Source organism: Leptodactylus fuscus, chromosome 6, assembly GCF_031893055.1.
Source record: "Leptodactylus fuscus isolate aLepFus1 chromosome 6, aLepFus1.hap2, whole genome shotgun sequence".
Classification (NCBI taxonomy): domain Eukaryota; kingdom Metazoa; phylum Chordata; class Amphibia; order Anura; family Leptodactylidae; genus Leptodactylus; species Leptodactylus fuscus.
Window position 1 is genome coordinate 79,922,832 of NC_134270.1, and position 68,250 is coordinate 79,991,081.

Sequence of the window (68,250 nt, forward strand, 5' to 3'; positions counted from 1 at the left end):
CCATACATTTCAAGTCCCGCCTTCCTCCTAAAGAAGACTCTTGTGTATGTATCTTCACTAAGCAGCCTATGGCGCCATCTCAAAGGTAATCTCACTTCTTATAAACAGGAGGCCCTGGCAGATCTCCATCAGAGCTGAAATATGTAATTCAGTTACAACATAGGTTTACCTTTGATGAGAGTAAACTTAAACTGTTAGACTACAGAGTAATGCTACGTTCACAATGCCCATCACTGTGGTCCTTGTTCAGATTCATCATGAAAACTAAACAATGGACTGAATCATTGACAGAATGAAGGTGCAGACAGAGCATCTTCTGTTTTCATCGGTCTTCGCTTATTGCAACGTTTAAAAAATTACAGTTTTCATATAGTTTATTTTAGACAATAATAATAGAGAAAGTCCTGCGTGCTTTTCCTTGATCACTTTATGGTGCATACAGAATAGTAATGATTCTACCTAATGAAAAGTGCACATATCATGGACTATGTGTCTAATATGGGGGACTCAGAGAAAAGGCACCCAACTAGGGTGGGGACATCCTTTGTTTTAATGTCTGATAAGGACCTGTTCAGGGATATCCTTGCCATGAGAGGTGCCATCAAAGTGTAAAGAGGATAAGGTGTCAAACTAACCATGGTTGAACCCCTTCTTTTCAAGGGCCCCATAGCAGTTGTATGCTATACCGCCATAGTATGTATACCCTCACACCCTCACATTGAATATTGAGAACACTTGTCTCCTTCAACAGTTTTACTTTTTCTGCAGCAGTGAGCTGAGCATGATAACTCAACAACTCCATCGCTCATTGTCTGTCCCTCTATGTCAGTTATATTGTGTTGGTGGCAATCATGGTAATTCTTGAAGAATATATTGGTACATTAAGTCTAAAGCCCCACGTTGCAGAAATGCAGCTTTCTTTGTTGCAGATTTTGTTGTAGTTTTTCGAGCCAAAGCCAGGAGTGGACTAAGCAAAAGGTAGAAATATAAGAGCTTCCTATATATATTCCTTGCCATTTGTAGCCATTCTTGGTTTTGGCTCAAAAAAACACAACAAAATTGGCAACAAAAAAAGCTGCATTTCTGCAACGTGGGGCCTCAGCTTCAAGAAGTATTCCGGCTACTAGCACTTATTTCTTATCCACAATATGTGCAGAGTACTAGAGACTAGAGATGAGCGAATGGCGTTCGATCGAATTGATATTCGATCAAATATCAGGCCGTTCGAGGTGTTCGATTCCAATCGAACACCAGGTGGCAAACTCACTAACAATTCGATTCCCCTCCCAAGTTCTCTGGCGCGTTTTTTGCACCAATAACTGCGCAGGGGAGGTGTGACAGGAACTACGACAACGGAGGCAGTTAAAAAAATTTAAAAAACCCATTGGCCGCCGAAATCAGGTGACCTCCAATTTAGATGAATGGTGGGTTTACCATTCGACTAATTTGGGACTGTGAACTATATGAATGTGAGACAGTGACAGATCTACAGGCAGGGTTAGCTAGGGATAACCTTTATTTAGGGGGGAATGTTACTCACCTAGCTCTTTGGGGCTAAATCTTGTCGGGATCCCTGTCAGCTTGCGATATGCGTGAGCTGACTTTTTCCCATAGGAATGCATTAACCAGCGTTGATTGGCCGAATGCCCGTACACTGGCCAATCAACGCTGGTCAATGCATTCCTATAGCGAGATATAGCAGAACCCGTGCGGTTAGCTCGGCTACTCCAGACACCGGAGATGAAAGAGCTCTGCACTACACCCAACCATGCTTCCAGATACTCCTCCTGTACTAACACGACTAGCTCAGCTTGGCTATTCCTTAGTCCTACTAACACGCTCAGCTCGGCTATTCCTTAGTGTAATAGCCGATCTGAGCATGTTAGTAGTACTAAGGAATAGCCAAGCTGAGCGTGTTAGTCTGCTGCATATCTGCCAGCTCTCCCACATCTCCTACACACTCAGTTTGGCTATTCCTTAGTACTACTAACATGCTCAGCTCGGCTATTCCTTAGTGTAATAGTCGAGCTGAGCGTGTTAGTAGTACTAAGGAATAGGCAAGCTGAGCGTGTTAGTCTGCTGCATATGTGCCAGCTCTCCTACACACTCAGCTTGCTATTCCTTAGTACTACTAATACGCTCAGCTGGGCTATTCCTTAGTGTAATAGCCCAGCTGAGCGTGTTAGAAGTACTAAGGAATAGCCAAGCTGAGCGTGTTAGTCTGCTGCATATCTGCCACCTCTCCTACATCTCCTACACACTCAGCTTGCTATTCCTTAGTACTACTAACACGTTCAGCTCAGCTATTCCTTAGTGTAATAGCCCAGCTGAACGTGTTAGTACTACTGGGCGGGGAGACTCCCCACCCACACTGTCCTAAGCCCCGACTTCTCTATAATACTAGTCGGGGAGAGGGGGGCAGAGCGCTCTGAAACCTGGACCATGGACCAAAGTGGACCAAGAACAGGGAGCTGCAAGCTGTAAGCGGCACCGGGGTGTAGGGTGTGTGTGTGTGTGTGTGTGTGTGTGTGGGGGGGGGGCGGGGGGTTTGGGGGGAGTTGGGGTTTGTAGTACTAACACGCTCAGCTGGGCTATTACACTAAAGAATAGCCCAGCTGAGCATGTTAGTAGTATTAAGGAATAGCAAGCTGAGTGTGTAGGAGATGTAGGAGAGCTGGCAGGTATGCAGCAGACTAACACGCTCAGCTTGGCTATTCCTTAGTACTACTAACACGCTCAGCTGGGCTATTACACTAAGGAATAGCTGAGCATGTTAGTAGTACTAAGGAATAGGCAAGCTGAGCTAGTCATGTTAGCTCTGCTATATCTCGCTATAGAAATGCATTGACCAGAGTTAATTGGCCAGTCTACGGCATTCGGCCAATCAACGCTGGTTCTGCCGGAGGAGGAAGAGTCTAAAATCGGACCAGAATGGAAACTGCTGTGGATCGATCTTAGACTCCGCCTCCTCAGGCAGAACCAGCGTTGATTGGCCAAATCCCGTAGACTGGCCAATCAACGCTGGTCAATGCATTCCTATGCGAAAAGTCAGCTCCGGCATATCGCAAGCTGACAGGTATCCCGACATAATAAAGGTGAACTTGATGCCCCCAGACATGCTTCCCCTGCTGTCCCAGTTGCTTTCCAGGGTGTTGGCATCATTTCCTGGGGTGTGATAGTGGACTTGGTAACTCTCCTGAGTCGATTGGTAGGATCCCTGTAGCGAAGCATTTTCTCCCATAGACTATAATGGGGTTCGATATTCAACCAAATAGTCGATTATTGAGCGGCTATTCGAAACGAATATCGAATCTCGAACATTTTACTGTTCGCTCATCTCTACTAGAGACCACAAACATGGAGTCACTGAGTGCCGTATGTTAATTGAATGGAGTTGCGCTTGCTGCATTTTACTTCTCTGCGACTGTCAGAGATTCCTGTTTGAAGTGTTTGCCTCTAAAAAAATGGAAATTGACCATTGTGCTGCGTGTGTCACAAAGCAAATGAAATGTCCTTTGTACTCATTCTCTGACAGATCAGAACAGCAGAACTTGAAAGTCTAGTTTGAATCTACCCACCCTATAGTGCAATGTATACTGTATATACTATTGTGCATAGTTGGTTGAGAGGTAGCAATGGAGGCTTGGCCCTGGTGCATGAAGAAGCCCAAAGGTCCATCTTCCATATAAAAAGACACTAGTATTATAAGTAATACTTGGTATGGGAAGGCTGTTACAGATTATGCCAGGCCAAGCATCTGCATATACATGGCCGAGTAGAACACATCCAACGCCACCTGAAGTCTCACAGATTATTTAAATATGGAGATGATTATAGAACTAGAAACCATTTTTTCATGGGGCATTACTGAATAGGTGAAAGCACTCAGCACACAACAAAAACTGAACATCAAGAGGAAGGAAAAATGTTCAACAGAGAATTGCATACAAAATATGAGATTACTCTCCTGCCAGAAGAGGTTTATCGCACAGGGATTTATGGATGTGTACAAGTGAGTAATCTGATATTTGTGAAAGAGAGGGAAAGCAATAACCTGTCCTGTAAACCATGACTGCCTGATGTCAAGGTAGAAAGTCAAAAAACCAGTGTCTGGAATGTCACCTGAGCACATGCCACTGCTAACACTGCTCAACATCAGAACTCCAGCACAGGAATCTGGATTGTCAGAAAATGTTTCTTAAGAAACGATGATGCTTCAGCAGAACCATGCAATGACACAGAACCTGAGAACTTCCGTATGTACCGGAATTGCAGGAAGTTTATACTGATAAATTGAACTGAATAATTTAACAATGTGTCGCTAGCTCCACCCGGTGGTGGCCAGAGGAATCTGCATTGTCAGAAAATGTTTCTTAAGAAACGATGATACTTCAGGAGAACCGTGCACTGACACAGAACCTGAGAACTGCTGTATGTACAGGAAGTTTATACTAATAAATTGCCCTGAATAATATAACAATGTGTCGCTAGCTCCACCTGGTGGTGGCTGCAGGAATCCAGGATTTTATCCTATAACTACCATAGACTATGCAGAGAATTGTATCTTTTTCACACAACCTAATCTGGACCATGAAGAGTCATCTTTCCTGTATGTAGAACGTGTTCTTAAAGGTTTAATGCACACATCAGAGATGAGGCTATATGGAGACATGCGAGTCATCATAATACAGAGCAATAGACACTCCCTGTGATTCTGTATGGTGCCCTCACATATTATCCCTAAAACCAATGTATATAGAAAAGAATCTATTGGAACATGGTATTTGACAGAACCTCACAGAAAAAGAAAATACTCTGCATGCTCCCATATGTAAAAATCACATAGCTGTATCTTGTCTCTGTCTAACTTCCCAGGTAATTTTAATTCGGCCATGTTTATGAAGCCAAAGCAATCCATTGTACTGAAAACAGAGGCAGATATGAATGATGGCCAACTGTAATTGCAATAACCAAAGGTCAAGAAATGAAGCGCATTTCATGATAAAACTTACATTGACATCATCTGGTGTGACTGTTTTATACCATTTATCGATATCTACATTTTGTGCGGCAAAGGTTGCAAACTTTTGTTTAACCTTTTGTCGCCTGATTATTAAAACTGTTCATTGTGGATGATATTGTGTCATAAATTCTGTTGCAGCCTATGGAACATTAAAAATTAATGCAGTTGTAATGAAGAAACTTAATATTCTTTCTTTCATTGAATATTAGTGAATTGTGGTCAAGCAACCCTTCTTTGCATTTTTTCCAGCATGCATCTAATTCCTGATACCTTTTCGCCCTCTAGTGGCTGTTGGGAACTGTTACAAGGTAAACTGTTCTCAAATAATGACGCTTCAGAGTTTTGATCTGTAATCTGCTATTGCTGATGCTGTCACCTATGTCTAATACCTTTACTCATCTCGATTTCCTATTTCTGTATAATACTACAGAGTTAATCCTAGAATTTGCCTTTCAGGACCTTACACTTTAAGGAGGATGCCATTAAAGGTCCCACCAGCTAATCCAACTGCTGTTGATAATAATGGGGACAGCGGCGTAACTAGGAATGGAGGGGCCCCGTGGCGAATTGCCGACCAATTCCCTCCTTTCCCCGCACACAGTATTATGTCCCATAGTGGCCACTGAACACAGTATGATGCCCCATAGTGGGCCCCTGCACACAGTATGATGACCTATATTGACCCCTGCACACAGTATCATTCCACATAGTCACTATGGGGCATAATACTGTGTGCACAGGCCAATATGGGGCATAGTACTGTGTGCAGGGGCCACTATGGGGAATAATATTGTGTGCAAGGGCCACTATGCCAGAGCATAGGAGAGGTAAGTAACAGTGTTTTTATGTATCCTCACCAAATCTAGCCCTCCAATCATTATACTCGGGGATCTGAAAAGACCCCCTCGAGTATAATGATAATGTTTGTGGGGTTCACTTACCGATCTTGGCTCCTGCTAACAGCCTCCGCAGAAGAAGAAACGCCGGTGGCCGTGAGCAGGAGCCAGGATCGGTAAGTAAATAGGGCCCGTTATTTGCTGGAGTCACTCCAGAAAGTAACGGACTATTAAAAAAAACCCAAAACAAACAAACAAAAAAAAACCAAAAACACAGCAGTAGCAGCAGTTGCCGGGCCCTCTAATGTCGCGGGCCATGTAGCAGCCACTAAAACTGCTACCCCAATAGTTACGCCCCTGAATGGAGCATGGAAATCTGACTATGAAAAAAAGGGGGAGAGAGGGGGCTATAGGGAACAGATTATATAAGAGGGAGAGGAGGAACAAGGAGGCATTTTGACAGAAGAGATAACTCAGAAAAATGCTGGATGAGTTTGAGGTCATATGGTAGCTCTCATTAGTATCTGCAGGAAGCAAATTGAAAGTTCTATTTTACAAAGCAACCCATGCTAGAAAAAAGTGGTCAAACTGTAATGATGTGACTTACTGAAGAAGCTGAAAAACAGGGTAAGGAAAGACACTGTGAGTAGAAAACTATGACTGTTGAGGTAATAATCTCTCATACGATATAATGAGTAAAAAAAAAAAAAAATCACCTGTATCACCAGCATCCCTTTAGTATCGATGCGGACAAGTTGTTTTGTTTTTTTTTGTTAGATTTTGCTGCGTTTTTTTGTGCCAAAGCCAACAGCAGAAGGGAGAAGTATAAGTGATTCCTTTATATTTTCCATCTCCAGTCATTTATGGGTTTAGCTCAAAATAAAACAAAAAAACGTAACAAAAAAAAAAAAATCAGATTTTCTGCAACGTGGGGCTTCAAGAGGCAATTTCCTTCATATTACTTATGAGGGCATTTAAGAAAGGGCAATGTAAATGATTCTATTTCAATTATTTAGAAATCTGCTCTGGAGAACAACTGGAAATAGACATTACCTATTAGCAAGTGATTTCAATAGTTAATATTTCATTTCAGTATGTTTCAGTTTCCCCCTGAAACACTGAATTCACCCTAAGAACCTTGTTGAAGGGTGATTTACCATGTGAATAGGTTTTTTTTTAATCTGGTTCACATCAGCTGAATACAAACTAGCAATAATTTAATATTTTCTCAAAAACATAGAAAACAAATGTAGTTCCATCTTCCTGGGAATGTTCATATGACATGTTAATGTTAAGATTATCAAGTTATTCAGTTGTCACCTTGGAACAGATAAATATGGAGAGTCATTTATGGGCTCACACGATATGATAAAATTAATACCCCCCTCTTTATTGTGCCCACCTATTATATACAATTTATCTCTTTTCATTCTCATTGATCTTTAGGTTGTTTTTTGCTTTTTCGCATGTACACAGATTTGTTCTATTGTTAGCCACAATGTATCTGGTCTACTTGTAATTGCCACATGTAATTTCAAGGTTTTTTTTTTTTTTTTTTATGAATTTCAACATAAACTGTTCAAAACGCAATGTATATTGTTGTGTCCATTATTATATGGCAAGAGCGTCCTTGAAAGTCTTGATGTAGACTTTTGAGTCCAAAGTGAAATGGTATACGGTCAATAATAAATGATTGGTCTGTCATCTCTTTCCTTTTCTCCTTTCTCACTTCTGTACTTATGTACGTCTTGTTCGACTGAGGACATCTTGAACTCGCAATACTCTTCTTTGAGTCGGCATTGAAGATCGGGCAGCCCAGGAGACAGATGCTACTCTGGATGTAGAAGGAAGGGAATGATCAGCAGGTACACTAGGCAAAGCTCGTGTGGACGGGTGGTGGGCTGTGATGCTGGGGGCTTCAGGAGGTGCTGGTAGTGGTCGGTTTCTAATCCAGTCTGCCTCATCTTCATTAACAACACTTTGTGAGAATGCGCCACATACATTTGAAGCAATGTTCTGCTGGCACAAGATAACGTCATGGTTATAAAGTCATTCAGCTGTGATCTTGGAACAGATAAACATGGAGAATCTTCTATGAAGTCAGACAACACGAGACAAAACTGCAGAGACGACACGACAGACACAGATAGCGATGCAACCGACTGGAGTCACATTGTTCATTACTCACATCATTGTCTGGCTGCTCTGTATTGTTTGGTGGGCTGGAAGTCTATAAGATAATATAATATTCAAGTATAAAATCTGGTGCAACATATTTGATAACTACAAAGTGTAGGAAATAGGTAGAATTTTTAACAAGAAAAAATATGTGTATTCTCTTATCTAGGTCAATCCAAAAATGAACACATATAAATAAGTAGAAATATAGTGACCTAATGTTAGGGAATTGCTAGGACAGCAATTCCCCAGTAACTGTTGAATCCTGGGGCAGGACACAAGAGACAGTGAGCCCTAAGCTGAAGTCCCCAACTGACCCTTCCTATTGCCAGGCCCTATCCTATGTAATAGGCGGCAACCACGAAGACAGTCCCTTCCTGGATATGTGAGACACAAAACGCAGACAAGACGGACTACAACAAAGAGAGGTCAGCTAGCCAGGGGTCAGTAACAGTCGAGCGATGCAGTGCCAAATTGGAGTCCAAAGAATAGTCAGTGAAGAAAGCCAAAGGTCAAGGATAAGAATACAAGCAGAAATAGGGACAGTAAGGAGCAAGTGTGCACACGGCAATAGCAAGCACTGGTGTGAATGGGAGCCAAGATAAAATAGGGGAGGAAGAACCCGCCCCTGGAGTTGACAGGAAGGCAGGCTGTCAATCACAGGCAAGACAAAATTAACCACTTAATGGACAGAGGCAACAAGGGCAGAAGACAGGTGTGGTGCAAATACAATCAAAGAACTAGAGCGGAGTTCACACAGTGTGACCAAAAACTTTAAGCCAAGAACCGAACTGCACCAAGCAGAGGGTGGTGCAGTGACCCGAACAGGCAGAAATGTTACACCTAAACAAAGAGAGACTTATAACATAGAGATAGACTGAGACTTTCATGGGCCCGGGGATAAAAGTGATACTATTATCACACCTGGAGTGGAGATGCCTAGTCTACTGACTGGTTGACATTACTCAGAACTACCCAATTACCTGGTCACTCAGTCCACATCGTACTTTAAGAAGCTGGCAAGAAGCCCTGTGCCCAGTCTGTGGAGACTGAAGCATTGTCACCATTACTGATAATCTCAGTGGGCTTAGTACTATATACTATTGCCAGATCATGATAACTCAGTAGCTAATACATAATGGCCTTGTTTCCAATCACCTATAAGTTTCTTATGATACTCACCTGCTGAGAACGTGTGGCAATGTGAACCTCCTCTCTGCCTGTAATTTTGGTGCGGCAGAATGGGCATGTGTTATCCGATTTCTAAAGAGAACAAATAAGACTGTTCATTGAATACATAGACAAGAGCAACCTGATGTAACATCACTATATATACATACAGCCTGCATTAGTGTCTCATACATTATTATGTTTCATTGATCTTGAGCAGATTATGTCCGAACTCTGGAAATGATGACATTCAATCCATGCAGGCCTTGGTAATCCAATAAAAATTAAGAAAACCAGCAACAAGAAACCTAGAGCTTTCTGCATTATGTCACTCAAAGACCTCCACCCATATATCATTTGCCTTTGCAGGCTGGTTCACTAAATTGATGAGAAGTCGATTTCCCTACCAGACTTCATGTCAGCTTCAGTCATGGCAGGTACTGTACCGCCTTGTTCTTCATATAGACATATATTTTGTACCAAGGCTATATATTACCAGCGGAGATATGTCTTTATACAGATGACTGCTATTTCATGACAGGACCAATAATAGATGAATGTCACAATGCTACATAGGTTTGCAATATATGTATCTCAGCCTGGCAGAAAGACTATCTGGGCAAGCATTGCTGAAGCCTGTGCATATACAGGAAATATACTCAATGTTTTACCTGCCATTTAGTCAGGCACATGTCACACAATAAATGGCCACAAGGCTGTAACCGAGTATTCTTCTCATTGTCTGCACAGATTTTGCACAATTCAAATGTAGAATCCATGTCTGAATACAATTCCCATTGTTCCTATATAAAAAGGAAATAAAAATTACATATACCGTACTTTCAGATAAATAGATGGAGCAGAAATATACAGTAGAGGATCTGTGTATGAGTAATAAAAATGACATATACTAAACAGTCAGATAAATAGATGAAAGATAGATGGAGCAGTGTATTAGTCAAATGAGCTTCTTCTAGGTTTATAGCAGATAGTTTACTTCTAGATAGAGATTAGAGATGAGGAAACACTATTCGAAACAGCCGTTTCGAATAGCACGCTTCCATAGAAATAAATGGACGTAGCCGGCACGCGGGGGTTAAGTGGCCGGCTGCCGGCAAAGTCTGCGTGTCGGCGGCCGCTTCCATTCATTTCTATGTGAGCGTGCTATTCGAAACGGCTGTTTCGAATAGTGTTCGCTCATCTCTAATAGAGATGTCATATCATGTGATTGTAGTGGATACAAATTCATAGAGTCCTTACAGAGAGATAGTAATGGGCTATTGTGGCAATGTGACACATGCCATTATGACAATACTTCAACAGTCTGTGCAAATATATTGGTTTTGTATTTTCGACTGCATTTTTCACATAGTAGTTTCTCTTTATCAGATATTTTATAAGTTAAACAGGTTTCCCTTACAAACAAAGATGTTAAAATCATTTTTTCCTCATAGCAAGTACTGAGTAGACTGTGTTATGGAAACCCCCAAGAAGTGCAGACTTAGGCCGGGTTCACACGGAGTATTTTGGTCCGTAATGTGGAAGGTAGACGCCGTGGGATCTTTTGCGGGCCGTATACGCTCCCATTGTTTTCAATGGGAGCTGGTACCGTATACGCGGCGCTATTTTGCGGCCGTGATTTTGCGGCGGCCGCAAAATAGCGCCACGTATATGGTACCGGCTCCCATTGAAAACAATGGGAGTGTATACGGCCCGCAAAAGATCCCGCGGCGTCTACGTTCCACATTACAAACCAAAATACTCCGTGTGAACCCGGCCTTAGAAGTGAGGCCTGGTTCACATCTGCATTCGGTATTCCGTTTGGCGAGTCTGCTTGGGGACCCCCTGAACGAAAACCTATACGCATTAAAAAGTGTTGAGCAATGAAAAGTACTTCAAGCACTGCTTTTCTCTCCACATGTTCCATGCGAACACTGTGCAGAAAACACATGGACCCCATTATAGTCTATGGCGTCCATGTGTATTCATTGCTCACCGCTTTTTAATGTGTTTGGTATTACATTCAGGGGTCCCCAAGCAGATTCCCCGAACAGAATACGGAATACAGATGTGAATTAGGCCTGAGGTTGTGAAAGATGGACATTATAAGTGAATGTAAACGTCATAACTTTGTTATTGACATGGAAATACAGGTTCAGTACACTTGCAATTTTACTACAGGAAGGATCTAGAACTAAAATATTAAAAAACGTATCTTGATTTTAGCCAATTAAAACATGATGTACATCTTTAAATCCAAGACCTATGCCTTTCAGACCACTGGATAGGCCCTAATTCATGGCATGATCTCAAGATGTATGCTGCCAGTATATAAACCCTTTTCCCCCATACAGGGGACTCCCCATATGAGGAGATATGGTTTATATGTAGGCAATAAAGGGTGTGTCACAAAAAAGGGGTGGGGCCGATCAGAAGGGGGCAGGGTCGAGTGGAAAGGGGGCGTGGCAGAGCGAGCGGCGTTCGCAGGCAGGGAGAATACCTGCTCTCTGCCTGAGTGTGAGGGGCGGCCGCTGGAGCAGCGCTGCGTCCAGCAGGGCCGCCCCAATACACCGCTCGCTTCCCGTGTCGGGCTACAGACATGGTGACGCTAAGCCAGTCCAGGACAGCTTGTCCTGGACTGGCTTAGGTCAGCAAAAATGCCGCCCTCCCGAGGCCCTGGCATAGCGCAGCCTGAAGCGGTCGCTTCAGGTCACCTCATGGGAGGTGCGGCGCTGCCCCTGGCGCTGTTCTGATGCTGTTTGTATGAATACTGTACAAACTGTAGTGGCAGGTTTAGGTACTACAGCACTGCCTCATAAACTTCAATGAGACAATGAGGCAGTACCAAAACCTGCTGCTACAGTTTATACTGCAAGTGAACAGTGCAGCTCCCAGCATGCAAACAATACCAGTAGCAATGCTGTCTAAGTACAGCTGTTCCCAGGTGTCAGATCCCCACAGATCTCATATTGATTGATAGCCTATACTAAAGATGGGCCATCAAAAGCAGAAACTGGAAAACCTCTTTAAGTTCATTGCAACTACATGGCCCCAGATGCCACAACCATAATTCTGACCCAACCTAGCAGTCATCATATTATGTAAAGCCAGATTCATGTGTACCTCTTTGTCTTCTCTATGGTATTGTAATAATAAATCTGTTGGGCCAAAGCATCGACATTCCACCACAATACTTGCCCTGCTCTTGTGGCGCACGTTTGACACAAGTAAGGGTCTTGTGCCAAATGTATGCCACAATAGTATCCCTCTATGCCAGAAAACTGGTGTACAGGGGTTGATGAATTCCTCCCAATGGGGGTATTTTATTAAGGTGGACGCATAATACTTTAACATTATCACATGAATGAATCCCAAAGTTGGTGGTAATAGAGTCATAAGATGTACAGTAAATATAAGAAACTTCTTTGGTGCCTACTACAATCTTCTACCCATTCTTGTACTGCATTACTGTTATAGCTTTTGCAGTACTGCTATTTCTGGTACAGGCTTTGCTTACCTGTGTCACATGAATTAGTGTGTTTGGATTTGGGTTGGTGAGTTGTGATAAATCTGGGTTACAGCTCAAACCATTAGGATAGAGATACCTATAGACATAACACAAAATTGTTAGGCATTTACAAACAGTCAGGGGTGTAGCTGTAGAGAGTTCAGACAAAACACCTGCACTAAAGCCCAGTGTCTGAGTGGGCCCAAAAGCCTTTATGGCACAAAAATATACACAAGTATTGTAAATGACACAAGTGGTGGTCTTATGTGCTCTTATGTGTTTTGCATTGGAATCCAAGAACTTCAAATTTTATGTGATTAATATAGGTAGTTTCTATGGAGTATAACCCTAATAGTAATAATAATTATTGAGATATTCTATAAGATGTCTTTAAGGGTCAGTTTATTCCATGGCCATCCCTTCCCAATTTATATAAATTTCATTCCTCTAACATGTGCAAATGTCTAATGTGCGCAAATGAAGAAGACATGAGCATTGGTGAGTATGATGGTGATGGGCGAAGGGTGACCTCCAGTCTCTGGAAACAGCAAAACAGCACGTTACAAGGAAATCAAAAAATGTGCCAGGGTTGTCACAGGGGGCATATGGGTAAATATACATTTTTTTAAAAGGAGAAAATTAGAAGTTAGGGGGCGGGGATTTAGCTTACTGTTAAGGTTTTAGATTATACCGGACAACCCCTTTAGGGTTCTGAAGTTGGCTCCTGGGGTCTTTTTGGTATGCATTTTGACAATTGTTTACAACTTGACAACACATTGAAGGCACTGTTTATGCCTCCCATTGACAATGAGGTTTCTATTCAGGATTTGTTTATCCGTTCTGTGGCCATTTGCGTTCCCCCCTTCCCCCCAACATGAAGAACTCCATCTGTGTGCAGATGAAGCAGCAAGGAGAAGCCCCACTTCTCCAATCAGCATTTCCTTCTGAAGAGTGAGGAGCAGAGCTTCCTCCTTCTCTGCTGTCTGTTTCATCCATGCCACTCACCTCAGAAAAGACATCATATATTATTATCGTATCAGAGGAAAGCAAGGGGCTACTGTAGGGGTCAGGGCCCTGCACAATTGCCCAGTTTGTTCCCCCCCAACGCTAACCCTGAACACCCCTAATTTTACATGGTCAAGTTGACCTCTTCTTGCTGCACCTGCCTTCATCAGCAACCTTTCCTTCTTTCAGTCTTGTAGATAAAACTTGATAATCCTACAGATTTTTAGAACAATACAACTATGTTTCAGGGGTCTGATATGTCAGACCTGACACGGTTCCGAAGGGGACTGACTGTGTTTGTGCCTAATAGAGATTTCTGCAACCCAAGTTGCTAAGTTAATGGGTGTGTTGAGGTCTTCTGCATCCTGGCTTATGTCTCAGTATGTAAAGACATGCAAATCTATTCTCCTGGATGGAACTAGGAGAATAGAGTGCACTCTGTACACCACCCTATAGAGGGCAGCATCCTTGTAAAGACAGAGAGAACATCTGACATACAGTACATGTAAGCAAACGTGGTTATTGCAGCACTTCACTGAATATCATCTCTTTGCAGTGCACGCTTGATGGTTTTCACTGATACTGGTGCCCTTAAATTTGCATTCAACACTGCAGTAATGTGAGAGTTAATTCTACAAACTGCATCTCTGTCCCTCATTACAACATTTCCCTCGTTGTCTACATTTGTTTATGTCTACAGATGTTTTACCTATCTTTGCATGCCGAAATGGAATTATGGAACCAATAAACCTCAACAAATGCTTCAACTTGGGTACACACCAGCTACTCGGGTCACAGATGCCCCTACTACACATGCATCAATAATCAATCCTCTTTGGAACTCTGCCAGGTCTAACATATCACACCCTTTAAGCAAACAATATGTTTCTTAAGAACGCACATGTAATAAAATTTATTAATAATGACATAAGCTATGCGACTATAAAAAAAAGGCTGGGGGAGGGGTTACCAGTGATGGCACGTGTGTCAGAAAGAGTTAAACTAGACTATTTAAAAATAGGAGTGTTCGGCTTATTTTAACCAACCTCTTTAGATGTCTTGTTAGTGGGAGAAAGTGCAGTTTAGTGTACAGTACATGTGAAAGTGCAAAGTCATGGAGGACAGTTTGTTATTCAAGCACATTGAAGGAGGCTTATGAAGACTGTCATTCGTAACCTTATTGTGGCGGAGGGTGTGCTTGATATATGACAAGGTGCACACAGTTATCAAGCGTGAAAACTCGTGTACATAGTGTAATAAATCTTCTCCATTGTTCACATATACAGTACTTGGACTTGTAATAGATAATGAATTATGCTTTATTATAGAGTGAAAGCTTTATCCTTTTACTCTATATTGTGATAGAGCTGTAATACTGGACACAAACCATACACTGGCACTTACATTTTTCTAATTCTGTACAATTCTTTAAGTTCAGTTTAATCAGATGGCCAACGTTTCTTTATAATTTCACTTATTCTTCTCTTATTCCTTCCAAAAATCCAATGCTTTATCTTTTTATCAATTTTTTCCTCCATCTTAGCCTCTAACCATATCTTTTAGGCTATGGCCCCATGTAGCAAGCCACAGGAAAAAAAACATTAGGGGGAAAAAACCACAGCAATAATGCATGGTTTTTCCCGCAGCATTATTCACAGAAAGCCCGAAGTGCATGTGCATGATATCTATAGGGAAAATGACAGTGTTTCCATAGGTATAATTGACATGATCTGATTTCCAAAACAGCAACAGTTTCGGAAATCGCAGTGTGTTTTCTGCACATATTTTTCATGGAATTCACTAGGGATCTGCAGGGACTGTGAAATGCCACAATTTTTGACGCTGCATTTACGAAACGTGGGGCGCCCGGCCTTAATCAGTTTTCCCCCCATCTTAGACTAGGGCTCAACCTCAGCAAAAAATGCTGCGTTTCATATTGCCTGCAAATCCACTGCAGCATGTCAATTATACCTATAGAAACGCTATACCTATGAATAGTTATAAAAGGAGCAGAAAGTTCACAGAGGAAAACTCTGCAGACTTTCTGTGAAAAGGAAAAAACTGTGCATTTCCACCGAGGTTTTTTTCACAGCTTTTTTTGGCTGCAGCTCGATAAGTGGGACCTTAGCCTTAAAGAGAGCGTAAATAATTAAAGATTTATATCTAGTCTATTTCCAAAAAAGTGTCACACCCGTGTATGGATTGTATTTCAGCAACCAACAATCTACTTCATACATTTCAGCAACAGCAATAAACTTCATAGATTTAAATGGAGCTGATCTCCATACATTTGGACGGATATTGCACTGTTTTTGGAAAAAACACTTTTTATTAATTTGATACAGTCCCTTTAATCAGTGGTGTAACAATGACCACCAGGGTTCTCCGATTGCTATACATAATGTTTATGGAAAGGATCCCAGCATAGATCACCTCTCCTAGGCTCAGCATCCTCTCCAGTTCTCTTCCAGTCTGTGACTGAGGTCAGTGCATCCCATGTGACTGTGAGGCCCAATCACAGGCCTCAGCAGTGACATCTGGGACATGTTTACCTCAGTCACCGGTAGAAGAGGATTGAAGAAGATGCTGAAGAGAATTGGATGGAGCGAGGATGCCCAGGGTAGGTAAAGTAAGGGGTGTATAAGTGTTTGTTAGTTTTAATCACTTCCCCTGCACCTCTACTTATTATACTCTGGGTTTGATAATATTATACTGGGGGGGGGGGGGCACAGTGGAGCATATTAAACTGTGTGGTGCTACAGAGGAGCAGATTGCACTGTGTGGGGGCCACAGTGGAGCATATTATACTGTGTGGAGGCCACTGTGGAGCATATAATACTGTATGGGGGGCCACTGTGGAGCAGATTATACTGTGTGGGGCTCCTTCACTATTCATATCACACCCCATCTATTTTATAGTAGCCATGCACTATTATTACAGGCTGTAATACCATTGCATATTGATTATAAAACATTATCAAAAAGTTGATTAGCTGTTTCCCACAGCATGCAGCTCCCAGTATTGTTTCCATGCCAGGCACAGTGCTGCTCACTCACAGTATTCTTGAAAGCCGCAGTTGTGGGTACTAAAGCTGTATCCCTTTCAAGTATCTGAGATACAACTGCAGCACCCGTAACTGCTAGTATCAATAATTTTCTGTAGGGAGGAGGCAATTTGGTGTAGGGGCCCCAGTACAAAGAAGACTTTAGTTACACCACTGCTGTTAATCATGGCTCTTGTGCACAGATCCAGTTACACCTGTCATACAAGACAACAGTTTATTCAGTCCAAATCACTCACAGGCCTTCTCTCTCTCCTTCCTTCAGAGCGTCATATAAAGACTTGTTATGTGGGATGGTCTGTAGGATATTGCCTCCAGGTGTTACATAGCCAATTGCCCACTGTCCAAGATGTGTGCAGCTCAATCGAAAGATATAGCTGTAGAAAGAAAGAAACATTAAAGATTGAGTTGCCCGTAGTTATGAAATATGCCCTGGTTAGACAAGCAATATTAGATAAGATAAGATAATCCTTTAATAGTCCCATCATGGGGAAATTCAGTGTGCTACAGAAGTATGGATAATACGGGGCCACACGGTGGCTCAGTGGTTAGCACTGCAGCCTTGCAGCGCTGGAGTCCTGGTGTTCAAATCCCACCAAGGGCAAAAAACCATCTGCAAGGTGTTTGTATGTTCTCCCCGTGTTTGCATGGATTTCCATCCCATATTTCAAAAAGACATACTGATAGGGAAAAAAAAAGTACATTGTGAGCTCTGTGTGGGGCTCACAATCTACATTAAGAAAAAAAAAAAAAGAAGTATGGATAATACAGTAATATACGGTATTTCAAAAAAGAACAAAATATATCATGCTCCTCAATAATGATGTACATTGTAAAAGATTTCCTAGCGCAGCCAACAGAGATGGGGTAGCTAGCACTTATATGGAGATACAGGCATGGATACTTCTACAGAGATACAAATGTTGTTATATAGACACTGCGACTGGCACATTTATTAGGGCACTGTTGCGGGCACACAAGTGCATTGTAACAGTTATACAGGGGCATCGATGGTCATTGTGGCGCACTGGTTCACACTGATAAGGGGCACTGTGGCTAGCGCCATTATTGGGGAGATAATGCTAAAACTATTATAATGGCATAATGAATTACATTGTTTGAGGGACAATATAGCTAGCACTGTTCACACTTTTTAGTCAGGCCCCATGCACATATTGCAGAAAAATACAGAAAGCGGACATGCTGTGATTTCCAAAACCGTTGCGGCTTTGGAGATGGCGGCATGTCAATTATACCTACAGAAACACCGACAGTTTCCCTATAGGTATAATGGAAGCAGAAAGTCTACAGAGGAAATTTCTGTGGACTTTGTGAAAAGCGCTGCGGGAAAAAACGCAATGCGTTGCCACTGTGTTACATTTATGCTGCGACCTGCTACATGGGGCCTTGGCTTTATAGTGATTTTGGGCATTTACAAAATATATACAGTGCCACATACCAATTTGCAAACCTTGTGGGTTGTGATTTATCATAAAAAGAGATTAATCATTATTTAATTATACTCAGCAAAAAAGAAGGTAAAAGATTAAACAGGAAATACAAGATATAGCTGTATAAAGTCCACAGGTCTGGGAATTACAGTGTGAGCTTTGCATCTTGGCAATTGATTTATTGCACAGAGACTGTGTCAGACAACAACAGATTAAATGTGTTGTCTAGATCATTTTTATTGATGACCTAACTTCAGGCTAGGTCATCAATAAAGATGAAGGTCAAGCACCAAGAACCCCTACTGATCAGCTGTTTGACAGGATATGCGTTTGTGCCACCATAACCTCTTTACTGTGTACAATATGGCATGCGGCTATACGACATTGCAATGCTCGACTGCTATTAATCAGACAGCTTGAGAAGTAAACAGTGAAGGGGTCACGGCACTTCCCAGCCACTTTCACTGATATATGATAAGGGCTTAAAAAGACCATTAAACCCAAAATCTAAACAAATAAAAAAGAATATTTATTTAATAATAAAGAATTATAATTCCCTAAATGACAACTCACATAATCTTATTGCCTCGCTTTTCACTTTGCTTATAAATAAAAAGACCATGAAAAATAAATTAGAAATGTAATCTGCATAAAAAAGTGGTTACCTGTGGAAACCCGCAAACCCCATTCATTAAAATGGGGTCCGCTGGGTTTCCACTCGAAAAATGCGAAGAGAAAAGTCCTGCTTCAGGACTATTCTCTAACAAATTTTTAAGTGGAATGATGGAGAGAATGTCTGAATGAGCAGCGAGCACAGGGGTGAATCTGGCCTAAGCCATCAGTCATAGTTTTTCACTCTTCCCCTTGTCTGGGGAATGCCCCGGGGTAGATGCCATCGGTATCCTTATAGGTTTAGTCTGTTCACTTCTTGTCTATACAGTAAGTGTTGCCATTTCATTGACTCAACTATACTGGTTTCTCCTAGTCCTACTAGGTGCTGTGCTGATGTCTCAGCCCTTGTTTTTTGTTGTATACTCCGTGTATATTAAGGGATAACTATTTTGGGGTTGCTCCTATAGGATATGATCTATATTACGCCTATATATCTTTTCTGTGCAGCTTTGATGAATATATGACTATCGTTGTACGGGCCATACTGGTTACCATTCTTGTGCAGTATTGTTATCGTGTAAGCCAGAGTTTTTACTGTATTTGGCTCCTTCAGATGTCTGCATTGACAGCAACTTTATGCCTCATACGTGTCATTATATATTGAAAGCATTGTTGTTATTGTTTCTCTAGTATTGTGTGATGAATGGATGCAGTCACGCTATGCTAGCTTGTTCCATATTATAGTGCCAGTTGTGTTACAGATTGCTGTGTCTGGGCCACGCTGGCTGTGTGCGTCCTTAGTTTATCATGTCTCCTACAGAAAGAGACTGACTAGAACTGATAGTGGGAGTTTTTGTATAGTGGTGACTGGCGTGAAAAGCAGAAATGCCACCGAAAGGCTAATGTGGAGCCGAATGACAGGGAGAGGGTGTAGATTACAGTATGTAACCTATGTGGACATATTCTCAGTCATCAGTTGTGAACACACTGGTGGCTGGTGCTGGCATTATTAGCTGGGACTGGTATATATGAACATTTGAATACCAGACTGTATAGCAGGGTGGCATACATATACCATTGGATTTTTTAGCTAAAGAGGAGGTCACTGGGTCTGCTTTAATTCATTTATTTTTTTTTATGTAGATTGTAAGCCCCATATAGGGATCGCAATGTACATTTTTTTCCCTGTCAGTATTTCTTTGCAGAATGGAAACCCACACAAACACGGGAGAACATACAAACTCCTTGCAGATGTTGCTACTGTCAGGATTCGAACCCAGGACTCCAGTGCTGCAGTGCTAACCACTGAGTCACCATGTTGCTCGTTCTGCTTTAATTTATTGAGCTTTTTAATTCACCCACATGTTTGCACAGATGTATATTCACATCCCTGTTTTTATCAGTATTTAAATAAAGGTTCACATTCAACCCTTGGTTCACATCTGCATTTGGTAATCCATTCAGGGGTCCCCATGACTCCCCCAAACAGATTACCGACGCAGATGTAAATGAGGCCTTACATTTTAAATTCCATATCACATATCAGGTTGGAATATCGCATCAATCTGCTTTTCCTGAACTTCCTGGATTAAAGGGGCTGTAAAAATGTTTTTTTTTCTTCCAGACATCTATCCAGACATCGTATGGGAAATTGGAGCTCAAATCTCTTGTGAGCAGATGAACTGCAATACTATACATCACCTGTGCACAGGTGTGGCAGTGTTTTTGAAGGATACCGACATGCTTTTCTAATCTTGTATAACCCTTTTCAGTTTCAGTAATAGATACCAGGGCCTTGCCCAGGGCTGCACATGTCTTTTGGTGGTTGACCTTGTTTTACCACAATTTTTTTTTTTGCATGAGCATCAACATAATCCTCAGAACTCTATTAATGTGTGGTGAGATACAATTGTTTCTTTATACTCATGAAACGTGATGTAGAATGAGGTCACTGCCACAATATGTGTGTGGTCTAGAGAATCAAAGTGACTGACTCTGCAGCAGGATGAGTAAGGCTTAGCTAAGCAGATGCGGCCTCAGTTAGTTCTGATTACCTAGGGCTAGAGCGCTCACGATATGAAGGGTGATGATTACTATGATATGAAGTCAAATATTCTATTTTATTATATTCTTGTCATTTCACTTGGAATCTTTTTGAAACTAAATGAACTAAAATGGTGGAAATGTTCCACGTTTTCCTTAGTGCTCACAATGACTAAAAACAGGAAATAATTGACAAGATTGTATTTCACATGACGTTGGTAGATGACCTTTGATACGCTATATACTGTATATTGCCCAAGCACAGAATCATCACTATAGTGCAGTAATATAAAATCCAGCGGCCATAATACTTGAAGAGAAGATGAAATCCTCACGGGCTGGTGTGTTTTGTGCTGAATGCCTTCCATACACTCTGGAAGGATGCAACCGTTTTAGAAATATTTTTGAATAGTTATATAAAATGCTATCCATGAAAATACAAATGCATAAGTAATATCTCACAGCTTCACAGATTTATCCTCACCCTGTACTTCCATATGGCCACCAGGTCAGATCAATCTAAGGGCCCGTGCACACGGAGTAAATGCACACTCATTTTTGCATAATACACATGTAAAGAATACACGTGTAAAAATCAGACTCCCATTGACTTCAATGGCATTTTTTACATGTGCAAAAAACGCACGTTTTTTTGGCACGTTTTTTTTTACACATGTAAAAAATGTCATTTAAGTCAATGAGTCTGATTTTTACACGTGTATTCTTTACACATGTATTATGCAAAAATGAGCACGTGTTTACTCCGTGTGCACGGGCCCTTACACTAGTGCAACACAAAAACTGTTTTCACAATAGCTCCTCTGAAGTAACACGACTTTCTGTGTGACAAATACAAGGTGAGCAGAAGGTATGACTAAGAAGGTATGCAAGACGTTGGATTTCTATTGAGACTTGAGTTGCGCAACTGTAAAATAACTAGTTGTGCAAGAAGCCAGAGACAGATACACACACTAGTCACCTGGTTTAGTTTTCATCGTGGCCCTGTTTTCATGTTCATGATCTCCTACTAAATTGAATTAACCTCCAAATATCCCAAATGACTAAATATTAAAGGTGTTACGCCACAAATCCTATCTTCATAGAAAGAGCTAATGTTGCCCTGCAGTAACTAGAACCCACCAGTAACATTCAATCTGGGGGCCCACTAAATAGTTACATGCAAATATTACCTGAAATTTGTTTGCAAATTCCAAAAATGTTGACAACATAAATTTCTCTTTCATTGTAGCCTGCTACCTAGCACTTGCCTTTGAATTCTGATGTTTGGGGGTGCACCTGCATCCACCACAGCTATATTCACAATGGGAGTAAAAAAAAAACTATATGGCTAGACAAGCAAATTGTGGGATAAACAAATTTCATGAAATAATCCCTTTAAAGTAAATTACTAGTAGACTTTCATTAAGAAAGGTGTTTCAATGTGGAGGTCTTGGAACCTCTAAAGTCACATTGATTTTGATACAAGAGAAAATTTCCTCTGCCCTGTTTTTTAAGTGAAAAATTCAACGATGTATCCAGCAAAACACTTTCTTATTTAAAACATAGCCTTTAATTCGAAATATCCAGAGTAAAACAAACTTGATAATTATATTTCAAAAATGGTACATGATGGCAGATGGAGAGAACGACGTCTGGCTGACGCGTTTCGGAGCACTAAGGGGGCTCCTTACTCATAGGGGGCTATGAGTAAGGAGCCCCCTTAGTGCTCCGAAACGCGTCAGCCAGACGTCGTTCTCTCCATCTGCCATCATGTACCATTTTTGAAATATAATTATCAAGTTTGTTTTACTCTGGATATTTCGAATTAAAGGCTATGTTTTAAATAAGAAAGTGTTTTGCTGGATACATCGTTGAATTTTTCACTATTTACCCCGGGCTGAGGGGCTGGTTTCCGTGCAATTCGCACCAACTGCAAAGGATTGAAACACAGGATCATTCATTGTGGATACCATATCTGATCATTATCCGGGACACGTAAGTGAGCTGACACGCTCTTGCATATTTTTTCTCCACTGTTTTTTAAGTGACATGTTTCAAAGTGGTTATATCACTGGCTCATTTTTATAGATAAGGCTCGGTTCACATCTGCATTCAGTATTCCGTTCGGGAAGACTGCTTGAGGACCCTCGAACAGAATAACGAACGCATTAAAAAGCGGTGAGCAATGAAAGCACACAGACCCCATAGACTATAATGGGGTCCGTGTGTTTTCCGCGAAGGTGTCCGCATGAATCATGTGGAGAGAAAAGTGCTGCTTGAAGTGCTCTTCTCTGCATAATTCATGCAGACACCGCGCGGAACTCACATGGACCTCGTTATAGTCTATGGAGTCTGTGTGCTAATCACTTTTTAATACGGTCAGTACTCCATTCAGGGTGGCCCCCAAGCGGACTCTACGAACGGAATACCAAATGCAGAAGTGAACCAGGCCTTAGCTATAAAAATGAACCAGTGAAATAACCACTTCCACAAGGCAGCCACTACCACCCACACTGCACATTACACGTGCCCTAGCTTAAGTAAGTGAAATGTGCAAGATGGTTTGACTATGCTGGGGGATGACTCACTATAAGAAGGGGAGTTTGTCAGTCTGATTGTATGTCTGTCTGTGTCATACCGGGAAACAGTCTGCTGCATCATAAAATACTAGAGGCCTGAGTCTGTAAGCACAGGTGTTATCTGTAAAGACAGGAGTATCACCCTTTGTCCCATAACTTTATTCTACAATACAGTAAAGTTTCCATTTTGGTATTTGAGTTGTTGGATAGTTCATGGCTACACTGCAGCACCCTTTATAGGCATTCTGTTAGCAGATTTAGGCTGTCTAATACATTAGTAGAGGAATTGATTAAAGGGATTCTACCATTAAAATAATTTTTTTTGTAGATCACACATAGGAATAACCTTAAGAAAAGCTATTCTTCTCCTACCTTTAAATGTCTTCTCCGTGCCACCGTTCGCTAGAAATGCCAGTTTTCGTCGGTATGCAAATGAGTTTTTCTCAGCACTGGGGGCGTCCCCAATGCTGCGAAGGAAAATCTCTAGCGCCGCCTCCATCTTCTTCAGGAACGGCCTCTTCACGCGTCTTCTTCCGATGCGGGGGTCAAACTTCTAGGCCTTGGGCAGAGCCGACTACGCATGCACACAGGCCACAAGAAAATGGCCGCTTACTTACTGTTACTGTGCTCTGCCTGAGGCCTAGATGTTTGAGCCCCCTGAAGAAGATGGAGGCGGCGCTGGAGATTTCTCTCGCAGCAATGGGGATGCCCCCAGTGCTGTTTGAGCGCTGGGGACCGTCCCCTGTGCTGCGAGAGAACTCATTTTCATACCGACGAAAACCAGCATTTCTACCGAAAGGCTGCACGGAGAAGACATCTAAAGTTAGGAGAAGAATAACCTTTCTTAAGGCTATTCCTACGAGTGATCTACAAAAATTTTGATTTTAATGGTAGAGTCCCTTTAAAATGGTTTGCATTACTCTGCATACTCTGCATAGGCAAAAAGCTGTCAAGCATTGCTTCAGTCTTTGATGCTGCATCACTTTGAAGGGCTAAATATGTCTCACCTGCCAGGTTTATTAATGTGACCCTGTAGAAGGTCCTTGACTTCATCATAAGTTAGAAAAGCCATGTAGCCTGGATGGGTGACAGCCAGCAGCATCCAGTTCTGGAGTAAACTTTCCCATGGCTAGGGGACAACAGAGAAATAGAGCAAAATTTAGAGGCATTGATGAGGAAATCACAAGGCTACAAAGAAAACATAAAAAAACAATTATTTTTTTTAAAAAAGCCTTTATAATGAAGGAATTTTTTTTTTCTGGAATCATCACAATCCTGTCCATAGATTGTATTTAGGTATTGCAGCTGGGCTCTAGTCAATAAAATAGGAATGATCACAATGCCAGATACAACTCATGGACAAAAGTGGTGCTATTTTTTGGAAAAAGCCAGACAATTTTTTTCCATCCCTGAAAACCTTTTTAAGAGAAAACATATATTCTTTGAACAGTTATTTTTTTATAATTTGCATAAAAGAGGAAAAACGTAAGAAAACGTAACGTAAAGTAAAACGTAAGATTTTTCTATAGTTTACCTGAAATAGGCGTGAGAATATATCAAACTCAAACACTGAAATGTAATCATTGCATGTAAGATCCATTGTACTATGAAGAGCGGACTCCAGTGGTCCCTCACCAATGGGATGCACAGCATGAAGCTTGTCCCTAAACTCTTCCCATTTCACAAGACACCTGAAAAATATGTACATTGTTATGTATGACAAAATAAATCATTATTAAACACAAAATTGTATAAGCAGTCATATGCACTTCCACAGTATGTCAATGTTAGACATGTCTTATCCATAGAGTTAAAAGATCTTATTCCATTCCTATTTTATGGTCTGAGACTTTTATTCATATTGAATTATATTACAGTGGAAAACTGTGGGCCCTTCCTTTGACTAAGACTAGTTTGCTGAAACGTATGCTGTGGTAGACATCACCCATCATTTCCTGTGGTCTCCTATGTGGATCTGTATTAAAGGGGTTTTCATTGTTTCACCTGCCTTCCTCTCTTTTCTCTTCCCCACTTGTGTTTCAAGTTGGTTGGTGGGCTCAATCTAGCAGCATCCACGACTAAGGCTAGGTTCACATCTGTGCTAGACTCTCCATCCATTGGGTCCACCAGGGGACCAGAATGACAGAGACCCAGACCACTGTTTTACATTTATACATGGACACAGCTAGACCCCATTGACTATAATGGGGTCTGCCAGATGTCAGGTGTCAGCCTTTTCAAAACTGAAACCGGTGGAGTGAAAAGTCATCCATGCAGGACTTTTCTCTCTATCGATGGAGTCTCTAACGGCGCAGATGTGAACCTAGCCTTAAATGCACACTGTTATCTCTAGATTTACAGACAGATATAACAGAGGCACCGCTCAGCACTGTTTTTAGCCCTTAAATAACTCAGCAACCAAATGCACTTTGAAGAACTGACTGTTCCATTAGCAGCATTCATAGTAAAGAGAAGAAAATAGAAGTGGCCAGGAACAGAGATTGATGTCACCAGCCTGACCACTGCTAATAGACAGCAGAGGTGGTCTGAAACCAAGTCAGCTAGCTGCAGCATAATGAGCAGTATCTGACAAACAGAGCAAGCCAGATAAAGCAATGTATTAGGTAAAACACTGCTTAGTTTAAGATGTCAGCTTAAATATTATCCTAAAGATGGGAATACTCCTTTACTTCTTCATGCATGTCTCTGATGTGTATTTGTAATATACATTTATACTACATTGACTCTGTTATGTCATTTCATTGTACAGTATATCTATTTACAGTACATTGTCACCTTTGCTTCTTATTGTTAACTATATTTAGGAGATATAAGCATCTAATATTTAATAGTATTTGACCTGCTAGATAGCAACTTTCTGTTATTAAGTTACTAAACTCATGTCTTTTTAAAACTGGTCTAATAAAGGCTAATTATTAATATTGGCATTTGTGCCTCATTGCCTTTATCATATGTATCATATCCCAAATCATAGGGTTCAGCTCCCAAGGAAGCCCTCTCAGCAAGGTATCATTTCACTATTGGTGACAAGGCTTTCATGGGTGAAATTGCTTCTTATGGAAAAAAAAAGTTACACGTACTTTGTTCCAAATGCTTGTGTCCAGAATTTAGATGCCTCAAGCTTTGTGATTCGATATGAATGTCCTTGGAAACGGCCTCCAGGGTACAAGGCTCGGAGCTCACACAGAATGTGACTGAAGATTAGTGACAACTTAGTAAGGTTCCTCCTAAAAAAAAATAAAATGTTGCACCGTCAATGAAATGCTTCTGTCCTGAGACATAGAACGTCATGATGCCAATGAATACAAAAGAGAGTAGGAATCTCGAAATGCAAAGATACAAATGTTTATTAGATTTTCAAGATTTCTTCTGTCCTATACATCTTCAGGTTTATAACTAATATTTTAGCAATTGACAACTGAAGGAGTGAAAATATGCCCAATCTATATCATAAACCACCTTTATAACACATGGCTGCAAATTATAAGTTTACATAATCTATTGATAAACAGTAAAAAAACCTAATTCAACCAGAAAGTAACATAAAAATCTCCTTTTATCCGTGTTAGACACATATTTCTTTTCAGTATGCTGATTTATGTATCTAATATCTCTTTGTATAGGGCACATGTGCCTACTCACAAGTGTCCCCCAAGTATCTCGAATAATCCAACCGTAATTGTGATCCATGAACTGTTTTAGCCTAGTCCAAATGCAGTCTAGCAGACATTAATTAGGTACCTTTTATGTAGCAGTGAGTCCACTTACCTCTTGCATTCATATGTGCCTGCACATTGCCCCACGTTGCAGAAACAGATTTTTTTGTTGCTGATTTTTAAGCCAAATTCAGGAGTGGATTGAGCAGAAGGGAGATGTATAAGAACTTCCTATATATCTCCTATTCCTTTTGTAGCTATTCTTGGCTTTGGCTCAAAAAGCCGCAACAAGATCTGCAAAAAAAGCTGGGTTTCTTCGATGTGGGGCTTTAGCCATAGATAAGATTTTTAGGCTGAAGCCCCCCATCAGCATGTGAACTATACCTACAGAAACACTGGCATTTTCCCTATTAGGTATAATAGGGGCAGGAAGTCTGCAGTGGAAAACTCTGTGGAAAAAAAACGCAATTCATTTTCTCTGCATTTTTTTTTTGCTGTGCTTCAATACGTGGGGCCTTAGACTTAAGGAGCAGCACCTCAAATTTAAAGGTGCTGACAAGTTTAAGATTTCTCTGCTTAAGGCTGTGGCCCCACATTGCAGAAAAGCTGCTTTTTTTGGTTACAGATTTTTCTTCTTTTTCTTTTGAGCCAAGAATGGCTTGAAAAAGGAATGGGAAATATAAAGAAAGATCTTATTCTTCACCCATCTTTTAAATTAGCTCCTGGCTTTGGCTCAAAAAGCTGCAACAAAATCTACAACAAAAAAAAAACAGCATCTCCGTTCATTCCACAACATTTTTGGGAGCCTTCACACAGAGTTTACGCTCCACTCATTCTGAACGTAAACTCGTTGCTGCTTTCAATGTGATACGTGCGTATCACATTGAAAGAGATGAGTAAAAAAGCCTCCCATTGGGGAGTGCGCGTATGCCGACGCCCATTCAAGTCAATGGGATCTGCTGGTCATTCTGAATGAGTTTACGTTCAGAATGAGCGGAGCTTAAACTCCGTGTGAAAGCTCCCATTTCATTTTACTACATTTTAATCTGTGGTTTTATCCCCTTATTAGATTAGTAGGGAAAAAGTGTTTCCGCAGGTAAAATTGACAGGCTGCGTTTTTCATAAGCACATTCATTTTCGAAAACGCAACTTTTCAGCTGCATTTTTTTCTGTGATGTCTGGATAAGATTATCCAGAATCTCATTCGCTTTTCTGGTACTGTAAAACACTGCATTTTTTCCCATGCGTTTCCAAAATATGAAGCACTAATCTAAGATTAAGGCCCCACATAGCAGGTTGCAGCCAAAAAGCTCTGCAGGAAAAAATACAGCAGAAATGCATCCCGGTTTTTCCTGCAGAGTTTTTCACAGAAAATCGCCAGAGATTTCCTTTGCGGACTTTCTGCTTTTATTATACCTATAAGGAAACTGCCAGCTTTTTTGTAGGTATAATTGACATACTGCGGTTTACAACAACGCTTGCATTTTTTTCCGCAGTGTGTGGATGGGATTAGCTAGAATCACATCCACTTAGCAGGTAATGTAAAACAAAATGTTTATGCTACATGGAGCCCCAGTATAAAAGGGGTTTTGCAGCTCCAAATCGAATTTTCATATTGACCGAATTGACAGGATACATCACTAGTATGTAATCTGTTGGGACCCAATACTTGGACTCCGCACAGATCAGCTGTTAAAGCAACTGAATAGCGATGTTTCTGGGGAACTACAGCACTACCCCTATTACTTGAAGATTGCCCTTGACTCACAGCTTCTCGCACCAATGCAGGAAAGCTGCAACATTAATAGGCAAAAATAGAAAACTTGTATTTGTTTGATGTATGTTGTCCTCCGGTCCCTGTAAATTAGCTACACATGTCCTAATAGAACATACAGTATTACTAGAGGTACAAATTCACATAAGTATACTGTTCACATTTATCACGGATGACATATGTATCCATTCATTTTAATGTACTTATTTAGACAGCATATTTTTTTTTACTAGTAATGACGCATCATTCCTATGAAAGTCTATGGGTCTATGAAAAACCCCCAAAAGATTGCATTTTGGTATCATCTGTTTTTTAAAGAAACAAAGAAAGTATAGGGAGAAAAAAACTGTTGATCAACCACAACCAATACATGACCCGCAAATTAGCAGGATGGTGTGCGGTCTGTGAATATAAGGCCTAATATAAGGTCAGCAGCATGTCAATTATACCTATGGAAATGCTGGCGTTTTCTGTATAGATATAATAGAAGCAGAATGTCTGCAGAGGAAAACTCTACGAACTTTCTTTGAAAAGTGCTGTATGTAAAAACCATAATATGTGTCACAGCACTTTTTTAAGCAGCGTTCGCTTTTTAGCTGTGACTCACTACATGGGATCTTAGCCTCAAACTGACTTTGAACTCTGTACTGCAAATGTGACTGATGCAGATATTGGTGGTTTTACATTAATAACAGCATCTTCACTAACCTGTCTGTCTACTAATGCAATGTCCACAATCCATTACTTCCCCTTACTTGTCCTGTGGTTCAGTAACCCCTTTACCCAATACGACTATGTGTACACAGTGTCTCTTAAAATATTTGTGCTGATTTTATTTTTGTGTTTCTATGAATTTTTTTTTTATATAATATACTGAAGACTTTGACATACAGATAATTTATTATTTTTATTTATATAGTGACATCATATTCCCCAGCGCTGCAAAATCATATGAAAGTTGGCTTTACTTATCAGGCTCCTTTTCTTCTTCCTCTCCTTCAAAAACTGTTCAATCTATAATGGAGGATTTGTTGGTCTTTGAGCTCACAGGGGGATCGACATTTTAAGGAGAAGGAAGGGGGAGGAGAAGCAAGCTGCTGTAGCTAATAGTAAGCTTTCTATCTCACCCCATATGATTTATTCAAACCAATACTTGCCAACACATCTAGCTAACGTCCTATATGGCATTGCTGCTTCTAAGTACATGACAGAGAGAGCTAGATAGGAGACATTATAGCAGCTAGTCTCCACCTGCAGGTTGATAAATATAGGTCATCCAGAGGAGAGACCTGCTAAAAAGGCAAAATAGTAGTCATATAATGACCAGTTACATGGATATTTATCTTGTATACATACAACAGTTTATTCTGGAAGGAAAGAACAGATGCGTTGTAGCAATTAATCTGGTTGATAGGGAACCAGAAAAGAAGTCTGAACAGGAGGATAGGAGGAAGGTTTGGTGTTGCCCTGCAAGCCTAGAAGCGACTGGTACCCCCTATTGGGATGTCCTCAGTTTTCTAATCTGACTACATCTCTCCTCCAATCCAATAATCCATGCCTAATGAAGCATTCTTACCTGAAATGTTGAATTATTGGATATAACTAAATTACAGTGTTATTTGTGATGTTACTTTGTAACACCTATGTGAAATAAAAGCAAACTACAAGGAGATAACTCTTGAGAGTGCAATCTCTTCTCTTCCATATTGGATTGGATATTGGAAAAGGTCAATCAGTCAACAGCAAGGTATTGATAGTTTCCACTTTCCATGTCATAGTTGTAGCTTTTTCTACACTACACCGAATAAGACAATTCTCATTCATCAAAATGTAAATGTTTCCCTCATCTGGTATGTCTCCAGCAGTCAATGTTAGGGCGGGTTCACACCTGCACCCGGTCTCCGCTTTCAGGTTTCTGTCTTCTGCCCAAGAAACTGGACAGGAGACTGAAACCGGCAGACAGTTTTGAAACCCATTCATTTGAATGGGTTTGTAAAGTGTCCGCCTGTGCGCGCCCGTGATCGTCTTCTGCCCATTGCGGCGAAACAGTTTTTTGGGTTTTTTTAACCGGACACGCTCACGGGCAGACACTGAATGCCGAGTTTCTGGCCCCTGTCAGCAGAAGACAGAAGCCTGAAAGTGGAGACCAGGTGCTGGTGTGAACCCGCCCTCACTATCCTTCAAGTTCATGGCAGGTCATAGTGATAGCTAGGCTCTGATAAACTCAGGTATGTATGAAGTTTATTATTATTAGTCTATTATTTCCATTGTTCTCATTCATCTTAGTGGAAACTGTGATTAAGCAGGTCTAATATAGCAAAATAATACATCATTACAATGAAGAGGAATGCTATGTATGTAATACCGAGAGCAGACAACTATATTAGCTGCTGGAAAAGCTGGAACGTCAAGATGATACATGGCAGCAAAGAGTTAGACTCCTGAGCTAATGTATGGAGATGAGAAAATGTATCCACTTAGGGGTTTAAGAAACAGCTCAGCTTTATTCCCAGATACCCAGCACCATGATTGTCTGTAAGTTATATCAAGTATTGAAGAAAAACTTTATTGAAGTCAATTTGGATGTGTTGCAATACCATAGACATTCCATGGACCATTTAAGGGCAGAAACACTTGTATTTTGTGCAGACAGGCTGAATGTGGGCAGAACTGGTGGTAATTGGCGCACTCATTCATTTCAATGGGAGCGGCAGAGATAGCCAAAGTACAAGACTCAGCTATGTCTAGCACTCCCATTGAAGTGAATGGAAGCACCAACCACTACCAGTCCCATCCACATTCAGCCTGGCTGTGCTCAAGTTGAATATGGAGCTGAAGAAAGGTCCTGCAGGCTACACTTTGTAAGACAACCCCTTTAAATTCTGGGGTCTCTTGACCTCAGAGTGTAATAAGTGGAGGGGCAGAAACATAATAACAGTTATACTCACCTTTTCTCATCTCTTCTGGGCATTCTTTTGGTGTCCAATGCTCCATCTCGGACCTCTTCCAGCCTCCTCTGGCCTTGGTGGTCTGCTGAGGTTTGTGATGACACCAAGAAGGCCGGAAGAGGCCAGAAGATCTGAGAGAGCGTCAGACCATGAAGGAATGCCAGACACCAACAAGGATGTATATTCTGTTTCTGGGCCTCAACGTATTATATTCTATTGTCTGAAGAGACCACAGAGTATAATAGTTGTTTGCGGTTGAGTAACTCCCAAAGATTTGGGTCAAGCTCAAAACTTTTGGAAAACTCAGGTTGAATCTGATTCGATCCAGACAGGTTCACTCATCTCTCTGTCTAGACAGAGTAGTAACAATATAGTAACAATGTCAGACCTTTAGTCTCTAGAATAATAATTTTCCATTCATTGGCAGCAAGAAGACATATTGAAAATGGTAATAAAGTGAATTTTTGCCAATATGAAATGCAGGTTGCTACCTGACTATTTGATCATTCCATTCCATGTTCTTTATAGTACACACCTCAGCTATTATAAAACCTCTTTTGGAGGAGTTAAAAGGAGATTCCTAGATTCCTGTTCACTAATATTAAAATTTCTTATAAAGTTAGGTCAGCCGTACTGTAGCCTATATACAGTTGTTTCTTTGATTTCTAATGCTTCAACATTAATAACTATGATAAAACTCATATAAGTGGAGACAGGTAGGACCCTTTCGCTGTGTGTTGTGGTGTGAACCTTCCTTGGAATTTAGCCAATCGCAATGTAATACCCAGTAACTAGTACTAATGGATCTATTGATAAATCAGACTTTATTGATTAATCTCCAATGTGAGAAGACCCCTTTTTCAAACAAATAGAGAGCAGGAGGAGCTTCTTGTTGTTAGATACAACTAATTAAAAAATGGCATTTTAAAAGAGATGTTTGTGAGTCATCATACCAAAGTATATGCTCCTTCTAGCACCCCCATAGTCACTGCATTGTCAACCAATCCATTTCTCTGCTCCTAAGGGCTGTCTCACCATCCCAGAGCATCTTAAGTTTATTTACAAATTTCAAACCTCACAACTGTTGTTCGTTTCTGGTAGGGTCAGGGCCACTTTAATACTTTAGTGGGCCCTGTTCAAAGATTCCAAAGTAGGCCTCGATCCCCAATGTAATTTAAAGTCCTCTCAAGTGGCCTCCACATAATGCCCCCTCAATAACCATGAATATATATATGATATACAATTAAAAAAAAAAAAAAACAACAAAGTTATACTTGCCTCACCCCATTCCCACGGTGCTTCATGCAGGCTCATTGTGCTTCCCTGCCTCAGAAATCCTAATCCTGAATGGTGGAGCACAGAACTGATAGCTCTATGCTCCAATATTGTATTCAACTTTATGTGCTTCCTTAGGAAGCAGATAGAGTTGAAAACACTGCCTGCCATCCAGAACAGTCATCTAACACCTGATATGCAGAGCCTGATCTGGGTCAATAGTAGGGACTCCCACTATCATAGAGCATGGTACACATCTACTGTTTGCCCTATGGTAAATGCAGCCCAGGGTACAGTTGTCCCCCAAAGAGTACTCGGAGTAGTAATGCTTATGAAAATTTGCCACAAAATGGTTGTTTTGGGATGTTTGTGGGGGTTTTGTGGCAGATCAAGGGGTTGTGACTTAAATGGAAAATCAAATAGTTGTAGCTATGATTAACTGCGGCACAAACTCTGGCAGTCTGCCGCCGGTTACACCACCACTATGTGTGACCAACATGTAAGCAACTTGTGAACTATTTTATTGATTAATCAGAAGTCTTTTTTTCTGTAAATTGCTCCTAAAATAGCACCTTAATTTTATTTAATTGCACCAATAAGAACCAACAATTCAGTTTTATTGTCAATAACATAAGGTAATTAATAAAATGACTACGTAAGTACTTAGTAATGAATTATAGACATAGTTCTATTAATTATTAGAATTATTAGAGGGAGTCTGTCAGCAGTAAATTGGTTATAAACACAATCACAGTAGCTTGTAGAGAAATATGTACAGTTTCCAAATATGCCTCCATTCAGCTTTAAAGCCCCATTTTCATAAATTATATTATTCATTTGCAAATGATTGGGAATTATTAGTGCAAATGGAGGGAACTGCTGGGTTGCTTTCCCCTTATTTGCATATGATTTTGAAAGATTGTATAGTTGTGCACATTTATAAAACGTTAGGGTAAATGTAGATAAATCATGCGCTTCAACATAATAATGTCCAGGCCATTCCTATATGTAATAAAAGAGCCCATAACGAAAGTATAGACCAGGGATCAGCACCTGTGCCACACTCAGCACTTTGGGCATATTTGCTGGGTACACAAATACTCCAGGTAATCCCTCCCTCTTATTGATCAAGTAAACACAGTCAGAGTGGAGGAAGAACCCAGGGACAAAGCAATCGCATAGCACCCTGGTATCTTGGCTTTGAGTTAGCGTTATCAGAGAGCTATAATTGCCTGTGCATTTTGTTGTTATACCTTGAAGCAAGTGCAAAAGTAAAGTATGATATGGCAGCTTAAAATGCTAAAGTAGGAGTTTGCTCATTTCAACAAGGCTGGACAGATTTGGGTTTACTCAACAAAAAAGTCTGGGTTGTGTCAGGGACATCTTCTGACTCCTCAAAGCTGGCTTAGGCTTCGTTCACACTAGTGTTGGGTGACTGTTCAGGGACTTCATCTCTGATTTCACTTCAAATATGCTGCAGGACTTTTCTCTGTGCTGATTTTGGGCGGTAAGCATTTTATCTTAGAGGCACTATGGAGGGCACAATGGGAGAGTATTATTGCTATTAGGGGCACTAGGTACTACTAATGTAGACGCATTGAAAGAGCATTATTACTAATGGGGGCATGCTAGGGAGCATAATTGCTCTTCTAGACACTATGGGACATGCTGACAAACATTATTACTGCTGGGTAGAACGCTGTTACCAATAGTGAAATTCTGAGGATGCTTATTAATATTGGGTCAGAGGTTTCATTAGGACATGGAATAGAATTATTTCTTGGGGTCATTATTACTAAAGGGACATACTGGGAGAGCCATATTACTATTGGGAGTACTATGGAGGATACTATTGCTAATGAGGGCACTATGGAGGGCACAATTCCTAACAAGGCACTCTGGGAGAGCATTATTACTATGTGGGCACTATTACTGATAGGAATAATATTTACTTGGCACAACTGCTGTAGAGGGCACTATCAGTGTGATACTTCTATTTTCAACAGGGGTTATCTGTATGCAGAATTATTTATGCAGGGCATTATTTGGGAGCCCTGGGAGCACATTAGGCTCACTATTTGAGGGTAACAGAAAAAAAGAATGTTATGATACCAGTACAGATGGGATGATAGAAAAGAGAATAACTCATGATGACTGTGTGGCAAACTCAGCAGAGCTGGAAAAAGCATTAAAAACAGTCTGGACTTAATGGAGAAGATATAGAGGATAGAGAATGACTAAAATTAGTGGAGATGTTCAGATTCTGTATCTAAGCAGTACTGTTATCTTTGGTGCATGAGGGGTTGTGAAGCTCAAACTTTGGATTTTTTAAGACCCTAGCAACGTCCCTGTACCCCAGTAGTGTACAACACAAATTGACAATGACAACATTACTCCTAAAGATCTTACTAAGACAGACAACTGCTCAGAATCAGAACATACACAATTGGCTAGATTACTTGAGTGCAAACAATGTATGTCTTAAGAAGTCAAGACCCTGATAAATTGCAGGAGCTATTTCTTGGTATGAAGTGGACTAACACAAATGAGACACAACAAATGTCTTTCCCTTAATATAAAAGATTTTTTATCTTCATATGGGGATATTTGCCTTTCACTATATCAACTCTGTTATAAAAGAGGTTAAAATCCTCTCACAGAGATAAAAGTCAGGAGGTATACTATACTTCCTGGTCAAAGGTGAGGTGCGTAGATGAAGAATAAAAAAAATAAATATTTGTGAGACTATGCGTTTCAGGAGCCATCCGCTCCCTTCATTGTGTACAGTTCCTAAAACTATACAAAATACCTCTTGTACATGTTCAAGAGACAATCCCATAAAAAAATATAGGTGTATAATTTAATTTAAATTAATAAATTTATACTGAAAAAGTATGTGTGAAAAGAATTTATATAAAACGATCCACAGAGACACTAAAAGTACTGTATTGAAATTTATAATGGACTAGCAGGAGGACCCGGCTTCGCATGGGTATATTACATTTTATGTTTGTGTCGTGGCCCCATAAGAATTGTCCAATTTTGCACTGATGTATTTTGTATGTTGTTTGTGGGTATGTCCATAAGTGTCATGTGATTATGTGTATCTCATTTTGGATATAAGTGAAAAACCTGTGATCATTTGTTACGGATACCTGTAGTAAAGCTGTATCTAATCCTTTCCTGTGTAGTACCGTGTTTAGGCACAAGTATCTAATCCTTGTTGGTGTAGTACTGTGTAAAGATGCACATATCTAATCCTCTGGCGTGTGGTACTGTGCGCAGATGCGCGTATCTAATCCTCCCTCGTGTGGTTTTGTGTGAAGAGGCGCGTATCTAATCCTCCGGCAAGTGAAACTGTGTGCAGACGTATGTATCTAATCTTACGGCATGTGGTACTGTGTGCAGACGCGCGTATCTAATCCTCTGGCGTAAGGTACTGTGTGCTGAGATGGGTATTTAATTCTCTGGTGTGTGGTATTGTGTGCAGAGGTATGTATCTAATCCTGCCCCATGTGGTACTGTGTGCAGACAAAGGTATCTAATCCTCACCTATGTGGTATTGTGTGCAGTGGCGCGTATCTAATCCTCCGGCATGTGGTATTGTGTGTATAGGCGCATATCTAATCCACTGGCATGTGGTACTGTGTGCAAAGGCACATATCTAATCGTCCCCCATGTGGTATTGTATGCAGTGGCGTGTATCTAATCCTCCGGTGTGTGGTATTGTGTGAAGACGCATGTATCTAATCCTCTGGCATGTAGAACTGTGTGCAGATGCGCGTATCTAATCCTCCCCTGTGTGGTACTGTGTGCTGAAACGCGTATCTAATTCTCTGGCTTGTGGTACTGTGTGCAGAGGCATGTATCTAATCCTCCAAAGTGTGGTACTGTGTGCAGACACACATATCTAATCCTCCCCTGTGTTGTATTGTGTGAAGAGGCGCGTATCTAATCCTACGGTGTGTGAAACTGTGTGTAGACACGTGTACATTGAAGTCAAAGGGAGCCATTTTTGCAGGCGGATTTTAAGACGATTCCATGTCAAAATCCGACTGCAAAAAACTCAGTGTGAACATATCCTAAACATTTTGGCACTAGATGTTTCATGAGGGTGTTTGGAAGCTGTAAAGGAGAGAACACTGAGTCTGATGACAGCGCTGCCAGTGTTACTATAGTAGTAGATGGACCTGTGTGACTGTTCTAGCCCCTTCCTCATATTCTTTCAAAAATGCATTCAGTACAAACAAGCTTATCTAGTTATAAGTTTTCAGTAATGGGATTGAATTGCTCTAAGTCCTCTTTGGTATGTTTGACTTATTTGAGACATTTTTTTTGAAGAGACTATGGGGGTGAACCATGGAGGTCTGGTTCTGTGTTAAACTACCCTACTGTGCATCATGTCTTATTGTTTTACATTAAAATAAGTAATTGATATCTTTTATACAAATTTGTGAAATACTGACCATGCTGTACTCTATGTGCCTCTAACTATATAGGATGGTATTAAGAAAATAGTGGCATATTCTATTATATGCCTTATTGTATAAATGGAAGAAAACGCTGCCTCATAGTGATAGCAGCATGCCGATAGGTTTGTAAACACCTGTCCAAGCAGCATGGACCCTTCTTATGTTGATACTATTGATATATATATCAGTATACTGTATATTGTTGGTGGTGGTCTGTGGCTATGATTTAAGGCAATAGCATAATTCTTTAGAAGTGACTCTATATGTATGTTTGATGATATCATTACATTTTGTGCAATTCAGGGTTTTTGACTACAATAAGGAAGTATTTATCTGATTTTATCAACCTGTATATTTCCTTGTTCTCAAGGTTGCCTGCTTGACAAGTACAGATAACACGCTTTTTAATAATCTTAAGTACATATTTCACCACTTAGCCGCTTCTTTTCCTCCTCTTGCACTGATCATTAACCTTAATTTCTATGTTGAGAGATGAGATGGATTATGAGTTTGAATAAAGAATCAAGTTAGATGTTGTCTATAGAAGTCTATGGAGATGGGAGGAAGCAACTGGAGGATGAAGAAGAAAGACACAAACTCACAGAGATGCTGCTAAAGGCTAGTTAACCCCAATGATGGATTCACATGTACACTGCTATTTACTTCTGTACTATGTGCTCCACGGTGCTTCTAAGCCAGGGTTCACACTACTGTTGGATTCTGTTATGAAGGTGTCCGTTTAAAAAATGAGATGAGCGAACAGTAAAATGTCCGAGATTCGATATTCGTTTCGAGTAGCCCCTCAATATTCGACTACTCAAATCGAATATCGAACCCTATTATAGTCTATGAGGGAAAATGCTCGTTTCAGGGGTAGGCAACGTTCGATCAAATTACACTTACCAAGTCCACGAGTGAGGGTCGGGCTGGATCCTCCGAGAAGTCTTCTCCGTGCAGCGTCCCCGCAGCATCTTCCGGCTCTGAATTCACTCTGCCAGGCATCGGGCCTGGGCAGAGCCGACGGCATGCACAGTCGGCTCTGCTCAGGCCCGATGCCTGGCAGAGTGAATTCAGAGCCGGAAGACGCCACAGGGAAGCTGCACGGAGAAGACTTCTAAAGGTAGGAGAAGAACCAGCGTTGATTGGCCGACTGTATAGCATTCGGCCAATCAATGCTGGTTCTGCATCGAACTTTTCCATTCAAATAGCGAGTGGTACTCGATCGAGTACGAGTATTTCGAATACCGTAGTATTCGATCGAATACCTACTCGATCGAATACTACTCGCTCATCTCTAATGTTTATCAGTTACTGTCCGTTATAAATCTGTTGCCCATAGACTTTAATGATAAAAAAAAATAACGAACACTTGCTGTCCATTTTTTTCTAACGGACAGAAAAGTCCTCCATGTAGGAATTTTTGTCCGCTGGAAAAAAATGAATTTATGTGTAAACAGACACAAACGGACACAAGATAAAATCCAATTGAAATGAATGTAAATTTTAATGGATTTCAGCTAGTGTCCGTTGCTAAAATCTTATAACGGACAATAGCTACGGACACTGTTGACGGTCACCAATGGTAGTGTGAACGCTCCTTAAGGGTGGGTTGCAAAGAGATAGGGGAGCAGAATCTCCCCTTCTCTGTGTGCATTGTATGGGATCTGTCATACCAATTAGTCTCTGCTATTCCTGGAAAGCTCAGAGACAAAAAAAAGGACAACTGATAATTAAAGCTGGAATCTGTAGAGGAGAAAACTGATGAAAAGTGCCATCTACAACTTATATAGAGGTCAAGTTCAGTGCTATTCCTCAGACAAACAAACACATGACCATTTACTTTATAAAGTCATCTAAAACATATTCACCTGTCCCTGGTACTCCAGTATCTCCCAGTGCAGTTTAGTCCTGCTGCTCCAGCATTTTCTTCCAGCCAAAGTCCCCACCGCATGTGACCACTGAGGCCAATCAGCGGCCTCAGCGAATGACATGGGACGTCACGACCTGTGATATCCCTGGGTCCTATTCTTAGGCCACTGAGGCAAGAAACTATTGGAGCAACAGAACTGGACTGTGCTGGAAGGGACATCTGAGTAATTTTATTATTTTATTTTTTCACCTTCCCCAGCACAATATACAAAAAAAAAAAAAAAAAATATTGTAGAAAACCTCATTAAGTATACTTATTGTACGTATTAATCATGACTAATCACTTTTTATGTTGGATCACGCATACATAATGGATCACATAATGGAGAGTGACCTAAAAGTTTATTATATGCATTAACAGGTGCCATAAAGTCAATTAACTCAGTACTCAGTTAAGTGTTTGGTTTAATACCTCATTTTTTACCATTGTAGTCAATTGGAAGAAGATGTTAAAAGAACATCCTGCAGTTTAGGGCAAACCATATCTGCCTTAGAAACTGATGCTAGGTTCACACCAGTTGTTGTTGGGCGTCCATTGTTTTTTAGCTGAAACCAGCAGAGGAAAAAGTCCTATGTGTAGGATTATTTCCGCCGACCCATTTTCAGCAGACACTGCTCTTTGGGAAGGTGGCCCAGGGCTTTAAAGTTTCATATTTTGTAACTGGGAATTATAAATTTTCAACAAATATTAGGCACCATCATGTGACTGCTACGGTAGACTAATGCTACAGGCACAATGTGGTATAGTACAGCGTACAGTGTAGTATGGTTTCATATTTTCAGCAAACTTATTTCAACATGGCAGTTGGCGCCCTAGGTGATTGGAAGCTGCTTATACTCCATATGTATATCAGCGTCACAGTGGGCATGTTAACATGAAAATTAGTTGCAAAAAGTCCTTTATTTGAATGATTTACATTTTTTGCAAAGAGCATCAATATAATTCAAAAGTTGGACCTAAGTATTAAAATACGCACATTCATAGGGACAGTAATATAGCAGAAAATAGAGAGGAGTTTGTCAATTTATAGGAAAAGCTCATCGGGATATTATGTTACCTGCTCTTTCCCATAGGATTGATGGTAACTGTACTATCATAGAGCAGTAAGGACAATCTCAGCTATGCTACATCTGTATTTTATTGTAATGTGATACTAATTTTCCCTAAAAAAAAAAAAAGGGCAACATGGTGGATCAGTGGTTAGCACTGTAGCCTTGCAGCGCTGGAATCCTGGGTTCAAATTCTACCAGGAACAACATCTGCAAGGAGTTTGTATGTTCTCTCTGTGTTTGTGTGGATTTCCTCCCATTCTACAAAGACATACTGATAAGAAAATGTACATTGGGATCCCTATATGGGGGTCAAAATCTACATTTGAAAAAAAATATTAAAATTTCCCCCCAAAAAAATCTTTGCATACTGCGAAGCATCTCATAGCAAGATGTTTTGATCTGTAATGTTACCTACTATATTATTCTAAGTGAATTACCACAATGTGTAAATGCTACGGTCTCTAAGAATAAATGACAATACAGCAGACTATATCTGTAAAGATCACACCAGTCATTGCACTTACCTGGCTTCTCTTCCTTGCTTTTTCACCATTTCAGTGCATTGCGTTGTCATCTTAAGCAGATTTTTCACGGTCACGTTCAGGTACTGGTTATTACTCAGGTCACAGGTTTTGTCTATTTTGTCTAGAATTTGGTGCAGATGTTCTTTCGTGTCCCGAGTAATGTCTGGAAGGTAGGGGTGACTCCTCTGTAGTTGGGAAACCCCACTGAATTTTGACAATCCATCTAGCTTCTGGATGACCTTTTCCACTGACTTTCTGTCCAGACTGACACTGTGCCCTCCGTGTATTGCATGCATGGGTACAGGTAAGCAGAAAACCAATTCAGACTAAGGGTAAGGAGAAGCTCAGAGATGAAAAAGACTTACATATAAAGAAAGGAAGATGGGGAATAGAGGATCGCAAGGAAACCAAGGAGCCTTAAATCACTGAAGCAGGTCAGAGTAGTCTAAAAGTGTTAAAACAAAAAGAGGAAGTAAGAAATGAGACGCAGCAGCCACCGATGGGAGAAGCAATTTACAGGAAAGTGAAAATCAGCCAAGAAAAAAAAGATAAGGCTTAGTGAAAAAGTAACCAGAATTCAGCGAATAGTTCTGGGTGTAATCCAAAGCTTCGGTAGTTAGTGACCTGACCTGAGAGTGACAGCTCCACTGTGCTAGTTTCTCTTCCTGTTTGTGTGAGGGTGTCACACCCACTACACGTGAGCACAGGTAATGGGAGGCACACATTAATACTGTATCACATATGATGAATGCAGGAAGAACTTGCTTTCACATATATAGGACATGGCAGTTTCGTGTCAATAGCAATTATCATGGTCTGTAACCCTTGGTTGGTGAGTAAGACCTTACATTCCAAGATATCATGAATGGTGCAGCTTTCCTAGGTTACTGATAGGGATGTCACCAGGTTAAAATAAAAGGATAAGACACCAATCTCAGAGTTCTGAAGTATAAACTCAAATAGCTTGGCTCAAAAATTATTCAACAGGGCATCAGTGACCTAGGCAACTGAGTGTACTTCCACGTGATACTCACTGTCCTGTATTCATAGGTACAGTGGCATAGCTATAGGCGTCACACAAGTCAGAGTTGCAACTGAGCCCCTAAGGCAGAACCCCCAGAGGCTCTTCTTGCCTCACTGAAGCTAATTGTTCTTTTATGACCTCTTCTGATATCTGACAGCATGTAGATCCTATATTCTTCCACCTTTCATTCTTCACTTCAACGTAGACTGTCCTCAATTCCCACTCGGTCCTAGACGATACTTTAATGATCTGTTCACATGGAGGAGTTTGCCATGGATTTGGGGGCGGATTTCGCCCTCGAATCCGGAGCAGATTCCTCCCAGAATCCGTCTCCCATTCTTTTCAATAGGAGGCAGAGATCACAGTAGGACGCGGGAAAAAGAAGCTTCCTGCTTGATCTTACTGCAGATTCCGCGCCTGATTCAGCCGTGGGGTCCGCGGATTGAGACTCCCTCCTGATTAGGCCCGGATGACTGACCGCCTAGTGACAGCATTGGCATCCTATTGCGGCTAGACCACGGCGAAAATGTGAGCAGCGTAAAATGAAGAGAAATCCCACTTCATTTTCCGCTGTGAAGGGAAACTGCCCCCATTGTGCAAGATGAGTAATGATTAATGATGAAGTTATAAAAGCCTGAAAGCTTTAGAAGTCCTATGTAATTTACCTAACTAGTCATGCTGCTTGCTTGCTAATCTCACCTCCTGAGCATGCCGGACATCTCCCTTGTGAGGTCAATAAGTGAAGGAAATATCAATCACACCCGGGAGGTGCCATTACCAAGCAAACAATGTGATTAGGTGATTGAAGCTGCTTCCCGCCCACCATGACTGTATTGTTCATACAGTGTTGGCCAAAAGTATTGGCACCCCTGCAATTCTGTCAGATAATACTCAGTTTCTCCCAGAAAATGATTGCAAGCACAAACTCTTTGGTATTAATATCTTCATATATTTTGCTTGCAATGAAAAAACACAAAAGAGAATGAAAAAAAAGTCAAATCATTGATCATTTTACACAAAACTCCAAAAATGGGCCGGACAAAAGTATTGGCACCCTCAGCCTAATACTTGGTAGCACAACCTTTAGACAAAATAACAGCGAACAACTGCTTCCGGTAACCATCAATGAGTTTCTTACAATGCTCGGCTGGAATTTTAGACCATTCTTCTTTGGCAAACTTCTCCAGGTCCCTGAGATTTGAAGGGTGCCTTCTCCAAACTGCCATTTTGAGATCCCTCCACAGGTGTTCTATGGGATTCAGGTCTGGACTCATTGCTGGCCACTTTAGAAGTCTCCAGTGCTTTCTCTCAAACCATTTTCCAGTGCTTTTTGAAGTGTGTTTTGGGTCATTGTCCTGCTAGAACAGCATGACCCCTGAGGGAGACCCAGCTTTCTCACACTGGGCCCTACATTATGCTGCAAAATTTGTTAGTAGTCTTCAGACTTCATAATGCCATGCACACGGTCAAGCAGTCCAGTGCCAGAGGCAGAAAGCAACCCCAAAACATCAGGGAACCTCTTCTATGTTTGACTGTAGGGACCGTGTTCTATTCATTGAAGGCCTCTTTTTTTCCCTGTAAACTCTATGTTGATGCCTTTTCCCAAAAAGCTCTACTTTTGTCTCATCTGACCAGAGAACATTCTTCCAAAATGTTTTTGGCTTTCTCAGGTAAGTTTTGGCAAACTCCAGCCGGGCTTTTTTATGTCTCTGAGTAAGAAGTGGGGTCTTCCTGGGTATCCTACCATACAGTCCCTTTTCAGTCAGATGCCGATGGATAGTACGGGTTGACACTGTTGTACCCTTGGACTGCAGGGCAGCTTGAACTTGTTTGGATGTTAGTCGAGGTTCTTTATCCACCATCCGCACAATCTTGCGTTGAAATCTCGTCAATTTTTCTTTCCGTCCACATCTAGGGAGGTTAGCCACAGTGCCATGGCCTTTAAACTTCTTGATGACACTGCACAAGGTAGACAAAGGAACATTCAGGTCTTTGGAGATGGACTTGTAGCCTTGAGATTGTTCATGCTTCCTCACAATCTTGCTTCTCAGACAGTTCTTTGGTCTTCTTTCTTTTCTCCATGTTCAATGTGGTACACACAAGGACACAGGACAGAGGTTGAGTCAACTTTAATCCATTTCAACTGGCTGCAAGTGTGATTTAGTTATTGCCACCACCTGTTAGGTGTCTGGTAAGTAACAGGTGCTGTTATTTACACAAAATACAGAAGCATCAAATGATTTTTCAAACAGTGCCAATACTTTTGTCCACCCCCTTTTTTATGTTTGGTGTGGAATTATATCCAATTTGGCTTTTTGACAATTCTGTTTGTGGTTTTCCATTGAAGACAAATTAAATGAAGATAATACCAAAGAATTTGTGATTGCAATCATTTTCTGGAAGAAAATGAGTATTATCTGACAGAATTGCAGGGGTGCCAATACGTTTGGCCAACACTGTATACTGTACAAATAAAATTATCATTATTAGGGGCACTCAGCGTCCTTGCCATGATGATTGATTGGATACCTGGGTAAGGGGGTAACCCTGATTTTTCACCTCACACAAGTTATGATAATTTCCTGTTCTTCTGTGGGTCAGTCAAGTTGTCCTACACCAAACTCACTCTACCATGTCTTTATGGACCTTCCTTTCTACACTGGGGAAAAGTCATGCTGGAACAGAAAAGAGCCTTCCCCAAAGTGTTACCACAAAATTGGAAACATACAATTGTCCAAAATGTATTGGTATTCCGAAGCATTAATATTTCCCTTCAGTGGCGCAAATGGGCCTAAGCCAACCCCTAAAAAAACCTATAGTATTATTATCCGTCTTCCACGAAACTTTACAGTTGGATCAGATAGGTAATGTTCCACTGGCATTCACAAACACAAGACATGTTCATCAGATAGATTCTTGCCAGATACATAAGCATGTTTCCACTCCAGTCCCATAGTGGCATGCTTTACAGCACAACATCTCATGATTGACATTGTGCTTAGTGCATGAAGCAGCTGTGTCATGGAAACTCATGCAGTGAAATTCCTAGTACATAATGTTTATACTGATGTTAATGCTGTGGGGGGGACTGGAATTCTGCAGTTTGTAAGCCAGCAGAATGTTGGCAACTTTTAAGGCCTCCAGCACCTTAGTCAAAGGTAAATAATGCGTCATTTTTTGTGGTGGTGCATGGGTGCCACCATTTAGTTGTGGAACAAGATCGGTGGTCAGCCATACATTGCCATGACAGTTGGGAGGCTCCCTGGCTTGCATAGCAAATAGCTACATTGCAGGGCACTCTATGTAGCCTGTAATAGAACTGGCAGTATTTTACAATACATTGTGATGCATTATTGGTGATCAGACCTCCTGGGACAAAAGATCCTAAGTAGAGATGAGCGAATGCCGTTCGATCGAGTAGGTACTTGATCGAATATTACGGTATTCGACATATTCGATTCCGATCGAATATCACGTGGTAAACGCAGTAAAAATTTGTATCCCCTCCCACCTTCCCTGGCACTTTTTTGCACCAATAACTGTGCAGGGGAGGTGGGACAGGAAGCAGGAAAATGTAGACATCGAAAAAAAAATAGGAAAAAGTCATTGGATGGCTAAATCAGGTGACCTCCGATTTATAAGAATAGTGTCAGCCATATTCATGTCAGATACGGTTTGGTGAGATAGGGAGAGACATTGTAGTGAGGGTCAGATAGCGATTTTAGCTTCTTCTAGGCAGGAAAACTGAAAACAAACAGAGCTAAACTGCATGAAGAGTATATACACCTCCAGTATATACAATCAACCTGCCAAAATTTAACAAAAGTCCTTTTTAGGGCTCAAATTCCCTACCACTGTTATACATTCTAACTGTCCCATAGGGATGACAAGAAAGCTGTATACTGTCATCACCTGTACACACCTGAAAATTCGTCAGGGTAGCACAAAGGGATGGGGATGAGGACGGGGATGTGGAAATCCAGCTGGGGATCCAAGCCGCAGTCGAGCTACTGTGGATCCAATGGCTACTGGAGAGGGGCAGCTAGCAGTGCGCTCATCCACAACATCAAGCAGGGTTCAGGGTACCACGCTGACGAGGCCTGAGCACCAGGAACCAGTGTTACAGTAGATAGCCGATATTGCTTCCAGCGGCATTTTCACCAGCCAGTAAGCCACTACCTCCAGGCGTGTAGTAACACAAGAGTCTGCCTCTCCTGGCAATGTAGTGGTTGTGGACCCGCAACAAGCATGTCCCGTCCTCAGTGCTAATGACGAGACACAGTTCCATGTTTCTGTGCCAGCTCACAAGTTCCTCGTCCTTCTCCTCGTCCTCTTCCACCACCACCATCATCGTTGAAAACCAATTAAAATCACCCCATAAAGGCTCACCCCAAGGGCCTTAAAAATATTTTTTTAAGGCTCACCCCAAGGGCCTGAAAAATAACACTAAACAACAAAAAAAAAAAAACATTTCCGCAGATATCTTAGTGTACAATATTCGATCTTAGTCAATTTGAACTTGCTGATTACAAATATGCAAACTGTTTTTCTGTATCACCCTACATTCTTGAAATATCCATGATCATGATCTTAAATTTTATATCTCAATTAATTACTTCAAAACATAAGAAATGTAATTTTTGCACAAAAACTTGTATTTTAATAGTTATTGCTGCATGAATTTTAAATGTAAACATGAACATGGCTATAGCTACTGAAATTATATATAAAATACATAATTGTACGATAAACAAAAATTCAGTTTGAAGTCTAATATCTGTAAAATATGTGAAAAAATTTGTTAAACATGTTCATGGTTTAAATTTCTTGGCTGTGGACTTCCGCTTATATTGATAGATTGACAAATCACGCTGAAGCATCCAACAGTAGTCTACCAACATGGCTGCACTCCACCGACCCTGATAGTGTGACTCCATCACCGAAATGTCCTGCTGCTGGAAGAGTTCGCCAGGTTCATCGCTGACTGCGCCTAGGTTTTCTAGAAAGACTATTCCACACCTCCCTTTTATATGTAAATTGCCTCAGTAGATTTTGAATAAGCCCGTTTTTATTCATATGCTTATGAGCCTTCTCCGTGCACCCCGGAAGTCTCTTCGTGCACTGCCTCCTGTGTATACAGCACAGGCTGCTGCTGACTCCTCCTTGTTCTTATACATAGCGTACAGCAGGAAGAGGAGAGCTGGCTGACAACTTCCTGTGCACCAAGAAGCTAATTAGCATATGAATAAAAACGGACTTATTCAAACACTACTGAGGCAATTTACATACAGAAGGTATGTATGGATTAGCCTTTCTAAAGGCTATGCAAAGATGTGATTAGTTAAAAATGACTTTTGCCAATGATAGAGCCCCTTTAATAAATAATTATATTTGCATGCGTATATGATATGCGTGTCGTTGCCAACAGCAACAAGCAGACAAAGTCGCGGGAAGATGTTAGTATATATATAAAGAGAGAGGATATCCTATTAATATTATAAATGTGAAAGTTTGTGAGTTTGGATGTTTGTGGGTTTGTGTGTTCGGATGTTTGTTAGTCAATCACGCAAAACCCGCTCGACCGATTTGGCTGAAATTTTCCACAAACATAGTCACTACACTGGATTGCGCAATAGGCTACTTTTCGTCACAATAGCGCACATACGTTTGTGCCAGGACCCCCACAAAACCCAAATTCACACCACCATCTCTGCAATCTCACACACTTTGGACCATAGCAAGCCACAAAATTCCTATTGCCCTCTACAGCCTCGCCCCTAACCCCACACAATCACATATATACATATACTTTACCACTTTGCCCCTCACCTTAACGATACTCCAGGAGGCGCTCTTTAACGCTCTGGAGCAGACATGTTTGCCGACCCCCACCGCTCTGACAATCCGCGACACCGCCCACCCATGTAAATACCCCTAATAAATGCAAAAATAAAATTTGGGGGAAAAAAGTGCGTCTTATAGTCCGAAAAATACGGTACATTTCATATCCCATACCTTATACACAGTACGAACCCCTGTATATACATACTTCTACAATCACCGCAGACGAAGTCGCGGGTACCAGCTAGTATATATATATCTTAAGAATTTGACCTGATAGAGCAAAACGGTTTTCAGGTTTGAAATTAGCATAAAAAACTGCTTAAGAAACACTTAATGACATTTAAGATATCTGTGTTTTTTCCAGTGTAATTTTTTAGGGCTCACCCCAAGGGCCTGCAAAATAATTTTTTATGGCTCACAACAAGGGCCTGAAAAATATTTTTTTTTATGGCTTGTACCAAGGGTCTTAAAACTAATTTTTTAGGGCTCACCCCAAGGGCCTGAAAACTAATTTTTTAGGGCTCACCCCAAGGGCCAAAAACTAAAACTCTGCTGGTTAAAGGCTCAACTCACCCCAAGGGCCAAAAACTAAAACACTGCTGGTTAATGGCTCAACTCACTCCAAGGGCCAAAAGCTAAAACACTGCTGGTACAAGGCCCAACTCACCTCAAGGGACAAAAACTAAAACACTGCTGGTGCAAGGCTCAACTCACCCCAAGGGCCAAAAACTAAAACACTGCTGGTACAAGGCCCAACTCACCTCAAGGGCCAAAAACTAAAACACTGCTGGTGCAAGGCTCAACTCACCCCAAGGGCCAAAAACTAAAACACTGCTGGTTAAAGGCTCCACTCACCCTAAGGGCCAAAAAGTAAAACACTGCTGGTTAAAGGCTCAACACACCCCAAGGACCAAAACCACTGCTGCTACAAGGCTCAATTCACCCAAAAGGCTCAACTCACCCCAAAGGACCAAAAACACTGCTGGTTAAAGGCTCAATTCATCTCAAGGGCCAAAAACACTGCTGCTACAAGGCTCAATTCACCCAAAGGGCCAATAACTAAGACTCTGCTGCTACATGGCTCAACTCACCCAAAGGGCCAAAAACATTGCTGGTTAAAGGCTCAACTCACCCTATGGGCCAAAAACTAAAACACTGCTGGTTAAAGGCTCAACTCATCCCAAGGGCCAAAAACACTGCTGCTACAAGACTCAATTCACCCAAAGGGCCAAAAACACTGCTGGTTAAAGGCTCAACTCACCTCAAGGGCCTAAAACTCTGCTGATAAAAGGCTCAACTTGCCCAAAGGGACAAAAACTCTGCCTGTACAAGGCTCAACTCATATTAAGGGCCTAAAACTCTGCTGGTGCAAGGCTGAACTGACTCCAAGAGCCTAATACGCTGCTGGTACAAGGCTCAACTCACCCAAAGGGCCTAAAACTCTGCTGGTGCAAGGCCCAACTCACTTTTTGATGATACAAGCATTATATGACCGCTCCACCAAGGCTCATCTCACTTTAAGAGCCTAAAACTCTGCTAGTACAAGGCTCAACTCACCCCAAGGGCCTGAAGCTAAGTTTGGGAGGGCTCACCCCAAGGGCCTGAAAAGTAAATTTTTGTATGGCTCAGCTTAAGGGTCTCTAACTTAATTTGAAAGGGCTCACATGAAGGGCCAGAAAAGTAGATTTTGGAGGTTTCACCACATCACACACACACAATGACAGTTAAGGGTGGGGGCTGTTGGATTTCCCATTGCCTATGCCATCTGTGGTTGTTGTGGTCAACGAGATTTAAAGGGGTGCATGGTAATGTTTCTTTACCTTAAAATTTATGTTTCTGTCCATGCTAACGTAGAGGAAAGAAGGTTTCCAAGTATTTTTCCACTTTCATAGAGGTTCTATAGAGTTTGGAGTGCCTAGTTGATAGGCTGTGATACTGGGGTAATACTGGGACTTGGGCATATTAGATGCCCCCAGACATGCTTCCCCTGCTGTCCCAGTTGCATTCCAGAGGTGCTGGCATCATTTCCTGGGGTGTCATTGTGGACTTCGTGACTCTCCTTAGTTGAATTGTGGTTTAGCCTGAAACAAGCATTTTTTCTCCATATACTGTAATGGGATTCGATATTCGGTCGAATAGTCGAATATTGAGGGTCTACTCAAAACGAATAACGAATATTTCACTATTCACTCATCTCTAATCCTAAGGGGTCTAAAAATAAAAGTAAAAAAAAAAATCAAAACACCCCCTTTCCTTAGAATGCATATAAAAGTACAGAAAAAAAGTTAAAACACATACACATTAGATATCCCTGTTTCTGAAAATGCCCAATCTACAAATTTATAAAAATAATCTTCCAATACGGTGAAAATCACAACAGGAAAAATAATAAAAAAAACCCTGAACTGCCGTTTTTTAATTGATTCGCCTCTCATAAAAATTTGAACAAAATGCAATAGACAATCCCCAAAATGATATAATTAAAGATAAATCTGATCCTTTTTATGCCCCTTTGTAGTATTGAATTTGAAACCGGATCCGTTTGTAAAATAGGTAGGTATTTTTTGATAATATCTGTAATCCTTTTGTATTCCAAGCTATAAGCTATAACACTATTTTATCCACTATGTCTTTATTATTGCTTTGATTATTGAGTAAATTTATTCTTTCTCTTAAATGCACAGTTTTTATAGCCCTATCAAGCGCCCAGTTAGGATAACTTCTATCTTTTAATCTTTCTATTGTTTCTAAAAAAAGCCCCACCTTAGGTAACAAACTTTCACCTAGTTACTTACCAATGAAAGTAGGTCCTGATTCAGACAAGAAAAATGTCGGTTTTGCACGATGTAATGGTGTCAAATATAAGGTTTGTAAGTATGTGGAAACTATTGCAGAAGTAAGAAGTTATGCCTCAGATTTCACGGTAAAATTGAGGGAACACATAGATTGTAATAGTGAATATGTTTACTGTATTAGGTGCACAGAATGCATGAAAGAATATATAGGATGTACATCCAGAACATTAAAAACTCGCATTTTAGAGCACCTGAGACATAGCAAAAAATTAACAGCAGAGAATATCTCCGGCGCCGTAAAACATTTTGCCCTGGTCCATAAAGGGGAGACTGCTACATTGCGTTTTTTGGCATTGAAAGTGTCAAAGAAAATCTGAGAGGTGGTAATAGAAAAGAACTCCTCTTACAAAGGGAGGCATAATATATATATATATATATATATATATATATATATATATATATATATATAGCTTCAATAGTCGCAAACCAAAGGGAATGAACCTGAGAACAGACCTTACGCTTATTCATTAATGGTATAGGGTGGAATCAACAATAATTTTTAAAATTGAAGGCTAGAAAAGATGAACCTTTGAAATAAATATATAATATAATTATTTAAGATCTGAAAGGTAACAAAAGGTGACTTAAACATTGAACTATTATAGGGATACAGCTAGAAGAGAACATTACAATGTCTTAGATACAGCCATTAAAGGAATATAAATATATAGTAACAGGAGGTTGTTTAATATATACAGGAAGTGAACTATATTATTGGAGACCAATTAGAACCTTTTCAATGTGTGTGTAAATCAAATGGAAACATAAGGATTATACTTAGATCTAAATAGAATGAATATCTTGCATGGTACCAGTCCCAAAGAAACCCAACCCGATGGGCTACAATGACTACCAACCTGTAGCACTGACATCCTACCTGATGAAGGTCCTAGAGAGACTGATCCTGACACACCTACGCCCCCTAGTGAGCTCCGCCCTGGACCCCCTCCAGTTTGCCTATTGGCCGGGCATTGGGGTAGATGACGCCATCATCCACCTTCTTCATAGAGCTCTCTCTCACCTAGAGAAACCCGGGAACACTGTGAGAATAATGTTCTTTGACTTCTCCAGTGCTTTCAACACCATTCAGCCAGGGCTACTGAGGGAGAAGCTGAACCTTGGTGGTGTGGACCATCACCTGTCCAACTGGATCCTACCTGACTACCTGACTAACCACCCTCAGTATGTGAGAGCCCAGGACTGTGTGTCTGACACTGTGATCTGTAGTTCGGGGGCACCACAAGGGACAGTTCTTGCCCCATTTCCAGAGGACGCAGATCTGAGTTGAACACATACGCGGCTACAGCAAGGAGGTGTCACGGTTCAGCTCCTTGCTTTGCCGCTGCGTCTACACTAGTGGCAGTGTGCCAGTGAGAGAGAGAGGCGCGCAGTGAGCAGCGAGGGAACGTGGAGAAGGTAAGTGTAATGTGTACACTGCGGTGGAATGTGAAACTGGGGGCAGATGAAGGAGAGGATGGCATGACACTGGGGGCAGAGATGTGGAGACATGAATCTGGGGGCAGAGATGGAGGGACATGAATCTGGGGGCAGAGATGGGGACATGAATCTGGGGGCAGAGATGTGGGGACATGAATCTGGGGGCAGAGATGTGGGGACATGAATCTTGGGGCAGAGGTTGAGGGGACATGAATCTGGGGGCAGAGATGGAGGGGACATGAATCTGGGGACAGAGATGTGGGGACATGAATCTGGGGGCAGAGATGTGGGGACATGAATCTTGGGGCAGAGATGTGGGGACATGAATCTGGGGGCAGAGATGTGGGGACATGAATCTGTGGGCAGAGATGGGGGAACATGAATCTGGGGGCAGAGATGGAAGGGACATGAATCTGGGGGCAGAGATGGGGGACATGAAACTGGGGCAGAGATGGGGGCATGAATCTGGGGGTAGAGATGGGGGACATGAAACTGTGGGCAGAAATGGGGGACATGAATCTGGGGACAGAGATGGAGGGGACATGAATCTGGGGACAGAGATGGAGGGGACATGAATCTGGAGACAGAGATGGAGGGGAAATGAATCTGGGGGAAGAGATGGGGGACATGAATCTGGAGACAGAGATGGAGGGGACATGAAACTGGGGGCAGAGATGGAGGGGGGGACATGAATCTGGGGGGCAGAGATGGAGGGGGAGACATGAAACTGGGGGCAGATGAAGGGTGTATATGAAGCTGGGGGAGAGATAGAGGGGGGACATATAATTTACGGGTGACTGTAGGAGGATTATACTGTGCGCGGGCACATGAAAAATTAATGAGAATGGGCGGAGTCAACATAAAAGTGGGCGGAGATAAATTTGCCACGGCGCGCACATTTTGTCCCTCTTTTGGTTCTTCAAAAGTTAGGAGGTATGGGTACAGGTGGCAATGGAAAGATGTTAGAAGGTGGATGGGGGGGATTGTTGGGGCATCAGGTGTGCGGCACTGCGAAGAGGGAACTGGGGCAATAATATATAATATATAAGTTTTTAGCTGGAGAACTACAAAGCACACAATACCTCCAAAGGTATGTGTGCTTTGTATTAATAATGATGTAGGCTGCTATGTTACTAGCATAGCAGCCTGTTTGGGGGTGGTACTTTCACTTTAAAGGAGCGTTCACATTGCATTTTTGGCCTCCCTTGCCGGGATACGTTGGTAACTAGTCACAATCAGCTACCCACTTATCCCTGCACGGAGAACTGCAGGCCCCCTTTTTTTAATGGCCAGTTCTTCGTGCAGGGATAAGTTGACAGCTGATTCTGACTGGTTACCAACGTATCCCGGCAAGGGAGGCCAAAAACACAACGTGAAAAAGCCATGAGGATTTATTAAGAGGGCTCTTATGAATGGTGTTGGCTCTCTATAGGTGCTTTCACACGTAGAAGATTTTACGTGCAAATAGAAACTGATTAAGCCTTGTAATGCTGCTAAATAAAGGTAAATTTAATACATAATTGGTATGTCGCAAAATGAATTAGTTTTAAAATGGTGGTGGGGGGCCCAGACACTTAGGCTGTATGGGGCCCCAAAATTCCTGATGGCTGCCCTGCTTACAGAAGTACTCCAATGACTCTGCTATAGTAGGCCTTATCACTGATGGCGACGATTGGGAATACGGAGACTTAAACCGGGACTTTTTTGAATGGTGCCCGCGGAACCAGCTCAGGATTAATGCTGGGAAGACCAGGGAGATGGTGGTGGACTTAAGTAAACAGAGAAGTGCTTCGACCCTGGTGGAGATCCAAGGAACATGTATTGATATAGTCAGGACCTATAAGTATCTGAGCGTGCTACTCAACAATAAACTAGACTGGGATGATCATCTGGAGGCGCTGCACAGAAAGGGCCACAGCAGGCTCTACCTGCTCAGGAGGCTGAGGGCCTTCGGAGTCCAGGGGCCACGGCCTTCTTCAACTCTACGGTTGCTTCAGCCATCTTTTTCGGTGTGGCCTGCTGGGAGAGCAGTATATCAACCAGGGACAGAAATAGACTTGACAGGCTGATCAGAAGGCCCAGCTCTGTCCTGGGGAGCCCCTTGGACCCAGTACAGGTGGTGGGTGACAGAAGGATACTGTCTGTGGTGACCTCCATGCGGGAGAACAAATCCCACCCCATGTATGGGACCTTGATGGGACTTGGCAGCACTGTAAGTGACCGTCTGCTTCACCCCAAGTGTGAGAAGGAGCGCTATCGCAGGTCCTTCATTCCAACTGCGACCAGGCTGTATAATCTACATCAGTTCAAGCGAAGATCACTCCGCACAGAGAACTAATGATTATGACTATGAAGTCTTCCTTCTTTCTCTTCTGTTCCTTAGCTGCTATGGACTCCTAGTATATTTTCTCTTCTCAGCATATGTGTGTCTACATCTCTAATATATTACTGTGTATTATCCTGTATCTGTATTACTTTGCTGCTGTAACATACTGAAATTTCCCCACTGTGGGGTTATTAAAGGATTATCTTATCCAAAGGTATTATATCTAATGGAAACAGTGGAATTGGATATGGTCAGTGGGAAAAAGATTTTGTTGGATAACAAAGGGAAGAATGTTTGAACAGGACACAGTTAATAAGGTAATTAAGTTCAGATGGGATGAAGCAATCAGGAAGTCAGCTAAAGGAATATAAGACTGAATGTAAAAATATATGGCTATGACTAAGGGGTTGGAGCTCCCAGAAACGCGTCAGGCATGAAGTTTTAATCACTTTGGTGTGTGTTTTTCACTTGCACTTTTTGTATTTTCGCCTGGAATATGCAACTATTTTAAATATATACATTAAAGATGGAGTTTTAAAAGAATAGCAGGAGTGCGGACCGACTTTCTTTGTATACTATTGGATTTGAAGAGCTCCACGAGTCCAGAGCCACCTGGCCGTGCACCCTGGAAAGTTATTTATTACGACAGAACAACATAAGCGGTGAAGTAAAGTATTTTTCTTTATATATGTATCTGGATTATCGAAGGCCTGTCTGCTGGGAATGAATCCCACCTAGCTGGAGAGTATGAGGGACGGTAGAAGACTAATTCATGTCTTCTATGCTTATGCTACAAGTCCATTTGAACATTAGTTCTATTGCGTTTTAGTAACAGGGAGGCTTCCGCTACAATGGGACTTTGGATTATAGCCTTATGAGCTGCCCAGTTAATAGATCGTTTAGTGTCTGAGGTTGTGTTAAGTGCAAGGAAATGGGCAAGAGCGTCCGCGGTCCGTTGAAGAATACCATGGTAATGCCTACAGCAGGAAGTACCTCTTTCCTTCCTCTCTCCCTTGGTTCTGAGTCTGCTGTGCTGGGAATGATGGAGTATTTAAACTAAGAACGGAGCATGGGGGGGGGAGCAGGCAGATATTACAGGTGTACACACACTACAGAGGGGATAAACTGTAGTGGTGGGTGGAGAAGTGGGTTGTGGTAGGTGGATAAGAAAATCCTTATGTTTCAGTCAAACTCTATACATAAATCTGATCTTACAATTTCAAGAATTCACTTTTTGGAATGTATGATATGATGTATAACCTGAATTCCAATTTAAATAGAACTAGTCAGTTATTTTTTTTTCCGACTATAAACTGGCCCCATCAACTGGAAGATCAAGTAATTCCCTTTCCAGTAGTGCCCTTCTATTGCAGCAAAGTGAAGTTAAAAATATTTGAAAGCATAAAAAATAGTATACAAGCCAACCTAAGTAGTCACGGTGGGCAGGAAGAAGCTTCAGCCTAGTCACGCTGCCCCTTGTTAATCATACCGCCTGAACATGATTAACATCTCCCTTACATTCCCCTCCCTACCTGAAATCATAGGAGATCACAACCAGAAAGTAAGTGTGAGGCTGAGGCGCTACATTGCAGAAACACAGCTTTTTTTGGTGCAGATTTTGCTGTGGTCTTTTGACCACCAAGCCCAAGAATGGCTACCAAAGGAATGAGAAATATATAGGAAGTTCTTACACTTCTACCTTCTGCACATCCCACTCCTGGTTTTGGCTAAAAAAAAAAAAAAAGAAAAAAAAGCTGCAATGTGTGGCCTTAGCCTAAAAGACGTAAATGTGAGTGAAGACTCTTGAATCCTTGAGGGTGGAATTACATAAGAATGAAACCACTGATAAAACACTTTTTGTCACAATAGATCAGGGATAGGCAACCTTTTTAGTTTGGCGTGCCGATTTAAATTAAAAAATCAAAGATGAGGTCCTCGGAGTGCTGAGGACCTTAAAAATTGTAAGGCTGATGAATAGTGAAGAGCGAGTAGTATTCGATCGAATACCTCGCCGGCATAGGAATGCGTGTAATTGGCCGAACACCAAGGGGTTAAACGCATAGAATATTCGAAGCGTTTAACCTCTTGGTGTTCGGCCGATTACATGCATTCCTGTGTCGGTGAGGTATTCGATCGAATACTACTCGCCCATCACTACTGATGACCCTTAGACTAAAGTCATATAGCACAAACCTTAACATAGGAGGGTTGTCATACTGCGCTCTCAGCCATATATGTTTACCGCTATTTACCTTGATACACTTGTACTTATCCATTAGAAGCAATGTAAGTAAATGTGTAACTGAAAATTAGTAATAATGTATGCGACTGGTAGCAGAGTGAGGTAACACCTGTAGGGGGCGACACATTATGTACCCGGATGCTGCATCTAGTCCCTGGCCGCCAGTACCTTCACTTTTCTGTAAGTGAAACGTGGATTAATTTCAACCACATTTAATTCCTTGCAGTGCGGCAACAGGAATTATAAGATGTCACACTTACACCAAAGTGACAGCACTGTTGCCTGGGGACTAGATTAGGCTATAGCCACATCTGGGTAACCAGTGTGTCACTACCTGAAAAGAAACACCCCAAGGGCCAGTTCACACGGCGCTCAAAAAAGATCCCATTGATTTCAATGTGGGTTACGATCGTATAACGCGCGTAATTTTGCGCCCGTAATTTTGCGGCCGCAAATCAATGGGATCTTTTTTGAGCGCGTAAAATCTGACACGTGTATACATGCCAGATTGCGCGCCAGTTTACTCCATGTGAACTGGCCCTAAGGCTGAGGCCCCACATTGCAGAAATGCAGCTTTTTTGTTGTTGCAGATTTTGCTGCGTTCTTCTGAACCAATGCCAGGAATGGATTGATATAAGACTCCTAGATATTTCCCATTCCTTTTGTAGCCATTCTTGGCTTTGGTTCAAAAAATTGCTGCAAAATCTGCAACAAAAATGCTGCATTTCAACAACATGGGGCCTCAGCCGTAGGGGAGCAGCACATGACCAGCGACATACTGTCCGGTACGGTAAATAATATGGGACTGAATGTCGCTGTTAGGCAGGGACTCCTAGCATCACAGATGACTATACTGCTAGGAGTCCTGCTCTCAGCAAGAAGTTCAAGCCGGTAAATCTGGCTGACATTTGGACAGTGTTTCACATGTGAAACACGGTCGTGTGCTGTACCCCTTAAGCCTCCCACACAAAAACAGCACAGATGTGGTTTTCACTGACTTATACATGAAAAATGAATTGACAGAGCTACAAATGCAGACACATACAGTATAGGACCTGCTCCGTAATTTGTAGGTCTTCAATTTAGGCCCGGACACACAGCTGCAAAAACAATGGCCGTGTATATGGGACCATTAAAATATAATAGTACACAATATTATACACAATGGTAGATAAAAACTATGGTCATGTGCATTACATACGCTGTTGAGCAAAAGTTTTAGAATCTCAGTCTTTCCATTTTGATATTTACAAAGATTAATGTCTCACATGCACTCTATGTACGCATTTTACGGGAGGGAAGATCATTGTGGGGAGCCTATTATACTGTGTGAGGCTGCTGGGGAGCATATTATACTGTGTGTGGGCCACCGAGGAGCTTTATACTGTGGTGGGGAGCAGGCACTAGATGGTATATTATATTGTGTGAAGGCTCTGATGAGCATATTATTTTGTGTGGGGCCACTGTGGAGTATTATACTAGGGAGGCACAGTGGAGACACTATTGTATTGTGTGAAGTTGCTGAGGAATATATTATACTTTGTGGGGCTACTGTGGAGCATTAACATGGGGGCACTGTGGGGAGCACATTATATTGTGTGGGACCACTGTGGACCATCATACTGTGTGGAGGGTGGGCTCTGGAGAGAATATTATACTATGTGGTGCCTTTGTGCAGAGCAATGCACTGGGTAACTTTCTGTGGTCAGAAACCCAGCCATCATTTCCTTATTGTATCTGGGTTATGAAGGAGAGATACTACGTGCACTAGAAGATTATTCAGCTACAATATGGAAATTATGGCTGGAGTTTAAACTCTAGAAAGTTCCTGCATTCAAGGTCATATCCAGTGGCAACCGATGAAGACAACATACTGTCTCCACTCAGATGGTTAGAGAAAATCCTGAAAACACTGCAAAATTTTCAATTGATTGTATTTGCAAAAATGTTTAAATTTTTATAATCTCCAAATATCATTACAGTTATGTTTGTGGGATATTTAAATTTGTAGTCATGATTTCCTTATTGTAGCCGGGATATCTTCTCGTGCATGTATTGTCCCCGCCTGCTGCTCTGTATGGAATAAGGAAATCATGACAGAGTTTCTATCAAGTGCCAGACCACACTTGATAGAAACTCAGAATACGCCTGTGGAGACAAAGGTAACTTTATTAAGTTACGGTATGATTAAAAAGAAACAGGAGAAATCATTTATTTCTGAGATCACTTAGAGTTCTGGGACCCTGTCTTCTGATAGTAAAGATACAAACAGCACATTTTGAGAATTTTAGGCTGATCTATACAAACTACATCACGGTCAATCTATCTTCCTTCCCCCAATGCACCATAGACATGAATCACTACCTTCTTAGACAGTATCTGATTTCCCAGTTTTACACAGTAAAACACAATCTTTCACCCTAGCGGAACTTGGCAAAGTACACTATACCATCAGGTAAAAGTCTAGGCTGCATGGTCTTTCAATTAACTATTACGAACATTATAAAAACTTCCTTTTTTACCTTTCTTTGCAATGCCTTCCTAGAAGGTTTCTCTCTTCTTCTTCACGCCCTTATTACCCTTATAACTATTATTCCTAAAGACAGAAAAGACGCACGTGGTGGCTACTGACTCATACACTTTCAAATTTAAATCTTAAATAGGTTTTTCATATTCATGACTAGAGATGAGCGAACAGTGAAATATTCGAGATTCAATATTTGTTTCGAGTAGAGCCTCAATATTCGACTACTCGATCGAATATCAAATCCCATTATAGTCTATGGGAAAAATTGCTCGTTTCAGGGGAGACCACTATTCGACTAAAGGAGAGTCACCAAGTCCACGAATAGCAGGAGGAGAGTGTTTAGAAGGAGCGCTGTGCAGTTAAAGCGCACGGACCCCATTATAGTCTATGGGGGCCGTGCGCTTTAACTGCACAGCGCTTGCAATTGCGCTGCTAAAAAGTCAGCTCCCTCGTAACAGCAAGCAACCAGCTCTCCCGGCTAGCAAAGACGAGCCTGTGGCAAATCAACACTGGTTCTGATGGCTCTGAATCGAATATTTACTGCGAATAGCTAGTAGTATTCCACTGAGTACGAATATTTCAAATACCGAAGTATTCGATCGAATACCTACTCGATTGAATACTACTCACTCATCTCTATTCATGACCTATTCACAGCATCATGATGTCAGGGTGACCAAAAGACGAGAAGATGCCTGAAGTGGATGCTGGGGGACTCCCGTACACTGTAAGAAGGCTCAGGAGAAGAAAGACAAGATAGGCATAACTCAAGGGCCACTTTAACCATAGGACCATCTGCTCTGAGCCCAATGGTAGTAGGGGCTCCGCTCAACCTCCCCAGACAGCCCGACATCCACTATAAGGGTGCGTTCACACGGAGTAACGTGCCGCGTGATGTGGCACGTATACGGCGTGTGAGTGTTTGCGCGCCGTATACGCTCCCATTTATTTCAATGGGAGTAAGCATTGTATACGCCGCGTTATTTTGCGGCCTGGATTTTGCGGGAGCGTATACGGCGCACAAACTCTCACACGCCGTATACATGCCACATCACGCAGCATGTTACTCCGTGTGAACGCATCCTAATAGTATAGCGGATGTCAGATATTTAAATATGATCAGCCTCCATTCTGAAGCCTCTGTAGCCACCTGTATAATACAGCAGAGCAATGCCTACAATCAGTGCCTGATGCCTCAGCAGCATGTGAGCACCGTCATTTTGGGGTGGATATTCGGCCCTCAGAACAGTATTCAGGGACAACGTTCACATTCACATTCACATTCACATGACAGCCGGATTGAAGGTTTTCAGGCTTGTAATGCACTTCTATTACAGGTTCCTCTATGTAGCCTGTAATAGAAGTGCTGGTATTTTGCAATGCATTACAGTGAAAAAGCATTGCAGTCTATTGTATCAGTGATCATACCCTTGGGGTTCAAGATCCCTAGGGGTCTAAAAATTACAGTAATATATAAAAAAATAAAAAAGTATTAAAAATCAAAATTTTCCCCCTTCCCCTAGAACACTTACAAATGTAAAACACATACACATTGGTTATCCCTATATCCAAAAATCCCTGTTCAACAAAGTTATGAAAATATTTTTCCCATACAGTGAACATTGTAGCTGTTTTTTGCCATTTTACTTCAAATAAAAGTCGAGACAAAAAGTGATCAAAGTAATAGACATTCCCCTAAACTAAAAAGTACATATATCCATGCAAAAAAAGATGCCTTATGAATACATGGAAATATAAAAAAAAATATGGGTGTCAGAATATGGAGACTCTAAGGATTTTTTTTTTTTTTTCAAAAAAGTGGTTAAAACAAATAAAACTATATGAATTTGGTATCCTTGGAATTTTACTGAGCCATAGAATACAGGTGACATAATTGTGGCTGCACGGTGTACACCATTAAAAAGGAAACCTGTAAGAAAATCGTGCACACACAGTTTTTCTCCAACACTGTACACTGTATGGAAATATTAAATGGTACTATTACAAAGTACAATTTGTCCCACAAACATTAAGCCCCCATATGATCCAGTGAATGGAAAAATAAAAAAAAAACTTATGGGGCTTGCAAGGCAGGGAGGCAAAAATAAAAATTGAAAAATACCTGCAGTAGGAAGGGGTTAATATTACACTATCTGCTCAGATTCTTGCACCTCTTAGATGACCTTCCCCATATCTTTGGTCCAATGATTGTATTAAATATCTAGGCATAAGGCTTACTTTGGAGAACCTTTCCCTACTTGTCATGTGTGTACCAACATATTCCATCACTTCATATTCCCTTAAAACCAACATATTTAACCCCTTCCCGCCGATGGCATTTTTTGATTTTCTTTTTCATTTTTGACTCCCTTCCTTCTAAACCCCATAACTTTTTTATTTCTTCGCTCCCAGAGCCTTATGAGGTCTTAATTTTTGCGGGACAATTTTTTCTTCATGATGCCACCATTAATTATTCTATATAATGTACTGGGAAGCAGGAAAAAAATTCAGAATGGGGTGGATTTGAAGAAAAAATGCATTTCTGCGACTTTCTTACGGGCTTTGGTTTTACAGCGTTCACTGTGCAGCCAAAATGACATGTCCTCTATATTCTGTGTTTCGGTACGGTTCCAGGGATACCAAATTTATATGGTTTTATTTACATTTTGACCCCTAAAAAAAATTCCAAAACTGTGTTAAAATTTTTTTTTTCTAAAAGTCGCCATATTCCGATGGCCGTAACTTTTTTATACGTAAGTGTACGGGGATGCATAGGGCGTCTTTTTTTGCGGGGCCGGGTGTACTTTTTAGTTCTACCATTTTCGGGAAATGTTATTGCTTTGATCACTTTTTATTCAAATTTTTATCAGAATCAAAACAGTGAAAAAACAGCGGTTTGGCACTTTCGACTATTTTTCCCGATACGGCGTTTACCGAACAGGAAAAATATTTTTATAGATTTGTAGAGCGGGCGATTTCGGACGCGGGGATACCTAACGTGTATGTTTCACAGTTTTTAACTACTTTTATATGTGTTCTAGGGAAAGGGGGGTGATTTGAACTTTTAATTCTTTTTATATATTTTTTTATATTTTTTTTTAAACTTTTTTTTTATTTTTTTTTTGCATTTATTAGACCCCCTAGGGGTGTTGAACCCCAGGGGGTCTGATCACTAATGCAATGCATTACAATGCTAATGCATTGCAATGCATTGCAAAAAAGCATCCTTTCTTTTGCAGGCTGCATAGACCAGCCTGCAAAAAAGAGGATTTGCAGACAAGCCTGGGAGCCTTTTACAGGCTCCGGGCTGTCATGGCAATGGGACGTCGACCCTGGAGCATGCTCCAGGAGCCGGCGATCCCGGCCAAAATGGCGGCGCCCATGCGCCACTGGGAAAATGGTGCCTCCGGCGCCTTTGACCGTGGCGCTGGAGGGGTTAATGCCTCCGATCGGTCCGGGGACCGATCGGAGGCATTACAGCCGGTTGTCTACTGCTTAAAGCAGTAGACACCCGGCGGCTATGGCGGCCGCCCAGCTCCCGGGCAGTCGCCATAGTTACAGACCCGACATTACGGCGCATGTCGGGAAGGGGTTAAACAAATTTGGGAAAAAGCCTTAATATCAAATTGTTGAAGCCAGTAATAAGATTTATCAACACACACTCCCATATTTTTTCGCATTTCAAACAAATTCAAGAAAGCTCTTTTAAATTAAAGGGGTTGTCCCATCACAAGGATCCTATCTATACTGCTGGTTAATGTGGATGTAAGACTTTTCCTAAATACATTGCTTCAGCAAAACTGCTTTGTTTGTCCACTATCTCACTTTATTCAATTCTTTGTGGCCACAGCCCTGACTTAGCTGCTCATGAGTCAAGTGATGTATCTGCTGCTCTCAGGGGGGAGGGAGGAGGGGCTAAGTGCAGGGAGTGAGCCTGTGTATCTAGCTATTCCTGTGTCTACACCACATGACCTTCCTGCTATCAGATAGGGGAGAGGAGTTGCTTTCATTTCTTCTGTTCTCCCAGTTATCAGGTTAGCTAATTCAGTTGTGTTCATTATGGCAGAGACAGGCAGTGTCTGTATGTAGCACAGAATGGAGTTGCTGCTGCCTGTACTTCATAGTCCAATATGGGTGGGTGGAGCTACACGTGAATTTGGGGTGGAGCTAAACGGCAGGTTGCATGTGAAACCCCGCCCACCAAATGATGCAAGAAACCAGGAAGAAAGAAGATTTTACAGCAGTACAGACTGATGAGTATGTGAGGTGGGAATACCCCTTTAATATCACGCTGGTATAAAAGTCCCACAGTTTTACATATTAGGGTTAACACCATCTCTGAGATGTGTTGGAGATGTAACCAAACCCATGGTTCACTATCACATATATGGCTGAAACATCAAGATATTTGATGAAACATTAAAAATATATGTTCATACATTTGCCTAGACCAGGAACCATCTTTCTATTGAAAGCAAACTCTAACTTCACTCTGAAATGTGTATTAGTAATCCATGTGATTACAGCAGAAGATTCCAATGAGCAGGCACAAAACAGACCCTCCCACCACTGGTCAATTAAGATTAATCAAGATCTCCCATATGTGACATGTTAAGTCTTAGGTGCTAAAATGCTCACAAGACCTTCACAAGTCCTTATCACCTTTCAAGAGACTTTGCAAGTCCCCTTCCATGATACCCCACTCTGAATCTTCAATTTATGTCTTGCTTTTTGACAAGACAGATGACCCTGCAATCTGCAATCTGGGAAAGGGGGCTCAGAACTAGCTTCCCCTTAGATGTGTGACTTTCTGTCTGCCAACTGTGCCACAAGTTCTCCATCTGCTGCAAAGCGAACTATAAAATCCTATCCAGATGGAATATAGCTTCTATCATCCCTCATGAAGTCTAACCCTCTGTGTCGGACCACTGTTGGCGGTGTGGCATTGACTGAAGCACGGTGTTAGACATCTGGTGGAGTTGCCCCCTCTTAGAAACTTTTTAGTGCAGAATTCATGAGATTGTTAAGATGGTCATTGGAGTGACTCTGGAGGATGAGTCTGCACCCCTCTCTATCTTTCCTCAACACCTCAATAAACATACCCACAAACTTATTGGCTTCATGCTGGTCGCGTCATCCTGAGGTTGTGGAAATCTACCTTTTCTCCATTTATTTCTGCTTGACTCCAGGAGTTCCTAGACATCCAATGCGTGGAGGACCTGGTCACAGAACATAAGCCAAATGATATATTTCACCATCAGGAATGACTCCTGTGGAATACCTTCTACTACTCTACCGCCTTCCAATCCTCCTTTCCTCCTTAAAGTCATCTTATTACCTCAACTTCCCCATTGCATTCCCTATTATGTGCCTTCCTCTCCCTTCCTATGCTCTCACCATGTGTTGGAGGTACAGCTTCCTTGGTGTAATCTGTATTACCTGTGCATTTTTGACTTTATATTTGTAGCTCTGCTGTGCTAGAGCTTTGTACTTCTCCCATTACTCCTTGTTTTCCCTGTTTTGATGTTATTTTTCAAGTTGGTTTTACCCTGTCAATAAAATCTCACTTTTTGAAAATGAACGATTTTCCTGGGGTCACTGTGTTCTGACGTCTAGAACTTTTTTACTGTACTGTTGACAGAGATATGTAAGGGCTTTTTTATTTGCAGGCAAGTTGTACTTTTTATTGGTACCAATGTTTGCAATCATTTGGTATGTATGACTTTTTCACTTCTTATTGTTATTTTTTGAAGAAAGCAAAGTGACCAAAAAATGGTAATTTGCACATTGCGGTATTTTTTTTTTTTAATGTGTTCACCATATGAGATAAATAACGCTATTTTGGGATAATAGAAACTTATACACACATCGGGATACTTAACACATTTTTTTTTATACAGTATGTTTTTTGTTTTTTTTAAATATAATGCTGGGGGTCCCATGTTGCAGAAACACAGCTTTTGTGTTGCAGATTTTGTTGCGGTTTTTTTAAGCCAAAGCCAGGATTGGCTTAAGCAGAGGCAGAAATGAGAAGAACTCCCTATAGATTTCCCATTCCTTTTCTAGCCATTCTTGACTTTGGTTAAAAAAACGCAGCAAAATCTGCAACAAAAAAAAGCTGCGTTTCCACAACATGGGGTCTTAGCCTAGGGCCGGGGCCCCGCGGGCCGGAAACTCTGTGATTTGGAAAAATTGCGGCATTTTACAGTACTTACAAAGTGGATGGGATTCATGCGAATCCCATGTTTTGAAAATCGCATGTCAATTATATCTACAGAAACGCCGGCGGCTTTCCTATAGATATAAATGTAACAGAAAGTCCGCAGAGAAAAACTCTGTGAACTTTGTGTTCAAAGCAATTCGGGAAGAACCACAATGCATTCACGCCGTGGTTGTTCCCGCAGCACTTTAGCGCAGCCGTTCCGGCCCGTGGGGCCTTAGCTTAAAGGTGTTTTTTTTAATAACTTTTTATTTGTTTTTTTTATTTATTATTATGTATTTTAAATTGTGTGTGTGTTTTTTCCCACTTGTGGGACTTGTAGCTGGGATCTCAGATCCCCTGTGCAATGTACTGTAAGGCCGGGTTCACACGATGTCTTTTGGCACGTAATATGCCACGTAGACGCCGCAGGATCTTTTGCGGGCCGTATACGCTCCCATTGTTTTCAATGGGAGCCAGTACCATATACGCTGCGCTATTTTACCGCAAAATAGCGCCGCATATATGGTACCGGCTCCCATTGAAAACAATGGGAGCGTATAGGGCCCGCTAAAGATCCCGTGGCGTCTACGTGGCACATTATGTGCCAAAAGACATACTGTGAACCTGGCCTTATACATTGAATTGCAGAACATTGTACATTAGATCCTATGGGAAATATGCATAGGCAGTCAGGAGGCCGTGGCCTGACCTCCTGGATTCCATGTGATCTTATCGTGACCTTATCGTGGGGAGTCTGAGGGGTGAGGAGGGGGGGGAAGGAGGGATTGGGCGCAATCTTTCCTCTGGACCCCTGGATGCCATGATCGCTATTGAGTATCTTCCGACTCTAGCGGCTGCTCCTGGCCCAGTAATGCCACAGGTATAGTTTAGCGGAGCGTTAAATGAAAAAGTTACGGAAACACTGCATTTTGCATTACCTGCAAAGTGGATGAGATTCTGGCTAATCCCATCCACGCATTGCATAAAAAATCTGCAGCACAAAAACTGCGATTTCAAAAGCGCTTGCATTTTTGAAAATCGCAACATGTCAGTTATACCTGCGGAAATGCTGGCGTTTTCTGTATAGGTATAATAGGGGCAGAAAGTCCACTGATGAAAACAATGTGGACATTCAGTGAAAAATGCTGTGGAAAAGCCTTAGGGCCCCTTCACACGGAGTATACGCTGGCTGATTCTGAACGTATAAACGTTCGGAATCAATCAGCAGCGTTTAAAATAGATCCCATTGCTTTCTATGGGAGCCGGCATACGTGAACTCCCCATAGAAATGAATGGGCTTCTTTTTTCCATTCATTTCTATGGGGAGCGCACGTATGCCGGCTCCCATAGAAAGCAATGGGATCTGTTTTAAATGCCACTGATTCGGAACGTTTACACGTTCAGAATCAACCAGCGTATACTCCGAGTGAAGGGGCCCTTAGGCTGAGGCCAGAGGTTGCAGAAAAAATGGCAAAGAATGGATGTCCAGCACTCCGATGCTCCTTGATATATAAAAATGGTAAACTTTATTGTGGAGACATGCTCCCTTAAAAACCGCGTATATACAACATATGTACAAATACAGACGAGATGGAAGAACAAGAAAAACCGACGCGTTTCGGGGCTTCCTACCCCTTAGTCATGGTTTCAGTATATTCACAGACCCAACACATGTATATATATGCTAACTAAAAACAAATACCGGAAACCCATCCGTCTGTACTCAGACGAAACATCCGTTAATTAGTGTAATTGGACTTCAGCTGGAATAGACGTTCATGAGAGACAATGTGGAAGACAATGACACTCTAGAACAAAGGTAAGTACAATTAGAACACCCCAGACAAAAATAGAGGGGGAAGACACCATGAGCAATTAAACTGTGATTAAATAATTCAACTTAGGAAAAATAGTGTTCTTCACACTAGTTCCAACCATTTGTTTAGATAGATGCAATGGCTCCATAAAATATGAGCATTAACATTGTAGAGCCCATAAAACACCTCAGACATGAAAAAATGTGTCACATGAAAAGCCAGAAAAGCATACAATATATACAGAATAGCTGTCACATGCATGCTGTGTATCGATTCCTCACCAAGCCACGTGTGTAGGTAGTTCAATATCATAATGCATATTTAAAATACGATTTCCATGTAATGTTTCTTGCATGAGGTTTTCCGGGATTTGTAGTTCGACAAGCGAACTTTGAACTATATGCGCATGCGTGGTTTTCTGGGCAAAAAAAAAAGATTAAAAAAAATGTCTGTTAGTGCTGCTAATGGGTTAATAAATGCACCCATATACCTTTTATCATGTTTTGAGTGATGTCTGGGTGTCTTTGGGAGCTGCTGCGTGGAAGCGCAGTAGAGGTGAATTATCGGCACGCACAAAGTGGGGAAGAGTGGAGAAGAATGCACACAGCCAGAATCATTACAGAGGGTGGGGCCATCTTGCCGGAAGAAGCCAGAATGGTAAGTATAATGGGGTGGGGGGAGTAGTAGTGACGATCCGTTTCCGGAAATGGGGAAATGGATAGTCACCGGATAATCGGAAAATGTCCCTGGGGCGGTCACATGACTATTCATTTTTGATAATTGATGTAATTTAGAGAGTAAGAGGGGGGTGGGTGTTTACAGTAGTGTAGGGATTTCAAGATATCCTGGGAAAACCC

The 68,250-nt window shown here is 41.4% G+C and overlaps 1 protein-coding gene across 1 annotated transcript; it reads right to left on the reverse strand.

Moving 5' to 3' along the window:
- Positions 1-7,052: 7,052 nt before the first annotated feature.
- CBLC (Cbl proto-oncogene C) lies at positions 7,053-41,573 on the reverse strand. Its single transcript, XM_075280300.1, has 10 exons — positions 41,120-41,573; positions 26,569-26,715; positions 25,002-25,158; positions 24,475-24,596; positions 17,022-17,159; positions 12,725-12,812; positions 9,879-10,010; positions 9,220-9,300; positions 8,048-8,089; positions 7,053-7,875 (listed from the first exon to the last, which is right to left on the reverse strand). The coding sequence occupies exons 1-10, from the start codon at positions 41,413-41,415 to the stop codon at positions 7,597-7,599; spliced, it is 1,482 nt and encodes a 493-aa protein (XP_075136401.1). The 5' UTR covers positions 41,416-41,573; the 3' UTR covers positions 7,053-7,596.
- Between the last annotated feature and the right edge of the window lie 26,677 nt (positions 41,574-68,250).

Excerpts from the sequence above, each read along its gene's own strand:
- CBLC (XM_075280300.1), bottom strand. The coding sequence starts at position 41,415 with ATGCATGCAATACACGGAGGGCACAGTGTCAGTCTGGACAGAAAGTCA. Across the intron at positions 9,301-9,878 it reads TGTGCCTGACTAAATGGCAG|AAATCGGATAACACATGCCC; the intron begins GTAAAACATTGA and ends TGTTCTCTTTAG. Across the intron at positions 7,876-8,047 it reads CAGAGCAGCCAGACAATGAT|AACATTGCTTCAAATGTATG; the intron begins GTGAGTAATGAA and ends TTGTGCCAGCAG.